The 72,089-nt window shown below is 37.5% G+C and overlaps 1 long non-coding RNA gene across 1 annotated transcript; it reads right to left on the minus strand.

Annotated features, from left to right (window-relative positions):
• Positions 1-303: 303 nt before the first annotated feature.
• On the minus strand, positions 304-42,782 carry LOC129644634 (uncharacterized). Its single transcript, XR_008710900.1, has 4 exons — positions 42,679-42,782; positions 42,019-42,078; positions 2,579-2,724; positions 304-371 (listed from the first exon to the last, which is right to left on the minus strand). It is a non-coding gene; the product is annotated as an uncharacterized LOC129644634 (long non-coding RNA).
• Positions 42,783-72,089: the final 29,307 nt, after the last annotated feature.

The raw sequence follows: 72,089 nt of genomic DNA on the forward strand, positions 1-72,089 counted from the left end.
CAGAATTACTACATGATTCAGCAATTTCATTTTTGGTATATATCTACAAGAATCGAAAATAGGATCTCAAGAGATATTTGCATATATAGATTCACTCCAGCCTTATTCACAATAGCCAAAAGGAGGAAGCAACCCAAGGGTCCACTGATAGATGAATGGATAAATAAATGTAGAATATGCAAATAATAAAGTATTATTCATCCTAGGAAAAGGAGATCCTGTCATATGCTGTATAGATGAAACTTGAGGACATTATGCTAAGTTAAATAAGCCAACCACAATAAAACAAATGCTGCGTGAGTCCACTTACATTGAGGTATCTGAAATGGTCAAAGTCTTACAAATAGAAAGTAGAATGGTATTTGCAGGAACTGTGGGGAAAAGGGGAAAATGAAAGTTGTTTTTCAAAAGATACAGAGTTTGAGTTTTTTAAGATGAAAAATTTATAGAAATCAGTTGCACAACAATGTACATATACTTAACAATATTGTACACTTAAAAAAGCTAAAATGGTAAATCTTGTTAAGAGTTTTTATCACAATAAAAAAATAAGATTTTACCAAAGACCACAAACACTATAATAAGGCCAGAAAAAGAAATTAAAAATAGAATAACTGAAAATAAAGATTAGATTTTTTCATTATTAGACATTAAAGATTTTTCATTATTAGATGCAATATTCTTTAACAAAAAATAGTCTATTTGATACCTAAAAACAATCCTAAGAAAATTAGAAAAGAGCTTCCTGCCTACAAATAATAAAGTTTTATATAATATTAGAACTCATTATAATAACTGGACAGATATTCTACATGTGAAGATAAACACTGTAATATATTAGTTCAATTCAAATTGACTTTTGGATTTAATGCAATTCCAATTTAATGCAATTTAATGCAATTCCAATAAAATTTTTAATACAATTATTTGTTATTTGTTATTATAATTTGAATATTTATTTGAGAGATGCTATGGTCAATAATTGGGCTTCCCTAGTGGCTCAGTGATAAAGAATCTGCCTGCAATGCAGGAGTCGCAGGATACACAGGTTTGATCCCTGGGTTGGGAATATCCCCTGGAGGAGGGCATGGCAATCCACTCCAGTATTCTTGCCTGGAGAATTCTATGGTCAGAGAAGCCTGTTGGGCTATGGTCCATAGAGTCACAAAGAATCAGACACAACTGAAGTGACTTAGTATGCATGCACACATGGTCAATAATTACCAACATACTCCATTAAGAACTGCTATGAAGGTTTACTGTATGGCTATGGTAGTTGAATCTGAGAAGGCAATGGCACCCCACTCCAGTACTCTTGCCTGGAAAATCCCATGGACAGAAGAGCTTGGTGGGCTGCAGTCCATGGGGTCTCAAAGAGTCGGACACGACTGAACAACTTCACTTTCACATTTCACTTTCATGCATTGGAGAAGGAAATGGCAACCCACTCCAGTGTTCTTGCCTGGAGAATCCCAGGGATGGCAGAGCCTGGTGGGCTGCCTTCTAGGGGGTCACACAGAGTCAGACACGACTGAAGCGACTTAGCAGCAGCAGCAACATGGTAGTTGAATAGAACCTGGCTGTAAATCAAGAAACTTGATGTAAATCATATTATAGATTATAAAAAAGGAAGACTATTTCAGTAATGAATGTTGAGACAACTGGTTTTCCACATGAGACAATGATGATGGTACTTGGAACCTGATCTCAAAGCACACTTTAGAATGGGAAAGTACAACACGAATATGAGAAATTTTTGGAGTGCTTTCATGATCTTAGCATAGGGAAGAATTTCATAAGCATATAAAATATAATTATATTAAGAATACTTAAAAATTCACCACTGTGAAATTTTTAAAAGAAACGTGTTCTTTTAAAGAGAAAGAAAAGTGAAAGTCAAGTAGCTCAGTCGTGTCCGACTCTGCGATACCATAGACTGTAGCCTACCGGGCTCCTCTATCTGTCCATGGGATTTTCCTGGCAAGAGTACTGGAGTGGGCTGCCATTTGTGAAAACAAAAATCACAAATGAGCCAATGATAGCAAATTAAATACCAACAAACAGTTAACAGTAAGAAAATAGGAAGCTCTCCACTGAATCAATAAACAGATGAGAAAGATGAGGCAAGAGACATCCATAGGCATTTTCACAGAAAAGGAAACACAAATGGTCAGTACACATAAAAAGATATGTTCAATTTATCACTAATTATAGAAATGCCAAGTTAAAACCAAAATGGGATAATGAGGTATAATTCTACACTGAAGAGAAAAGCAACAATGTAAAAATCAAAGTTGTATAATACCAAATTAGGGAGCACAAGGAAAACTTTTACAGCCAGGTTGTGGCCATTTAAGTGTATACAGCAAACTGTGCATGCAGTTGGGTGGATCTTAGCTACCCTGAAGTTCTGTTTCCCAGCACCTCCTTGTACAGTTGTGAGTTATTGCAATCACAAAGATCATTTGTGCAAGAGCTGGTAGGCTTGCAGCAGTAGCTGCAAGCATTTTATGCTTGAAAGATGAGTTCGGAATACCCAGCAGGGATACAGTTTATACACACAGTTGCCCTCCCTAACCTGCTGGCCCTCAGGGTGGTGTGGGACACAAGTCTGCCTGCAGCTTCTGTGGCTCCTGCAGGATCCTTGTTGGGCCAAACACTTGGTTAGTCTTGTGCTAAAGGACACCATGTTCTGGAAGACATCTCGTCAGCAAAGTTGAAGTCCTGGAGACAGAGAGAGAGAGGAAGTTTCAGTTCAACCTCATGGGCTCCACCTATTTCATTCTCTGCCCAACTTAACATCACCTTCCCTTCCTGACTGCCAGCCTTGCTGGATTTAGACTCTGACCCCAGACACAAAACAAAGCTTGATGAAGACTGCTTTAACCAGTTCCCATAAATGCATAAGGTCAAATTCTTAAAATAAATCTCCTATTATCTAAATTATGTTACTTGTAAGGTTTTGTTTCTTTTATTTAACCTTGATTGTTTCAGCTGACTGTGAAATGGAGATAATAAAACAAGGTATAGCAAGAACAAAGGTCCATATATAGTCAAAGCTGTGGTTTTTCCAGTATTTTTACAGATGTGAGAGCTGGACAATAAAAAAGGCTGAACGCCAAAGAATTGATGCCTTCAAACTGTGGTGCTGGAAAACACTCTTGAGAGTCCCTTAGACAGAAAGGAGATAAATCAGTCAAACCTAAACGAAATCAACCCTGCATATTCATTGGAAGGACTGATGCTGTAGCTGAAGCTTCAATCCTTTGGCCACCTGATGCAGAGTCGACTCATTGTAAAAGACCCTAACGCTGAGAAAGATTGAAGGCAGGAGGAGAAGGGGATGACAGAGGACAAGATGGTTGGATGGCATCACCAAGTCAACAGACATGAGTTTGAGCAAACTCTGGAAGATGGTGACAGGGAAGCCTGGTGTGCTACAGCCCATGGGGTCGCAAAGAGTCAGACATGGCTGAGCGACTGAACAACAACAACATACAGCAAGAATAGCTTAATATATCACTAAAAACAAAAAAATACCAACTTCATCTTTTTATTCCTATTACATCTAAGAATAAAAAAATGTACAAAATTCACCGTTAATGTATCATTCACACTTGATCTCTATGTGCTTTCACGCTGAACTTTACTCAGGTTGAGTTTATCACTGACAGGAAGCCTAAGTCTTAGCAATGCTAGGTGCTCCCTCCCAGAAAAGTAGATGCCACTAACAGAGGCATCTGGGGCCGATTCAGTGGTCACCTGACAGTCACAGAGCATCTGTTCAGAGACCAAAGGACTGATCTCAGGAGCACTGTCCTAGGAAGAAATCAAAGCCAGGCAGAGAATCCAATACTCAAAGGCAATCTAAGGGAGTTAAAAGGGCAAAAAGAACACAGGTGAGACAAAGGGGTTTAAAAGGAGGAGCAAGAAGGCCAAAAGGGAGTGTAAATCTGAAGGTGAGGGGGAGAGCGTGGAGGAGCCTCTGAGGAAAGAGGGCTGCAGCCAGGAAGGGCCATGAGAGCAAGTCACAGCTCCGATTTTTCATGTTTACATTTTTTTTTTTATCATAAAGCTCCTCTGTTCTTTACAGATACCACAGAAGATTTTGTGCGATCTAAAAAGTATATTGAGCTAAGGAAAGCATTACAAATATACTACTTGTAAACTTAAGTGATTGATCAAACAATCATAACCCATATAAACTTCATGTATCTGAATGTCAGTATTTTGATCCCTGTATTGATTATCCTAGTGTACGGGCATTATGCTATAGACAGTCATTAATAAATAAACAATTACTTACAGTGCTGCAATGTATGAAAATACTGTTTCACACCAGTAAAATGAGAAGAAATAAAAGGCGTGTCTAACTCCAATAAATTTTGAAATATTTTAAAGAAACACAAGTAAATACTATGATTCCAACCCTGAAAAAAACGATATAAAGAATGTAAAGTGTGAAAGTATTCATATCCGACTCTTTGTGACTCCCACGGACTGTAAACCGTCAGACTCCTATGTTCATGGAATTCTCCAGGGAAGAATACTGGAGTGGGTTGCCATTTTCTTCTCCAGGGGATCTTCCCCACCCAGGGATCAAACCTGGGTCCCCTGCATTATAGGCAGATCCTTTACTGTCTGAACGACCAGAGAAGCCCTATAAAGAAGGTAACCAATACAAAAATGCCTTGACTCTGTATTTAGAACAAAAATTTTTCTTCTTTTTAAATTTTCAACTTTTTCTTTCAAATTTTAGTTTCCACATTTATTGTACTTTCTGTTCTGATGCAAAAATCTGTTCTTATAATTGTTATAGATAATCAAAATTCAGCATTGTACTTTAAATTTACTCTAGAGCTACTTTTGTTCTATGATTTTTTTTCTTAACAGAGAGCCTTTATGTTTCTAATTTTAACGACTTTGCACAGGTCTACACTAGATTATTAGAGCTAGGATAGCAAAATGATAATTATTGGTTATCTTTAAACTAATTTTATATTTTACTTATATTTAAATATCTTTAAATATTTTATCTATTTACTTCTTTATCTATTTACAAATATTAAACAATCGTAATGGCAGGCATAATATTAAAAAGTATGTAAGCAATTTTCTATAAGAATAATTTCAAAATATTGTTTTTAATGGTAAGCTTTACATCCTTTAGTTTATAATTCCACAGTCATTACTAAACAAACTCTTGACTATTAGACAAAGCTCCCTTGTCCATTTTGGTGAACAAAAATTCAACCAAAAACTCAACTTTAGAAAGAAAAGATGTAAAAGACATAAATTTTTTTTAAATACTAAGGGGAAAGAGTTTGCTGTAACTGGAAAGTAAATACCTCCTAACCTTCTTTTTTGTGTTCAAACAAAGATAACCTAGACCTTTGCATTTCCAAAGCACTTGTGACTCAGCTTCTCATAATCCCAAAAGTTCTCTAATAATAATTTGTGTTTGGGTGCTACTATAACTTAATCAATACTAAATGAATGATCTATGGCTTATAGTAAATTATACCCAGTGTCTACCACCTTATTTTCTAAATAATCCATCAATTAGGTTTTACACTGGATTAAATTCCTGGCTTTCAGAGCAAAACTTCTTGAGTCTTGACCCCTGCAATTTAGATGACAAAAATCAATACAAGTGCTCTTGTTAATGGTCTCAAAATGAGAATACCAGAATATCTGCAACAGGAGAAACAAGAATTCTAGTTCAATACCCGATACTGATCTTTGGTTTCCAATAGGGCTTGTGAATTATAATAGATCTCAGACCACCCGCTCACAAATAGTAATGTCTACTGAATTAGAATCCTGTACATTGCAGAAATGTTTCCTTAACTCCCTAACTTTTTCACACAAGAATTGAAACACCATAAGACAATGCAACTAATTCACTTTCATAACCACAAATATTACTGTGATTCAAGTACTGATAGTGTAAGTGTTATAGAATTTCACAGACAAATAACCTATTTAAGCTCTCTGACCTTTTCATGAGAGAATTTAACATGACCCAAAATGTAAACACTGGGCCCAAAGTCATAGATCTAAATTAAAAACTTGAGCTGCGACAGAGGTATGTGACTCCAGGCTTAGATTATTGAGCAGTTGGTCCCATAAGCACAGAATTTTAGAGCAGAAAAATCACCTAATTCAGTCCTTTAATTTTTTAGATGAGCAAAGGAGACTATAGTGGTTCTCAGGTTTGCTTAACTGAGTAAGATTATTCACAGAGTTCATCAAACAGCCTCTGTCTTAAACCTTTGAAAATGCTTCCTATGCTTCCACGTGTAAGTAGAAAGCACTGCCTTAATATATATTCCTTAAGGAATCTTTTTTCTGGCAGTAGTTATTACTTTTCGATACTCTGAAACCCAAATAATAAACTCATAGCTTTGCTTCAAAACAAGGTGTATTTTTAAAAGCAATTTTCTAATATCAAAATAGCAATTCAGTCGACCAGAACTTACATAATGAACCAGGCACTTTGTACTTGGTGTTCCTCTAGGTTCAAGAATGAGACAAAGACTGAGAGCAGTTTTCATTCTGGAAAGGGAGACACATAAGCCACACTTATTTCCAGGCAAAGCAAGCGAAAAACACACAACTATGTGAAGTATTTACAAATGCTCTAAAATTCTAAACCCAAAATGAGTCAGACATCTTTCTCATCCGGATGACTTAACCAAAAAGCAATCATTGGTGAGTGGCCTAATAAACGGGGGGGCGGGGCAGCTTTCTGTAGCAAATTATTTAGATTACCAATAAATACTAGAGGGGCTATATGGTTTGAGCTTTTTTCTAAAAAAATAAATAAATAGACTGTTTATTTTCCATCAACCTTATTTCCATTTTCTTTTAAAGAGTCTACAGAAGAATAGCTGCAGACTACTCCATGGAAGCTCCCACCCAGCGGAGCTGTGGCAGCAGACCAGACGCGCAGGGGACCAGCGTGCCTTCCGGCCTGTCCACAATCTCGGGTTGGGGAACAGTCAACTTGAAAGCTGGAGCACTCCATCCACCCTGAAATCCCACCTTGGGCGCGGCCTTTCAGCCGTGGTCTGTTCCTCCTTTACGGTGTCTTCAGTATCTTTCCGGAAGCAGAGCTCAGGCTGACCTCGCGAAGGTGGCTATATGAGACCATGCCAGAGCGCTTGCGCAGAAACTCACACTGGGCGAGCTCCCCTTCTGTCGCGCGGGGTGGCGGTGCCCATAGAGCACAGAGAGTGTCTGTGTTACGCAGAGCAGTGATAGATGCCTCTGTGTGAGCCCGCTGGTCTGCGCTGAGATCAGTAATTCCTGGAAGTCTCCACTCATGGAAAGCTGCCTGGATCTGGTTACTGAAGGTTCTGGAAGTGAAGTGGCTGGCAACAGGAGCAGCGCCGTCGTCAGAAGCAGCAAACTTAAGGGCAGCTCACTGATCACTATCTCTGAAAGGTATGACCCTGACGTCGGGTCTTCAGTGGCAACCATGGCACAAGCTGCCAGCAGAAGTTTCTTGAGGTTTTCCTCAGTCATGATCAAATGCCATCACCGTTCCATTCAGAAGTCAAGGTCAGTGCCGCCGAAGCAAATCGCTGCTGCAAGGAATTGAAGAACACTTTCCTCCTCTATTTGCAGGACTCAAGGGCTCGAGATAAGATGAAAGTTTCCCTTTAAGTTATCACAGGAAGCCAAGACAATGCCTGTTTAGACCCCTGTCTGCATAGTACAGAAAGGTGAGTTCATTTTTTTAGGCGCCAAAGATCTACCAGCAGCATGAGAGCCAGTTAAATGAAAACAGGAAGAAAAAAAAAAAAAAACACACAAATTTGAAACTCGGAAACAAAATATTCTCTCTGCCTCACTCATACACACACACACACACACACACACACACACACACACACACGTCAATTAGCAAATAAGAAAACAAAAGCAAATATGGTGATGCTGGTTGTTTAGTAGCTAAGTCATGTCCAACACTTCTGTGACTGCATGGACTGCAGCCCTGCCAGACTCCTCTGTCCATGGGAATTCTCCAGGCAAGAAAACCGCAGTGGATTGCTATATCCTCCTCCAGGGGATTTTCTCCACCCAGGAATCAAACCCACATCTCCTGCATTGGCAGGTGGATTCTTTACCGCTGAGCCACCAGGGAAGCCCAAAAGCAAGTATAAGTAATTTCATCCTCCAAGAAATACTATAAGAAATCTTGAGTTTGTTGAATCAGTGACTAATGAGGCTAATTTCAAAGAAAATACTTCTGAGTATTTTAGTATTATTCCTCCAAGATATTAGGTATATAGCACTATTTTTATTTTTCCAAACTTCTAGGCACTTTTTAAAATTTTAATCTAAAACATTCTATTTTTTATTAAAATTAATTTAGGTATTTTCAGAAATACCTTATGCTATGCTATGCTATGCTAAGCCGCTTCAGTCGTGTCCGACTCTGTGCGACCCCAGAGATGGAAGACCACCAGGCTCCCCGTCCCTGGGATTCTCCAGGCAAGAACACTGGAGTGGGTTGCCATTTCCTTCTCCAATGCATGAAAGTGAAAAGTGAAAGTGAAGTCGCTCAGTCGTGTCCGACTCTTAGCGACCCCATGGATTGCAGCCTAACAGGCTCCTCCGTCCATGGGATTTTCCAAGCAAGAGTACTGGAGTGGGGTGCCACTGCCTTCTCTGGAAATACCTTATATTAATCTATAAGTTAATACTGCATTCTCACATATTTTCCAAGAATACTTCAGTTGGGTCACATGCATGTCCCTGGGGTACACCTTGGCAATGCTCAGAATCATTTGAAGACTATGGGTTGAATAGTGAAGTTTTCACTTTGTAAAGGTGTTAAGTCAGTAAAATGGGAATGTTATTGTTAATATTATATCATTTATACTCACTGCCTGGTAAATACTGATGAAATTCAAATTATGCATGTATCAGAAGACTGTCAAACTTCACCCAGATGAATTTTAACAATCATGAGGAGCTGCAGCAGCAACCCATCCCTGGGGAAAAGCAGTGCCTGTCACCCCTTGCCCCCAATTCCCCTGTGTGAATATGAATCTATGTTCCTGTTGTGCCAGCTGGCAGAGAATATGAAAATAGCCCAGGTGGCCTTTGACACATTTCAAGTTGGAAAAGAGAACATGTTGCCATGGTAAAGAAGAGATGGAAAGAAGTTAATTGTACCCCATAGAGATGCCCTATAATTTTTTTTAATAATTTTTATAATCTGTAAAAAAACTATGCCATAGAGACAGCTATAGAAATCTTCACAGCTATATATTGAATTATCAGTATTTTATAATTTTAATTTTCCAGCAGCAAAGCCAACTGCAAATCATATCAAGATTATTTTAATTGGTATCATGATGTCATTAAGAATATAAAGGGAGTGGAAAAATTACTTTTTAGTCAATTATAGACTATTTTGAAATAAATATTATTCAAAACAATGGGAAGAAGACCCAGAAAACCCCAGGATTTACTAGTGTGGATGGATAGAGGCTATGGAAGAAGAATAAACATACAAGTGTGAAAGAAAAAAAAAATCAACTCTAAGACAAAAATAAACCAGTTATTAAGAGCAGGGTATGGTGAAATCAGAAGAAAGCAATGGGTAAAACTGAGGCAAGTAGTGTGACAGTAGAAATATTTCCAATATACCCAGTAATCAAAAAGACAATGAAGTGAGGCAACAGTGACTTGGCAGAAAGACTTACCTTTAAAGGTAATAACCATCTCAGAATCATGTTGATGTGAAGGAACTAAACACACTGGTGGGGTATTGTGAGTTAAATTATATCTCCGTATTTTCTGTAAAGACATCTATTTAAAACTGGACATAGCATATTTCCCTTCAGCAATTTGAGAAAAAATAATTACAGAATAGTACACTGTACATGTGAAACAAAATATAATAGCTGCTTGTAGTTTACTGGTTTCTTGGGGAATTTAGACAAGTACTAATAAATGGTTTGATTATAAATTTGCAAATGTGCTGATCATTAGTTTACTGAATTTAATTAATGCATTGTCATTAAACCAAAAGCAAGTCTACATATGTTATTTATGAGTCTATCTCCTTGAGGACTGGGATAAAGTACATGTTTAAATCTCATGTACTATATCAGCCTCTGGCTACAAAGGTAAACCCCAAATCACCTACTATTTGTATCACAGTTTGGCTATATATTTACTTTTTGTTCCATATGCTTTAACATTTGTGAAAAAATGTGAATTAAAAAAAAAAGTCAATTCCAAGTGTTGATGACTGAAATAAGGGAAAAGTTAAGGCATCTAAGAAACGGATAATCTTTAGGCAGAAAATACTTTTTTAGTTGAAATAAAACAATGAACTTTTAAATTCTGCAGTGGCTCCAATTAATATCCTAAGTGGACTTGTCATTCTTTCTGATCTATACAAAGACAAATAAGAAAGTTTGCAAAATATCAATAAATGCTTCTGTCAATACTTTTGGGGGAATACTATATGCTAGATGCTGTCTTGAGGATATGTCTTAGGAAACTTACCACTGTATCAACCCTATTATATCAGTATTAATTGTTGAGATTAAAGAGTGTGCCTGTATATTCAACTGAGATTATTTGGATAGGACCTCCTATTTTCAGGACAAAGGTCTATATGCTGATTTGGATGGTGTGAAACTATTTCCAAGAATTCTGTGTTCTGATTAGTGCTCTCCTGCCCCAAATATGAGAACAAAATTCAGTTATAAGATTTGCTGACTAGTCTGAAAATTACATTTGGATGGCGCAAGTGTGATATTCAATTCCATTTCTTTTCTGGAGCGTTTCCACAATAAAGGTGTCCTAGTGTTTCATTAACTCTCATAGGTGTCATTTCCATCACCATATTGATTCTAAGATCTGAGTTATTGAAGTAGTGTTTACCCCCTTCTTCTGTATGGTTTCCTATCTAATAGGAATGATAACTGAAGTAGCTACGTCGACAATATATCATTGATTTTTTTCCTCAAAGGATGAACTTTGAATTTTTCAAAAATGTTGTTTTCAGAATCCAAACTCAAGGCTGCCTGGATAACAACTTAATTCACACTACATCAGAAGAATGTTTCTCTTATTATATCTGCAATTTTGCTTGCTTTACTTTAAAATAGCACAGTGTTTTATATGATTGCTATTTTCAACTTAATAAGAAATCATTAAATGTTGAATGAATTAAAATCTTCATGCACCATACACTTACATTATTTCTAATTAAGAGAAATAATGTTTAATAGTTTTATCTGCTAGTATGAAAAAAGAAAAGAGAAGTTATATTTATTTTCCATCTGTTCTGTGGCAGTAATATAGATGCTTTACATGCATTACCTTTTCCACCCTCCCAATAGAGCTGTAAGTTGGCATTATTTTCTTCATTTTGCCAAAGGTGATAAGGCCAAGTAGCTAGAATACAGAAAGTTTTAAAATCAGATCAGAATTTGAGTTAATGTTTCCCAAAGGCTTTCCCAAAGCCTGCAATTTTTCTTGTATGCTATAATAGTTTCCATATAACCATTTCACTTTTACTTATTGTAAGGAAATTTAGCCTTCAGGATGTATGAACTTACTAATCCAAACATATTGTCACATGACTTTTTTAGATCTAAAATTGTGGCTTATATGGTACTAAGAATGAAGATTTTACAGACACCTCTTTGAATTCCTACACCCAAGATATTTAAGACTTGTGAAAGAAAATGCTTAGAATAGCCTGATTCATGGCTGTTCTAAGTGAAAACACTTGCATAAACCAAGCACAGTTTGCTCCAGAACTATTCCTTTACAAGGAATGCTTGTAAGGGAGAGTAACAGTAACAATACTAATATTATTACCACTCATATTATATTATTTTAGTATAATTATTATACTGATAATATTAACAGCACTGATGTTAGTACACTAATATTAATAACAAGAAGACTGAAATAATTACAAACAGATTCTTAAATGATCTTGAACTCCAGCTAGAGGTAGTAAGGAAATTCTTACTGTTACCAAGCTGGCATTGGGGACTTCAATATGAACTGATTCACAGCTTTAATTCTGTAGTTCACAAAGGAAGATTTACCATGAAATTACCTTCGGTTTCAGGTTTCCCAGGTGGCACTAGTAGTAAATAACCTGCCTGCCAATACATGAGATGAAAGAGATGCATATTCGATCCCTAGGTTGGGAAGATCCCCTGGAGCAGGGCATGGCAATCCACTCCAGTATTCGTGCCTGGAGAACCCCATAAACAGAGGAGCCTGCTGGGCTACAGTTCACAGGGACACACAGAGTCAGACACGACTAAATCAACTTTGCACGCACGCATGATCACATCTTTGGTTTCACTTGGACAGGCCTTTTTAAGTCCCTGGAGTGGTCTTACCAATGTTTTCACATGGTAAAATGTGTTTGTACACTCTCCAAAACTCAGATAATAAAAGCAATTAAGACAAATATTTCAGTTTTCCACTCCAAATTGGAATAAATTTTAATGTACAGCAAAAAGGAGAGAGAGAGAGAGAGAGAAATGTTGCTTCCTATTTCAATCCCATCCCCACCCCAAGTGTAAGTAAGTGTTAGTTGCTCAGTCATGCCCGACTCTTTGCGACCCCATGGACTGCAGCCCACCAGGCTCCTCTGTCCATGAGATTTTCCAGGCAAGGACACCGGAGTGGGTTGTCATTTCCTTCTCTAGGGGATCTTCCCAACCCAGGGGTTGAACCCGGGTCTCCTGCACTGCAGGCAAATTCTTTACTAACTGAGCTACAAGGGCAAAGGAGCATGTAAAAAAAAAAAAAAATCAGTGAAAGGAAATGAGTCATTTAAATGGAATTAGGTCCATCTGTTGACAGCCAGGGTAGGGAACCTGACACAGTAACCTAGACTTCAGATTTCTGCTCTGCAATATAAAAAGCTTAGAAGCATCGTTCTCATTCTTACAATAAGAAAATAACCGAAAATACTGAAAAAAAATCTCTTCTTAGATCTGTCAGAGAATTGAAGTCACAAGGCAAACTGTTACTCTGAAAACTAGAGAGATAGGCAGATACAGAAAATCACAGCTTCTAGGTAAAACTGCACAACTCAGAGGAGATTCACACCTAACCAAAACTCACTGTTTTTCAGTTAAGACCACTCATCTAGTATCAGTTTACTCAAGCTCAGGTTCTTTACATCTCAATGCAGAAGTAATTCAGTGAGATAAAATGATAGGTAAGAAGTAGATTTATTTAGAGAGACACACATCACATAGACAGAATGCAGTCCATCTCAAAAGCGAGAGTGGCCGAGAAAAAAGAGGTGGTTAGTTTTTATGAATTGGGTAATTTCATAGGCTAATAAATGGGAGGATTATTCCAACTGTCTCGGAGAAGGGGTGGAGATTTCCACAAATTGGGCCTTTCTGACCTTTTATGGTCTGCCTCAGAATTGTCATGGTTCCCATAAGTGTATCTTTTAGCATATATCCCAAAGAAAGGCAATGCCAAAGAATGCTCAAACTACTGCACAATTGCACTCATCTCACACGCTAGTAAAGTAATGCTCAAAATTCTCCAAGCCAGGCTTCAGCAATACGTGAACCGTGAACTTCCAGATTCAAGCTGGTTTTAGAAAAGGCAGAGGAACCAGAGATCAAATTGCCAACATCTGCTGGATCATGGAAAAGGAAGATAGTTCCAGAAAAACATTTACTTCTGCTTTATTGACTATGCCAAAGACTTTGACTGTGTAGATCACCATCAACTGTGGAAAATTCTGAAAGAGATGGGAATACCAGACCCCCACACAAATACCTGTATTCCCACCATAACAGAGGTTGCGGGGATGCTTGGTACCTAGCCAGGGCAAGATTGTGTTGGTGATACAGTTGGTTTGGGTTTAGTGAACCAGACTAGGACCAGAATAAAGAACGCTGGCGTTTAGGACAATCATTTGTTTTCTATACTTACTGACTTTTTAAGCATGTTTGGTAAATTTAATCAAGAACACACTAGATCAAGAAGGAAACGGCAATCACACAGCATAGACTTAAGCTTTCTAATTCGTTCTTCCAAGTAAGTTTTCCATTCTCTATATTTTATGGGAAGTAAAAGCAGGAGCTTTTCTTTTTGAGGGGAATGATAATAAGTAGTTTTAATTTGTACTTTGAAGGATGAGATCAGAATGGGCAAAAAGATTAGGTCATCTGTGGCTTTTTGGAAAGCAAACAAAACTTAAAAAAAATAGAAAAATGTATTTAGCTGAGACCTCCTAAAAGTGATATAGCATTAGTAATAAAGATGTGATAGCTTATAAGAAAGATATTGATCATCTTGTGAAATAAATGAGCTTAAATTGTCACTTAGTTTATTACTGGAGCGATCGTTTCCTTGACATTGGTTTAACTTGCATCTCTGATATCTTAGAAAGTTTTATTTTTTTCTAGGATATTTTATTTATTTTTTTTTTTAATAAATATGTGCAATTTATTCTTTATCAGTCATTCTCAGAAAGGATCTTTAAAAGGTAGAGGCATAAAGGACCAAAACAGATTCTTATTTTCTCCTCAAAAGCAGTAAAATTAAAAACAATTCTCTTTGAAAATGCAATTAATATGTATTTTAACAAAAATATTGACAAATGTACTTTTTAATGAAAATCTTTAGTGATAGTACTGAGCAATTCATTTGTTAAGGAGTGATAAATTGAGAACATAACCTATATTTAGCTTAGTGCAGTAACTTACCCTCTATCAATTTATATTAGAAATAAAATCAAAAGTTAGATCTTGTTTTATTTTCTAAAACCTCTAATATTATTACAACTACACACTCAAGATTCTACCAGTTTTCTGCATTAAACCTACAGATTCCAGTAAGCATACTGAGTTTAGTATTGAAGCTAGTTATTTGACTTTAGAGTTGAATTGTGTTTAATAGTTAACTGAAGCATTTTAATACATTATTTCTCTTGGTGTTATGAATATGTTAGGAGCTAGCTCACTTCTTGTATTGGTCAGTTAATCAGTTCGGTTGCGCAGTCATGTCTGATCCTTTGCAACCCCATGGACTGCAGCACGCCAGGCTTCCCTGTCCATCACCAACTCCCAGAGCTTGCTCAAACTCATGTCCATCAAGTCAGTAATGCCATCCAACCATCTCATCCTCTGTCATCCCCTACTCCTCCTGCCTTCAATCTTTCCCAACATTAAGATTTTTTCCAGTGAGTCAGTTCTTCACAACAGGTGGCCAAAGTATTGGAGTTTCAGCTTCAGCATCAGTCCTTCCAATGAATATTCAGGACTTATTTCCTTTAGGATTGACTGGCTTGATCTCCTTGCAGTCCAAGGGACTGTCAACAGTCTTCTCCAGCACCACATTCAAAAGCATCAACTCTTTGGTGCTTAGCTTTCTTTATGGTCCAACTCTCACATCCATACATGACTACTGGAAAAACCATAGCTTTGACTAGATGGACCTTTGCTGGCAAAATAATGTCTCTGCTTTTCAATATGCTGTCTAGGTTGGTCATAGCTTTTCTTCCAAGGAGCAAGCATCTTTTAGTTATTGGGCTGCAGTCACCATCTGCAGTGATTTGAGAGCCGAAGAAAATAAAGTCTGCCACTGTTTCCACTGTTTCTCCATCTATTTGCCATGAAGTGATGAGACCAGATGCCATGATCTTTGTTTTCTGAATGTTGAGTTTTAAGCCAATTTTTTCATTCTCCTCTTTTACTTTGATCAAGAGGCTCTTTAGTTCTTCTTCACTTTCTGCCATAAGGTGGTGTCATCTGCATATCTGAGGTTATTGATATTTCTCCCGGCAATCTTGATTCCAGCTTGTGCTCCATTCAGCCCAGCATTTTGCATGATGGGCTCTGAGTATAAATTAAATAAGCAGGGTGACAATATACAGCCTTGATATACTCCTTTTCCAGTTTGGAACCAGTCTGTTGTTCCATGTCCAGTTCTAACTGTTGCTTTTTGGTCTACGTACAGATTTCTCAGGAAGCAGGTAAGGTGGTCTAGTGTTCCCATATTTTTAAGAATTTTCCACAGTTTTTTGTGCTCCACACAGTCAAAGGCTTGGGCATAGTCAATAAAGCAGAAGTAGATTTTTTTTTCCTGGAATTCTCTTGGTTTTTCCATGATGAGTTAAGCCTTAGAAGCATCACTGTGAACAAAGCTAGTGGAGGTGATGGAATTCCAGTTAAACTATTTCAAATCCTAAAAGGTGATGCTGTTAAAAGTTCCTCCTTGCACAGCTGTCAGAATATCTAAAGCCAATCTGTTTTGTAAAACCACCTTTCTAATTTGTGCTTGTTCAGCATTAAGAGTTGAAATAGCTTTTTGAGAATCTTGTAATGCCTGTTGAGTAAAATTAGTCAAAGCATCCACTCGTAGCATAACATCTGTAGCTCCTTCACTCAACATGCCAGCAAATTTGGAAAACTCAGCAGTGGCCACAGGACTGGAAAAGGGTCAGTTTTCATTCCAATCCCAATGAAAGGCAATGCCAAAGAATATTCAAACTACTGCACAATTGCATTCACATCACACTAGCAAAGTGATGCTCAAATTCTCCAAGCCAGGCATCAACAGTACATGAACCACGAACTTCCAGATGTTCAAGCTGGATTTAGAAAAGGCAGAGGAACCAGAGATCAAATTACCAACATTTGTTGGATCATCAAAAAACCAAGAAAAAACAGAGTTTTTTATAATACTATCTTAAAATGACAAAATCATGATTCTGAGTTATTTTCCAGTTAATATTACTATGTTCCATAATTCCAAATAATGCCTAAAATACTCGGAGATGTGCATACACATTAGAGAGAAAGAGCAATACAGAGTTTAGGTAAATTATAATAAATCTTATATTGAATTTTTAATTTAAATTTATTATTTTATTTTAAAAACAAAAATGATCTTACAGATAGCACTGTTATGGACATGCAGAGTTATACAATTAATATGAATATTTTATATACATATATATTTTTTCATAGCTAAGCACAATCAATGGATATCATCAAAAGAATATTGTGTCCTGCTTCACTAACTAGAAAAAGAAAGGAGGAGGAATAAAACATTAAAACTTTTCCTGCAGGTGACTTCATAACCTAAAAAGTTCCAAAGTTACATAAACAGATTACTTCCCAGATACATGAAGAACTTCTTAATTAAAATTATATTGATGTTTTTTATCTGCAGAGATAATAAAATACAACAGTAGATTTTTGCATGCAAAAACGTATTTGTCTTGCCAAAAAAGTAACTGAGAAATGGAGTCGAGTGAGTGACTCAGCACTGACACTTTTTTAATCAGAAGAGTTTCAATCAGTTAAGGAAACTCTGAGGACTGACCACAGACATGGGAGTTGGTACAACTTCTTTTTGGTTTTTAATTGAACATGCAAATGAACACCTTTTTAGATGGCATAGTAAAACAAACGAGTATTTCTCCCATACGTTCACTCTAGAAGAAAAGATATGCTAAACTGGATTATGAAATCAACTAAGAATTGATGCTTTATCCATTTGGTATTATTCATCTGTTTCATGGTGATACATACTCTGCTTTAAACAATCACTGCACCACTCAATTCCACATTTCCATTTTTAAATACAAATTACTATCATATGAATGAAATGGAGTATTTCCTGCCATATCAATAAACAAAGATGTCACAGCCATCCATGATTCAGGCCCTCCAAAGGGCACCTAGGAAGAACAACGCCTGCTCTCTGGCATTGTTCAAGCTGCTGCCACAAGCTGCCGCCACTCCCCATGGTGAACACTGAGGAGCCTGGGGTGGGGGTGGGATGTGAAAAGCACAAGCAACAGCCATCAGCAACTCCCCACGGTAAGCACTGGCCACAGATAGCTGAGATACATATGAAAGGAATGATTTCAGTAAGCCCAGACTCTTGCATCTTCTCATAGATAGAAAACTACTAAATTCCTTAACTTGAGAGATTTGGTTTTCCATAATCTTTTGATGTTCAGACTACCTGCCCCTTCTTGCAAACTTCTATATTAACTGACTTCTCCCCCTACCTCCTCAGAACAGTTCTCTCAGGGTCACTTGAGATGCTTTCTCCCAGGCTTGAAGTCCTAAAAATTCCCACCAAATAAAGCATAACTCTCAACTTCTCGGTTGTGACTATTTTTCAAGTTGATATATACAGATGCATTCCAGTAATAATTACTGCTCTGAAGGAGTTAGTGCAATCTGCTGCAAAGATCTGCTCCACGTTCATCGTATAGCTATGGTGATACCACTGTAGCTACCGGAGCTCACAATTGTGATGTTCCAATAGAAAACCCTGGAAAGGAAGTCCTGGGGAACCCTTCAACCTTCCTCAATGTGCTTAACAGATTTACAACAAGAATGTGTTTATTGCTATGCAGTATATAATATCTTTTAAATCCTTGTAATTATACAAGAATTTAGGGGAAAAGTTATTTAGTTAGAAGAGCAAAACAAGATTGACTCAGATTTTCAAAAGCTCTACCACACCAGCACGAAATGACTCAGGATGAAGGTAAACAAGGCTACGAAAAAGCAAATATGATTCCAAAGATTCTTCTGGCATCTTGGGTGTAAAAACCAAAAAACTAAGCAAAAAAAATCTCAAAAGTTAAAAAAATCTACATGGGCCCTAAGCACTTCACTTCAGATAGTAGCTGAGCTATTTGGGGACAGCCTTCAAAAGAAAGATCATCAAGAAGTAGAGAAGAAAGTATGTGAGCATTCAGTATGTGAGCAAACCTGTGCCCAAGAGTTCACAGGTTTTAACATCTGTGCCACGTCCCAATGCAAGAGGTTTTTAAAAGTTACAAAGCACTATTAGAGGAAGACAATTTTCAGAATGGCAGAGTAAGAATCTCCAAAATCCACTCTTGCATAGAAGCCATAGGAACACTGATAAAAGTAGCCAAAATTACGATAACTTTTTCAAAACTGTAAAACTTAACCTAAGGCTTCCAACAATCCAAGGAGTATTTATTCAAGAAAACTAGCTAAATCTCAGTAAACAGCAAAAGCCCTGTGTCATTTGACTTGCATTATCCCCATCTCTCTCTCTCTCCAGCTCCACAATAACCTTGAAAATTAGCAGTCTTGCAATGAAAACCAGCTAGCTGCTCAGCAGGCTCTAGAGGTGATAAACTGTTTGAAACTCTTTAGAAAGCCCATTCTCACATATTTGATCTATTTGGTAGATTCCTGCAAAAGCTCCATTAGCAGGGCTTCTTACTGTTTGACCTGATTCAGAGTGTATTCAGTGGGATAAACCTTAATCCTAGCACATTTGTTGAAAACAAATGCTTAACATCACAACTGCCTGAGGCAGTGATAACAATTGGGACAAACAAGAGGCTGGCCTAAAATATAAAGGGAAGATCTGGAGAATAAGATTTCATAGTTGGTTTTGAAAAGCTCCAACATTTTACTGGGAATCCAGAATGGTAATTTTTAGTATTAACTGCATAAATATTTGACCAACTGAATTTCTAAAATCTTCCAGAACAAAAAGCTTAGTAAGTCTGTTCACCCTTCTTAGTACAATGGGAAAAAAGGTTACATGCGATATTCAGTTCAGTTCAGTCGCTCAGTCCTGTCCGATTCTTTGTGACACCATGGACTGCAGCACACCAGGCCTCCCTGTCCATCACCAGCTCTCGGAGCTTGCTCAAATGCATGTCCATCGAGTCAGTAATGCCATCCAACCATCTCATCCTCTGTTCTCCCCTTCTCCTCCTGCCTTCAATCTTTCCCAACACCAGGGCCTTTTCCAGTGAGTCAGTTCTTCACATCAGGTGGCCAAAGGATTGGAGTTTCAGCTTCAGCATCAGTCCTTCCAATGAACATTCAGGACTGATTTTTACGGCGGACTGGTTTGATCTCTTTGCAATCCAAGGGACTCTCAACAGTCTTCTCCAACACCACAGTTCAAAAGCATCAATTCTTTGGTGCTCAGCTTTCTTTATAGTCCAACTCTCACATCCATACATGACTATTGGAAAAACCATAGCTTTGGCTAGACAGACCTTTGTCAGCAAAGTAATGTCTCTGCTTTTTAATATGCTGTCTAGGTTGGTCATAGCTTTTCTTCCAAGGAGCAAGCATCTTTTAATTATAGGGCTGCAGTCACCATCTGCAGTGATTTGGGAGCCCCCAAAAATAAAATCTCTCACTGTTTCCATTGTTTCCCCATCTATTTGCCATGAAGTGATGGAACCAGATGTCATGATCTTAGTTTTCTGAATGTTGAATTTTAAGCCAAATTTTTCATTCTCTTTTACTTTCATCAAGAGGCTTTTTAGTTCTTCACTTTCTGCCATAAGGGTGGTGTCATCTGCGTATCTGAGGTTATTGATATTTCTCCTGGCAATCTTGATTACAGCTTGTGCTTCACCCAGCCAGGCATTTCTCATGATATACTCTGCATGTAAGTTAAATAAGCAGAGTGACAATATATAGCCTTAATATACTCCTTTCCCAATTTGGAACAAGTATCTGTTGTTTCATGCCTGGTTCTAATCAAACCTTCTGTATATTAATGTATAATTATCAATTTACTAGTAAAAATATACCATAAATATTTTAATGTATATAGTTTTTATTTTATTGCAAACAGTATATACTAAATAGACTTCTGTAACCTAATTTTTAGCATTTATACAAATTTTTCATTTTCTGCTCTACACACCTTTAAAAAAGTGGAATGTGATTATTTCAAATGGATGGTCTAAGGGCCTATTCATTCATCTATTTAGCCTCACCAGGACATTAAAAATATACCAAATCAAAATACCTCACAATGAGAATAACTCCTCATTCCACTATCATTTATTACATATTGCTGTAAGTTCAAGTGCTTACAACTACTAGATGTTTTATCTTATTCCTGGTACCTAGCAATGGGTATGTTCTATTTTATTACCTGGCAAGAGCACAACAAATCACCCTGTGTCCCTTTTGGCACTGGATGCCAGCAAGCTTCAAGGTAAGTTGTGTTCTCAATTTCACTTATTTCTTTCTGCTTAATTGTCTTGAATAACTACCTACTCTCATTCCTCATCCTTGTCATTTACTCATAATGTCTTGGTTTTATTTCTGAGATAGTAAAATGCTAAACTGATGCTATAATATGATGAGCAGTAATTCCCTTTGTTGACAATCTATATCTAGGACAGAAAACAAGATCAGTACACTTAGAGTATCTGTATAAAATTAACAAAAGTGTGCATAAAATTTTAAAAGAACCAAACCATGTATAAAAATATGAAAAGTTTTATAATGTAAGACTACTGATTAATTTGTAATCTTTAGTCTGAGCTAAATAAATTTATTACAAAACTGGCATTTGATAATCATGGAAGGAAAAAATAAAAACCACTAGAAATGATTATGAAACACCTCAAGTTTTTTAAAATGCTAATAGATGTTGGAGAGAATCTTTGGTTCTAAATGTAGTCAAGGGCTTCCCTGGTGGCTCAGATGGTAAGGAATCCGCCTGCAATGCAGGAGACCTGGGTTCTACCCCTGGGTTGGGAAGATCCCTTGGAGGAGGGTATGGCAATTCACTCCAGTATTCTTGCCTAGAGAAACTCCATGGACAGAGGAGCTTGGTGGGCTACAGTCCATGGGGTCGCAAAGAGTCGGACATGAACTGAGTAACCAAGCACAAATTTAGTATTATGAACATTTAACTATTAGGAGTGATGATTCATTTGTCAAATTTCTTCTTAAAACCATTATATACTTCCATAAACTGAATGAAACTGGGATATATTTACGGCTTGGGATTCCTAACCTCTGTGAGTATGGATCTATTAATACAATATTAAGACCATTTAAAAATCAATAACAATATTAGTATACTATATAATGTTTCTCTTTATACCAACTTAATATAAGTTGTAAGCACATATGCAGAGGCAAACATACACCTTACATTCTTGGAATGTCCCAGGTTAACATTTATTGTGCTTCCAGAGTACCACATTTATTATAGTCAGTTATATATTGGCATTTGTTAGTAAACAAATAGGAGAAGGCAATGGCAACCCACTCCAGTACTCTTGCCTGGAAAATCCCATGGACAGAGGAGCCTGGTAGGCTGCAGTCCATGGGGTCGCTAAGAGTCGGATTGGAGAAGGCAAAGGCACCCCACTCCAGTACTCTTGCCTGGAAAATCCCATGGACAGAGGAGCCTGGTAGGCTGCAGTCCATGAGGTCGCTAAGAGTCGGATTGGAGGAGGAAATGGCAACCCACTCCAGTGTTCTTGCCTGGAGAGTCCCAGAGATGGCGGGGCCTGGTGGGCTGCCGTCTATGGGGTCGCACCGAGTCAGACACGACTGAAGCAACTTAGCAGCAGTAGCAGCAGCAGTAAACAAATAACTATATTAGAATTAATGACACCATTATGTACTTGGACTTCCCTTGTGGCTCAGCTGGTAAAGAATCCACCTGCAATGTGGGAGACCTGGGTTCGATCCCTGGGTTGGGAAGATCCCCTGGAGAAGAGAACGGCTACCCACTCCAGTCTTCTGGCCTAGAGAATTCCGTAGACTGTATAGTCCATGGGGTTGCAGAGAGTTGGACACAACTGAGTCACTTTCACTTTCCCTACTTAATTTCAATATTCACTAAATAAACTGATCTAAGACTGATATGGTATTTCCACATGATTCAAAGGCTGATTTTCAAAAATTTGTATCCCATTATTTTTAGCTTTTAAGTTTACTTATATCAGCAAAATCACCCATAGCTAACCAAGTATGCCAAACACAACAACCCAAGAACAGTCCTCAGTGAAGGCTGGTCTGTGGAATTAGCGTTTCTTTCAGGATGCACCCTGACTCTGTGCAAGGGAGTAGTAAGCCAAAGAACAGAGAGAACTGCAGATCAGTGTGTCCCATCATCAGGCCCACGGTAAAGCAGAGGGAAAACCCAAAGTGGAGCCTAGTAACTGGAAGACGCCGTTGCTTCCTGCACCAAACCCAAGCTATGGAGACTACAGGACTCTGAACTAAGATGTGCTATGAGAGGCATAGAAGCCTAAATGAGCACAGCCAGTCCTTGAGGAAAAGAGTACAAGGGAGGAGCAACATACTTCATGAGTCAAAAAGCTGGTCTCCTTCCTTCAGGGAAAAAAAAATAAGTTGGAGAGATGGAGCAGGCTCACTGATACTGACTTTCACTGTGGGTGATTTCACACAGGTTCAGAGTTCACCCTGGTCCAGAAATATTCCCTGTGTGTCACATAGGTCTCACTGCCTTGGGATGCAATTCAGTATTGCTATTCTTCTTACTATCCATTAAGCGGGTGAAGCTGAAGGAGATAATTGAAAGTGAAACAGGCTTTCTGTTTGAAAACTGAGAGGAGCATGTGCTTGGCCTTTGGGAGTAACTTGAGAAGGTGTTACTCAGAATATCACTCTCAGAGTAACCTGGACTTCAATTATCAATTTCAAAGGTCCCTTCCCTTCCTATAGAATCACTAAAAGAAGTGTTACTCTTGGAGAGAAAGATTCTGAGGTAATACAGGTAGCTCTTGCCAAGAGATGAATAAGAAAATATTATACTATCCTCTATAGTTTAAGAAAACAAGTTTTGTCATTAGGGATAGGAAAGCCATTATTCACACTGTCATCAAACAAAATGAAATGTCGCTTGAATTTCACTTGTATATTAATGTGTTTTTATATACTCTCATGTTTCATGTTCTCTGCTATTGCTAAGACTTACTATCATTTTTCCCCTTGGAATATAAAGGTGTCATGCAGTGATGTGCAGACTTAGGGAAGGTATTTTCATATTCTAGTCCCTTCTCTACTTCTGCCTGTAAGACTGTGATTGTCAACTAGGGCTGCAGAAGCTATTAATTATGTTGGCATTATTTGGGGATGGTTTCATTGCAGAAAGGGATATACCTCAGGCCTAAAGAAATATTAATGTAACACAGCAAATTTTAAATGAACATAACAAACTAATGTCTCCAGATTCTCTGAGTCTTGCATTACTGACCCTCTTATCAACTGTCATTGCTTTGAGTGACACTTCAACCAGTTTTATTTTTACATCCTGCACCCCAAAACCTCTCACCTGTGATACAGTAGAATTCATCTGATACAACAGAACTGTAATATGGACAAAAAATATTACATTTACTTTCTACTCCCCTCTCCTTGAACTCAATCATAAAAAGTCTTACATTTTTCTGTTCTGAATTACAGGTCCAAATTGTCACTTTTTAATTGGATTAGAAGTGCAGTTATTAGACAGTGTGATGAATAATTAGAAAGTAAAGCAGAATTACTTTCCATTCTAATCACACTCATGAGATTTTACACATTTGCCCTATTAAGCAATAAACCAAAGAACTAAGAAGTTACCAGCTTAATTGTTCTATGAAACCACCAAAATTCCAATCATAATATTTTTATTTTATGTGAGAAAAATACCAAAAAAGTACAAAGGACTGGAAGCAGTCAGAAATAAAGGAGTCAATAGACAAAATTACTTACAGGAAAACTGCGTTTTTACAGGAAACCAGGAAGCACTGAAAGAATTGTTCTATGACAAATATACAAAATGCATTTGTCTAATACAGAAAGAGTTCATCGTTTCTCAAATCATTTTTACAAATGTCTTCTACAGAGATGACTGGAAGTTGTGTTTCTGAAATGAATTTTCTACCACTGCTATGATTATACAGTGATTTTTTAAAAAGTAATCTGCAGATCTTATTATGACAATTCATTAGGAATGAAAGGATAAGAAAACCATTACCATCTTGCCTTTACCAAATAACAAAGCAGCAGGTAAGAAGAATCTCCCCACCTATCATTTCCACATCGCTCCTAATAGCATTGTCTAGCTTTTCAAGCTGTTTGACAAACAAACAATATTGCAACGTCTCAGTGAGGCAGCCAAGATAATATTCAGAACAAACGCATTTTCTAACCCTCACAGCAATACGTTCAGTAGAAAGTCATTAGATTCTAAAGTCATATGATATTTGGTGATGATTCCAAGCTTATAAAAAGTTTTTAGGAACTGGATAAACATCTTCAACCAATCATACCCTTGCAAACAACTTTTAAATAATGGTTTCACATTTACATTTTGAAGTTTTAAAGTAATTGCTATTATAAAACCAGACTATAAAAAAATACAAATTTTCTTTCTACAAAACTAAATAAATGCGGTTTATGTGAGAGTGTTTCTATAACCTCAGAATACAAAACGTCTGCCCTTGAAAAAACAGAAGCATCTTTTACTATCATCAGAGGAATCAATGAAGTACAACAGATACTGTTGCATTGACAAGTTCAAATTAACTGCTTATTCTGATTTGTAAAAAGAGGTGAGCCTTATATAAGTAGTATAAAATGACATCAATTTTATTGACAGAAACATTCCAACCACTAGTTTACTAGCTTTCTTATTTAGTGCACATCCAAAGAAGGTTCAGGATCTTTATATTGAAGTTTTCATTACACAATCCTAACACAATCTTTCTGCTTTTTATGTGTTTTCAAGAGAATACTGCTTAGCATGTAAATCATCTGAAATCATTCCTAGCTACAACTGAACTCCCAGATAATGAGCTAAGGTATCCAGTAGCTGAATATGCTGGGTAAGGCACAACCTCTTTACAGCAGGGGGAAAATCTTGAAAGAAACAACTTTCAGGAACAACTGCATAGACCCGAATTTATCAGATAATTCAGAAAAATCAGTTTAGCCACGTTTTACTAAATTTTTGCATTATAAAACATCAGTTAGTGAATCAATACTTTAAGAAAGAAAGGCATGATTCAAAATAGTTTTCAAAAGTTGTATGCTTATTGATTTCCTATCCAAGTCTTATATTGAGATAGACTAGGCTGAAAGAACACCCCACTCCCCAAGTGAAAACTTCCTCAGGAAAACATACTGCTTAACTGTGCAGGTCAAAGTCATGCATTAGAAAATGCAGTCCTGTCTTTCATTTTCATACATATTTGGCTCTGAAGTACTGAGGCGCTATATATAGATGTTTGTGTGCTAAATCACTTCAGTTGAGTCCAACTTTTTGCTACCCCATGGACTGTAGCCCACCTAGCGCCTCTGTCCATGGGATTTTCCAGGCAAGAATACTGGAGTGGGTTGCCATGTCCTGCCCCAGGGGGTCTTCCTGACCTGGGGATCAAACCTGGGTCTTTAAAGTCTCCTGCATAGGCAGGCAGGTTCTTTACAGCTAGTGCCACCTGGGAAGCCCTATATATAATGGGTGGGTCTCAAATATTCTTCCTTCATCTTCCATAGCTCTTTGATATGTAGGCTTTCAGGTTTTCTATTTCAAAGAATGGTCTTAGAGAAAAGAAAATAGAGTACAGGTTCTACAGTCTATTTCTGTAAAGTCAAGTATTTCTAATTGCACCAATCTACCAGGGCTCAAAATATTTCTCCATATACTAATTTTATTGACATTTTATAACCATCAAAAGGTGTGGTATGTTCTCAGTCCACTTCAGTCACTCAGTCGTGTCTGACTCTTTGCAACCCCAGGCCTCCCTGGAGCTTGCTCTCGGAGCTTGCTCAAACAAAGGTCCATCAAGTAGGTCATGCCATCCAACCATCTCATCCTCTGTCATCCCCTTCTCCTGCCTTCAATCATTCCCAACATCAAGGTCTTTTCCAATGAGTCAGTTCTTCGCATCAGGTGGCCAAAGTGTTGCGGTTTCAGCTTCAGCATCAGTCCTTCCAATGAATATTCAGGACTGATTTCTTAGAATGGACTGTTTGGATCTCCTTGCAGTCCAAGGGACTTTCAACAGTCTTCTCAAACAACACAGATTAAAAGCATCAATTCTTTGGCACTCAGTTTTCTTTATGGTCCAACTCTCACATCCATACATGACTACTGGAAAAACCATAGCTTTGACTAGATGGACTTTTGTTGGCAAATGTCTCTGCTTTTTAATATGCTGTCTAAATCAGTCATAGTTTTTCTTCCAAGAAGCAAGTGTCTTTTAATTATAGGGCTGCAGTCAGCATCTGCAGTGATTTTGGAACCCAAAAAAATAAAGTCTGTCACTGTTTCCATTTGCCTTGAAGTGATGAGACCGGATGCCATGATCTTCGTTTTCTGATTGTTGAGTTTTAAGCCAACTTTTTTACTCTCTTCTTTCACTTTCATCAAGAGGCTCTTTAGTTCTTCTTCACTTTCTGCCATAAGGGAGGTGTCATCTGGATATGTGAGGTTATTGATATTTCTTCCAGCAATCTTGATTCCAGCTTGTGCTTCATCCACCCCAGCATTTTGTGTGATGTATTCTGCATATAAGTTAAATAATCAGGGTGAAAATATACAGCCTTGATGTACTCCTTTCCCAATTTGGAACCAGTCTGTTGTTCCATGTCCAGTTCTAACTGTTGCTTCTTGACCTGGACACAGATTTCTGAGGAGGCAGGTCAGGTGGTCTGGTATTCCCATCTCTTTCAGAATTTTCCACAGTTTTTTGTGATCCACACAGTCAAAGGCTTTGGTGTAATCAATAAAGCAGAAGTAGATGTTTTTCTGGAACTCTCTTGCTTTTTCGATGATCCAGCAGATGTGGCAATTTGGTCTCTGGTTCCTCTGCCTTTTCTAAATCCAGCTTGAACATCTGGAAGTTCATGATTCACATACTGTTGAAGCCTGGCTTTGAAATTTTTGAGCATTACTTTGCTAGCATGTGAGATGAGTGCAATTGTGTGGTAGCTTGAACGTTCTTTGGCGTTGCCTTTCTTTGGGATTGGAATGAAAACTGACCTTGTTCTCAGAATACTGCTTAAGAAAAGTCTCTTCCATTGGGGCAAAACAAATTCTACTTGCCTAACCTGAAATAGCCCTCTGCCCAGCAATCTCTGAAGTTGAGGTGAGTCATGAGCTTGTTATTAGCAATCTCTGGTCAACTGTCCATTGCAATCTCTAATCTCCATAAACCCCAATTATAGAAATCATTCAACAGAAATCATAACTTTACCTAGAGCTGATGTTTGCACTGAGAAAAAGGATCTAACCTGTTAATAAAATGGTAAGCTGATAAAGTAATAAAATCTCTGAAACAAAATTTAAAGGTTTGTGGTCATTTTCTTTGGTAAGATTTCTATACACTTAGAGACAATCTTACTCTTTCGTAAAACCATAAAAAACTGAATTTTGTAAAAGCATGTTTATGTTACGTTAGGGGCTTCCCTGATGGGTCAGCAGGTGAAGAATCCACCCCCAATGCAGGAGACATGGGTTCAATTCCTGGAGGAAGAAATAGCAACCCACTCCAATATTCTTGTCTGGAAAAATCCCATGGACAGAGGAGCCTGGCAGGCTACAGTCCACAGGTTTGCAAAGAGTCAGACATGACTGAACATGCACACACATATATGTTATGTTAAAAACTTGTGCACTGAACTTTTGAGCTGATTTATCTAATTTATCCATGTGTCATTATATAAGTGACAAATATTAAAGTCCAGAGAGCTGAAAACATTGTCCAAAGTCACACAAAAAGTTAGAGAAGTGGCACACAATCCAGGTCTTCTAACAATTTGTTAATTCTATTTGTACTGTACTCAGTTTCCAAGCTGTGGACACTGGAGTCTTTACAGAACTCTGTCAAAAAGAAAATTTTCAAAGCAGCAGCTTATACTTAAGGCACTAGGGAAATTTCTTGAGTAAAAAAAGGAAACTGCAGGAAAAATCCTTTTATTACCTGACAGTTTTTTTTTTAAATCACATGACTAGCAGTCTAAATAATCAGCCTTCTTTTTCTAAAGTTGCTGGCTTAATTTTCTGCTAAATTTTACACTTGGATTGTCATAGGACAGTGACCAAACAGTAAAAAAGTTTTAAACTAATTTTCTACTTTTGGATGTCCCCAAAATGGCATGGGCTTAGAGCAGATTCCTTCTACTGATATTATTTTTTTCTTTTTAAGAACAAATAAAGTATTGAAAAATTAAATTGTTCTTCCCAAAACATCCCACCTAAAACAGATTTCTTTGGATATACAAACATGTGGCAAAATTAACACCTGTAGCCAGAAAGGTTTTAATTTTGAGTTTTTCTATTAAGACTAGTAAGATAAGAATCTCTTACTGTCACCTCAGTGTCTTTGAACTTGGAGATCCGGGGCTTCCAAAAGGGAGCACATGATTCGTTTCTAGAGAATTCAGTAAGAAGTCTGCATGTAGCTTTATGGGTCTGCTATGACTCATGTCCCCTTCACTGGGCAGACTCACCACCATGGTAGTTGCATTAGCTAAACATGCAAACAGTCAACCTGGAATACAGCCTGCTGTATGCCATCTTCTATCAAAGCTAAACATTAGATAAATCAATCCAAATTGTCAATCCTAGGTCTATTTCCCACAAACTTAAAATGTTTCAACGTTATCGATTTAAACACTCAATCACCTTCAAAGCAGAACTATTCAAAGATAGGTTTATGTTAAAGCTCAGGTACCATGAGAAACAAAATCTAGCACTTTTAAATTTTATTTTGTTCTGAGTATGTTAAAATCTTCATTGTTAGTGACAATACCTAGAGGTGTTTCATTTCTTTTCTGCATTAGAGCTACTTATGTCATTAAATATTTTTCTAAAATATAATTTGAAATTATCTTGCCCAGATTCTCAGATATTTGTGGGTTGTTAGTTGTTAGAGTTTTTGTGCCTTTCTTCAGGATCATATTGGTCTAAATTGTATCTGAGGGGGAAATAAAGACTGATATATTCTTTATTCTTTTTCTTGGCTTATTTAACTAAGAGGTGTTTCTTCTAATATTATAATTCTCTCAATAATTCACTGAGGATATATTGGCAGGGAAAATTATATGTCTGTGTTCAAATAACTGTATTAGTTCACAAAACAAAATTCTTAGAGCACTTGTGTATATATTAGAAAAGTAATACAATTAACATAGTAATCAGGATTTTTTGCTATAAATTCAAGGTCCATATTTATGCAAATATTGTCAAACTATAGCTTAATATACTTGATATACTAGAAAATTTTCTAGTCTTGTCATTTGTACATTAACTGTAGATTTATATTTTTAAAGAATATTAGTTTCTAGTGCTCAGACCTACTTAGTTTCACAAAGACCAACCCTTAAGTTCAATGTTGAGTGTAATAAACTTACTCAAAGGATATCAACATTCTATGGCAATGAGATTAAAATAAATTTTCACTCCAATCATATGTGGCATGTATTTTTATCATATTCTTTCTAAAGATATTTATCATGTTTTGATTTCTGAAACAGATTCATGACAAAATCATTATAGCACACTCTAGAATGAACAACAAGGAATACTAATTTTTAAGTATTTGGATCATCCTAATATGCAGTAAATAATATGAACTCTAAAAAAGATATAAATGAACTAATTTACAAAACATAAATAAACTTAAAGAAATAGAAAACAAACTCATGATTACCAAAGGGAAGAGAGGGGGGTAGGGATAAGTTGGGAGGTTATGATTAACATATATACAACACTATAGATAAAACTGGAGAAAGAAATGGCAACGCATTTCAGTATTCTTGCCTGCAGAATCCCACGGACAGAGGAGTCAAGCAGGCTACAGTCCATGTGGTTGCTAAGAGTCAGATACGACCGAAGTGACTTAGCGTATATAAAACAGATAAGCAACAAGGACTTACTGTACAGCACAAAGAACTCTACTTAATACTTTGTAATAATCTATAAGGGAAAAGAATCTGAAATATATGTGTAACTGAATCATTGTGCTGTATACTTAACACTAACATGACCTTGTAAATCGACTATAAATAAATAAAAAATAAAATAAAAAATAATGTTCCAAACATGAAATAATTTACATACTAAAAAAGTATATTATAGTCTCTGAAAGAAAATGCATAAAACATGATGATACTACCAATGGGCAGTATTTGTATCAATAACTACCGCTTACCTAGTGATGACTCTTAACCAGGCTTTGTATTAAACCCTTGACATATATGAACTCACCCTTCACATCCTATTATTAGTCCTATTTTACAGAGGTAGTTACTGAATTATTACACAAATTGATTAGATGCCTTACCCAAGGCCACATTTCTGGCTCATGGTAGAATCACTTCAAAAATTCAAACAGCTCTAAAATTCAGACTCTGGAAACAGAGTCCATTTTCTTTTAACAGATTAAGTAGAAAACTCAACAAAGAAACCAAAAATAAATATCCATTATTTCAGCCTAAAAAATGATGATGTAGAATAAAAATTTATTTGAGCTGTGACTGTATAATTCATAGAAGACAATCTAAATTCTTCCCTGTTGATTATTCTAATATTTTCACAGTCTATCAACTTTTGGCATGGTTGAATCAGATGCACTAAAAATGCCTTTTTGCAGAAATTTCACCCTTTAAAAAAAATTCGTTTAAATAGACTAGAAATACTCTCTGTTCCAGGAATCTTGGATGATATTCAACTGATGTTTCTGTATAAAACAATAAAGATACCTGAGTTCTAGTCCTGATTTGGAAAGCCTTAAGCCTTTTAACCTCCAGTCCTCATTTATTTCATCTCTAAAATCCTGAGGTTGAACAAGATGACCTTTAATGTCCTTGTCTTCCTCCTGAATTTTGACAGCTTTGTGGAATGATAAATCCCTTATGATGCGTTTGTCCCTAGGCAGGATATTGAAGGCAGCAGGGAATTACTGGCAGAATAAGGACCAAGGTGTGTCCTTACCAGCATGGCAAAGGGCCTTCGGCTTGCCCAAAGGACCAAGTTATTAACTCACCAAGTAAAGCAACCTTGTTGGTGTGACACAGCTGCCCAGTGCTATTTTGTTTCTATTTTGTGTTTTGTCATTTTTATTTGGAGCTTCTTGCTCTGACTTGTCCCTTTAATTTTAGATTCTAACTTTGCCCTCTTTGTTCCCCTGTGAAATAATTTTGTCCAAAGTAATCAGGACTCCTACATTATTGGCTGTCTTGAAGTTGACTCTTTAACCTTATATACAGGCAGAGCTTTCTCAAATTAACCTGATTTTGATGTCTTTTCTCTGATGCTCAGGGATTTGAAATATTAATGTTTATTTGGATTTCTCCTAACAGAACTTTTTTTCTTTTTTAGTCTTTCAACCATATCTGTTTAATTCAATTGCATATTAACTATAAAAGTTGGAATAAAACAAATCAAACCAAATATGACTAAGTGTAAAATCTGGGCCAAGTGTGACATCCAGATGTTCTCTATCTAAAATGTTAGGGAAATTTAATTCTTCTACAGTTCTCTTCTCTCGCTTAGGTCATTCTTAACACTCTTTCATCGCCTCAGAAATATTTTTAAACCAATTTTATTGAGATATGGCTGACATTCAATAAGCTATGTAACAACTTGATACCATAAACATACCACTCACCTCTAAGTTTCTTCCAGCACCTTTTATTTATTATTATTACTGTAGTTTGTGATAAGAATACAACTTAAGATCTATCCTTTTGGTGACATTTTTAAGTACACAATGCAGTACTGTTAACTATAAGCATTGTGCTTGCTATTCAGTACATCTCTGGGAGTTTTTCATCTTATAGAATTGATTCAACCAACCATGATTGTACTATAGAACATATTTATTGAAAAAAAATGCAATCAGGTTGTTAAAGGTCACTAATCTACTAGAACTCCAAATCATTCTTCAGTTCAGTTCAGTCGCTCAGTCGTGTCCAACTCTCTGCGACCCCATGAACCACAGCACGCCAGGCCTCCCTGTCCATCACCAGCCCCCAGAGTTCACTCAGACTCATGTCCATCGAGTCAGTGATGCCATCCAGCCATTTCGTCCTCTGTCGTCCCCTTCTCCTCTTGCTCCCAATCCCTCCCAGCAGCAGAGTCTTTTCCAGTGAGTCAACTCTTCGCATGAGGTGGCTAAAGTACTGGAGTTTCAGCTTTAGATTCATTCCCTCCAAAGAAATCCCAGGGCTGATCTCCTTCAGAATGGACTGGTTGGATCTCCTTGCAGTCCAAGGGACTCTAAAGAGTCTTCTCCAATACCACAGTTCAAAAGCATCAATTCTTCGGCGCTCAGCCTTCTTCACAGTCCAACTCTCACATCCATACATGACCACTGGAAAAACCATAGCCTTGACTAGATGGACCTTTGTTGGCAAAGTAATGTCTCTGCTTTTTAATATACTGTCTAGGTTGCTCATAACTTTCCTTCCAAGGAGTGTCTTTTAATTTCATGGCTGCAATCACCATCTACAGTGATTTTGGAGCCCAAAAAAATAAAATCAGCCACTGCTTCCACTGTTTCCCCGTCTATTTCCCATGAAGTGATGGGACCAGATGCCATGATCTTAGTTTTTTGAATGTTGAGTTTTAAGCCAACTTTTTTCACTCTCTTCTCTCACTTTCATCAAGAGGCTTTTTAGTTCCTCTTCACTTTCTGCCATAAAGGTGGTGTCATATGCATATCTGAAGTTATTGATATTTCTTCCTTATAAAGATTTAAATTCAAAAGCATTCCAAGTGTATCCTCTGAATTGCCAACTCACATCATAATCTGAGAATTGGAAGAGATCCATGAATTTACAGTTGATTCCAAATGCAAAGGTCCTATACAAGTTTTAGGAAAGTTGTCAAAAACATTAGAACTGAGTTGGTTTGGGGTTTCATTTCTTGTTTTTTTCCTTTTCCATTATAGTTTATTACAGGATATTAAACAGAGTTCCTTGTGCTATACAATAGGACCTTGTTGCTTATCCATTCTATATATAATAGTTTGCATCTGCTGGTCCCAAACTCAAGTGCTTAACACCAAAGGGGAAATTTCAAGGGAAATCATCCACTGAAAATTTAAAATAATTTGTATGAGGAAAAAACAAAATAACAGAACTTGAATATTTTTTTATTACCACCTGTAAATAAGATTCTACTGTATTGTTATGTGGTAACTTAATTTAACCTGGCAGAAACTAAATACCCTGATTATATCATTATAGATTTCCATGTGCTTTCACAATATTAATTGCTTGTTATGTTTCTCCTTGAAACCAAATATTGAGTTTAAGAATATGTAGAACAAAGAGTTTTCCATTTCCAGTGAACTTATCTTATAAGCTAAAATAAAGGACAGTGGGTTTTTCTTGCAAAATTATGTTACTATTATAGAACTTCTAATTTGTTTTGTCATCTCATCACAGAACAATGACTACATTCCTTCATTTTCCATTTAAAAGGAGTATAATAACTGTTAAAAATTCATCATCCACCATTCTGAAGGAGATCAGCCCTGGGATTTCTTTGGAAGGAATGATGCTAAAGCTGAAACTCCAGTACTTTGGCCACCTCATGCGAAGAGTTGACTCATTGGAAAAGACTCTGATGCTGGGAGGGATTGGGGGCAGGAGGAGAAGGGGACGACAGAGGACGAGATGGCTGGATGGCATCACTGACTCTATGGTTGTGAGTCTGGGTGAACTCCGGGAGTTGGTGATGGACAGGGAGGCCTGGCGTGCTGCGATTCATGGGGTGGCAAAGAGTCAGACATGACTGAGCGACTGAACTGAACTGAACTGAAAGAAAATATAGTCATTTGTCAATTAAAAAAGCCCCTTTGTTTACATGACCAGCCCTTCATAGTAAGTAACTTCCTCAATAATTATTTTCTTTATTCATCAAGGCCCTAAGTTTTCTTTTTTAAACCTTTTCATAGCTCTAAGGTATGATTAATTTGATAAATAGACAAAATCTTAAAGATGACAATTTTAAAGGTGATATTGACATAAAGTCTGATGGGTCTAACATTCTCAAAATTCACATGTGGCATCAAAATTTTACATCACTCAAATTTTTCCTTTGAGAAGCAAAGCTGACGATAAATAATATTGAACTTGGTAAGAGGTTCTGTTTGTCCTATGTCACTTAAATACATTCTAATTTATGAAAACACAAAAGAGTGGAGATTTTTCATGTCTTTCATCTGAAGTAGAGCAGCCTTCCTACTTTCTCTAATTGCACTAAAGAACTAAAGATAAATGTTCACAAAATCAACATGACTGATTTGTTTTTTTCACACAGAGGGAGCTTATTTAGGGCCTAGAAGCAATTTGTGTGTAATAGAGATGCCATTTCTTCAACTGAGTTCTTTAATGAGCCTTTATCTCACAACTTAATTGTGCTTTTTACTTTATTCCCCAAGATATTCTGGTGTCTTCTACACACACCAATAGGAACATGGCTACCTGGAGAAACTCTAAGGTAACTCACCTTAAGTAATAAAAGGAAAGGGGGGGGGGGTCTTCTTTTGGAAGATTACTCTTGAAAAGGGCCTTTTAACTATTCAAAGAATACTGAAATAATTTGTTTTCAAGAATAAGACAGAGTACAGTGTTTACTGACTCCTGCAATTTCACACAATTTTTCTAAAACCTATGGCAGCAATAGTTTATTTTTCCTAATAAAGCTGCTATAGATTATTTATGAAGTTTAACTATACCTCAACCTTATTTTACTTTCAGGTAACTAAATACTGTTAAATACGGTTAACTCAGAGACATTGAGATTCAAATACCTAAGAAAAATAACCTTAGGTCAGAGGATACATGTCCAATACTATTAAGGTTTGGGGAAGGTACAGTAAGGAGTAAATGCCATCAGCATAAAATACTTCATTGAAAAATTGCTTCTGGCAGTTTTCAATAAAATCAATTCAGAAAATAATGCTTCCTACCAACATCTGAAGTGCAAATGGAATCTGGCTTCATTTATTTCTATTAAGCAGTCATTTCTCTGTTGCACTTAATTGAGCTATTGTTCCCTTCATTAAGTATGTTTCTTGAACTTTTCATTTTTGAAAAATGCTGTTCTTCCAACCACAGTAAATGTTAGAAGGAGAAATCAAATATTTTTTAGGAAATACAAGATGTGTATATGTTGATTTTTACATTTACGAAAATAAGGAAAAATATTAAATGGTTTATATTTGCATAATTCACATGAATCACTTCCTAGTTTCCGTGTATTACAAGCCTCATCAATTTATTATAGAATCTTGACTGTTGAGAGTATAAGACTTCATTTCTTGACACACCATTCACACATTTACCCCAAACATCTCCTGCTGGGTGGAAGGACTCTTCCCATCTTAGACCAAAATTCTTTGAAATTTTTTGTTTGTATTTCAGTTACTAGAACAAGCTCTTTACATGAGGAAGCCTACGAAAACTTTTATTATATTTTTATTTGGTTACTGGCTCATTGGGTCTCCCATAACACTTTTTGTCTCTTCTTCAACACTCTAATCAACACAGAAAATCCTGCCAAATTCTATTTCCCTTCAGAAAAAAAAAGAAAAGTCAAAAGAAATATTGTGAATCTCTAAGAGAGTGAGATGATAAACTAGCCACAATCCTGGATTAAAAAGTCAGTTTGAGTCAAGCTAAGAGACTAGCAGCAGAAAGTGAAGAGGAACTAAAAAGCTTCTTGATGAAAGTGAAAGTGGAGAGTGAAAAAGTTGGCTTAAAGCTCAACATTCAGAAAATGAAGATCATGGCATCTGGTCCCATCACTTCATGGGAAATAGATGGGGAAACAGAGGAAACAGTGTCAGACTTTTATTTGGGGGGGCTCCAAAATCACTGCAGATGGTGACTGCAGCCATGATATTAAAAGACGTTTACTCCTTGGAAGGAAAGTTATGACCAACCTAGATAGCATATTGAAAAGCAGAGACATTACTTTGCCAACAAAGGTCCGTCTAGTCAAGGCTATGGTTTTTCCTGTGGTCATGTATGGATGTGAGAGTTGGACTGTGAAGAAAGCTGAGGGCCAAAGAATTGCTTTTTGTTTGTTTGTTTGTTTGTTTGTTTGTTTAATTTTATTTTATTTTTAAACTTTACATAATTGTATTAGTTTTGCCAAATATCGGGTGTTGGAGAAGACTCTTGAGAGTCCCTTGGCCTGCAAGGAGATCCAACCAGTCCATTCTGAAGGAGATCAGCCCTGGGTGTTCTTTGGAAGGAATGATGCTAAAGCTGAAACTCCAGTACTTTGGCCACCTCATGTGAAGAGCTGACTCATTGGAAAAGACTCTGATGCTGGGAGGGATTGGGGGCAGGAGGAGAAGGGCATGACAGAGGATGAGATGGCTGGATGGCATCACTGACTCGATGGATGTGAGTCTGAGTGAACTCCGGGAGTTGGTGATAGACAGGGAGGCCTGGTGTGCTGCAATTCATGGGGTCACAAAGAGTCGGACACAACTGAGTGACTGAAGTGAACTGAACTGAAGGGACTATCTGCTGACTGTAATGGGCTTTTTCTCAGAATACAATCCTGGGTCTCTATAACATACAAGTGAATGAACATTCAATATCCCCAAGTTTCTTCAGCTTACCTTAGCTAAAGTGACTACAGGTTTAAAATATGAGATTCATATGAGGTAAACACCTGCCATGGCCAAAGTGAAAACTCAGTAAGGCAACTACACAGTATGACCTTTGAAAAGTACTACTTTCTGATGTTCCCTCCAAGCTCTTTGTAAAATACACACCAAAGCACACTGCTAAAAGATGGATACTATTAATTTGTTTTTTGCCATTTAATTTACTTGGACTTAATGAGAGTTCTTAGATCTACTGCATGATGTCCTCTAATAATTTGACTCATATCAGCAATCATTTCTTCAAATAGTACATGTGTCTGATTTTTCTCTCCTTTCCTTCTGCAATTCCAAAGCAAAGTTTAGGCTTTTCTCACTACATCATTATGTGATCTCTTCCATATTTTCCTCTTTTTCCTTCTGATTTACATTCCTAATTCTGAATTCCTTCTTCAGTTGCATTGCATCTTTTCTTAGAAACCATCGTTTAATATCTTAATTAACAACACTATAGTTTTCAATTATAAATTTTTGAGCTTTAGAAGTAGTTAATAGTTCTCTCCAAAATTTTCAATCATTTCTTTTTTACTCTTGAAAAGAAGATGAATTATTTTAAAGCCCTTCACCTTTATGATCTAGGGTACTTGGTAAATCTGTTTCTAGTCTGCTTTTGCTGTGTCATTCATGATGTCTTGTCTCCTTTTTTACGTCAGGCATTATATTTGTAAAATTGCTGTGGAAATTACTCAAAGCCTAGAATCTCACCATTCTCCAGAGAGGAATCATGCTGTTTTTGTTAGATACCAGAATGGAATGGCAATCTGAGCTCACCTCAATTCAATTCTGAAGATCAAAACGATTCCAAGTTGAGCGGCAGTCCCTGCAAAGGTTCATCTACTTCTTTTTAAAAAACTTTTTTTAATTAATTTATTTTATTTTTGGCTGTGCTGGGTCTTCATTGCTGTGCGTGCTTTTCTCAGGTGGGGGTGGGGGGCACCGGGAGGTGGGGGGTGGGGAGGGGTGGGGAGGGGTGGGGAGGGGTGGGGAGGGGTGGGGGAGTGGGGAGGGCGGGGACTGCTCTCTAGTTGTGCTGTGTAGCTTCTTATTGCAGTGGCTTCTCTGTCGCAGAGCACAGGCTCCAGGCACGCAGGCTACAGTAGTTGCAGCAGAAGGGCTCAGTAGCTGCAGCTCCCGGGCTCTAGAGCACAGCCCCATACTTCGGGCACATGAACTTAGTTGCTCCAGGGCATGTAATATCTCCTGCATTGGCAGTCGGACTCTTCACCGCTGAGTCACCAGATAAGCCCCCAGTCCAACCACTTCTGATTCACATTTTCTTCAAACGTATAGTTTTTCAGGTTCCAATTAAAAGTAATGGAAATTCACAGGGCCATTGATTTGGCAGACTTGGACTCCAAACCCTATTACACTAGCTCTCTGGGACTTTCAAAAGCAAAACTCAGCCTTTCATCACTACCACAGAATTATCAACACCTCAAGAGGATGTGGACCCAGGATATTCCAGACTTGGTTTCCTTTTTCCCTGGAATTCTGAGCTGGTGTTTCTTCATTGGTTCTCTGAAGGCTGTTTAAGTAGAATTTTTTTATTGTTTAATCCAGCTTTCAATTACCCTCCATAGAGGACTGTCTAAATCACCTAGTCTTTTGTTATTTACAAATACTATTATTTAACATAGTACAGGTAACATTTATTACTGACAATTACTATTAATATCATTATTATTACTACTGGAAAAGGTTAGTTTTCATTTAAATCCCAAAGAAGGACAGTGCCAAAGAATGTTCAAACTGCTGCACAATTGCACTCATTTCACCTGCTACTAAGGTAATGCTCAAAATCCTGCAAGCTAGTCTTCAACAGTTTGTGAACTGAAAAATTCCAGATATACAAGCTGGATTTAGAAAAGGCAGAGCAACCAGAGGTCAAACTGTCAAAATCCACTGGATCATAGAAAAAGCAATAGAATTCCAGAAGAACATCTACTTCTGCTTCATTGACTATGAAGTCAATGAAGCTTTTGACAGGGTAGATCACAACACACTGTGAAAATTCTTAAAAGAAATAGGAATAACAGACCACCTTCCCTGCCTCCTGAGAAACCTGTCTGCAGGTCAATAAGCAACAGTTAGAACTGAATTTGGAAAAATGGACTGGTTCAAAATTGAGAAAGGAGTATGTCAAGGCTATATTTAACTTATATGCAGAGTACATTGTATATCCTGCTTATTTAACTTATATGCAGAGTACATTGCACAAAATGCCAGGCTGGATGAAGCACAAGCTGGAATCAAGATTGCCAGGAGAAATATCAACAACCTCAGATAAGCAGATGATACTATCCTTATGGCAGAAGGCAAAGAGGAACTAAAGAGCCTCTTGATGAAAGAGAAAGAGGAGAGTGAATAAGATGGCTTAAAACTCAACATTCAAAAAACTAAGATCATGGCAACCGGTCCCATCACTTCATGGCATAAAGATGGGGAAACAATGGAAACAGTGACAGATTTTATTTTCTTGGGCTCCAAAATCATTGTTGATGGTAACTGCAGCCATGAAATTAAAAGATGCTTGCTTCTTGGAAGAAAAGCTATGACAAACCTAGACAGTGTATTAAAAAACAGAGATATCACTTTGCCAACAAAGGTCTGTATAGTCAAAGCTATAATTTTTCCAGTAGTCATGTACAAATGTGAAAGTTCAACTATAAAGAAGGCTGAGTGCTGAAGAATTGATGCTTTCAAATTGGAGAAGACACTTGAGAGTTCTTTGGACAGCAAGGAGATCAAACCAGTCAATCCTAAAGGACATCAACCCTGACTATTCACTGGAAAGACTGATGCTGAAGCTGAAGCTCCAATACTTTGTCCACCTGATGTGAAGAGCCAACTCATTAGAAAAGACCCTGATGCTGAGAAAGACTGAAGGCAGGAGGAGAAAGGAACAACAGAGGATGAGATGGTTGAATGGCATCACTGAGTCAGTGAACATGAGTTTGAGCAAACTTCAGGAAAGTGAAGGGCAGGGAAGCCTGGTGTGCTGCAGTCCACGGGGTCACAAAGAGTTGGACACTACCAGGAACTGAACAACAACAATTATTACTACTCCTCTAATGCATGCATCGTCATCTTTCCCAATTTATTTTCTTACTGGCTTTTAAGATTTGTTTCCTCTGTTATTGCCTTACATCAAATCTGTCTCTAAACTGCTACTGGGGCAATATCTCAACACGGAAATTCAATAATGCCATTTCCATGTTTAAATTCTTTAGTAACTCTCCTGCTGATAGATAACATTGTATAGAATAATACAAGGAGGAACTTGGGAGTAAAATAAACCTCATCTCAAATCCTTACTCTAGCAATAGTTACACAAATTGGCAAAGTTACTTAAATTCTCATCTCTATTTGTCTAAAGTTAGCATGATATTAACATTGAGCATAAAAAGTTATCTGAAGATTAAATAAGAAGATTAGTATAGAGAGTATTAACAAGATACATAGCACTTAGTATCACGTTGCAAGAGTTCAGCAGATCTGAGGAGTTCTCTTATATCTGAAGTATCTCTGAATATACAAATTTCCCAAAACCTCTCTACTATTTTTTAACACATTATTCCACCTAATAATGGAATAATTTTCTTCTGGCTTTTCTCTAACATGGAAAAAAGTCAGAAAAAATAGAAATAAATGATTTTTTTCTCATTTTTTAAATTAGTTGGAGAGTCAAAACTCTCTTTTCTGGCTCAAACTGTTCATAGCTTCCTACCCACCTATCATGGAAGAAGCACATGCATTTTAACAAAAGAGGAAAAATAAAGCATAGGATGAAAAGTGCATCAAAACTAAGACTCAAATTAATTGTTTAAGTGAACTGTAACTGTTTTATGAAAAAATAAAATTGCCCTGCAAGATCAGATAATTTTCTATTAACTTAGAGAAAAATAAAATGTCATTTCCAAACTAGCAGAAAGGGCAATTCTATTGAAAACAGAACGATGGAGACTACTGGCTGACAGCAAATTGTATGTTATTTAATTAAATTGTATTACAAATGTATAAATTTTCTATAAAATGTGAACATATTTACACCCAAAGGAGGAGATATTAAAAACTATATCTGAAATAATGTCATCTCTTAGAAAATTTTCATCAAATCTGTACCTTCCTAAAGCATCTACATAATTAATGCCATCCTAAACCCTTTCTTTGGCTTTCAGACTCTCAGTGCCTCTGTTTCATCTGATCCTTCAAATCAGTCACCCTTCCTCACCATTTAACTTGTTCCCTTCCACATCTGTCTTTTGCCCTTGATTCTAATCAAGACATATTTGGGAATCTCAATAAGCCTAAAATAAGAGAGTAATAAATAAAGGGTACACAAAGATATACAGGTGATCTTTAAATAAATCTCATTTCACCATATTGTAGTAGATGAAGCAGTTAATGATTTTTACATCTGGCAACACAATCTAAACATCCTGAACATAATTTTCCAGAAAACGACTAGTTAGAATCTGTTGGAGAGCCTAGACAGAGGCTTTAGTCAGCTGATGCTCGGTACCACACATTGAGTGAGACGGATGTGCACTTACCTGGCTAATGAGTCCACCTTCAAACTCAGAAAACTCAAACTGAAATAAATGATCAGGTAACTATCTCAGCAGCCGCAGAAAAAAGGTAAAAAATTAGTAAGTTTCTCTGCAAAGAAATATCACACACTACAAAAAAAACCTATTTCACCACTTCTAAGACCTTGTCAATTATAAGATGCACTCTTATTTGATATTCCAGCAACAGTTTTTTTTTAAACTGTCAATTCAAGTATGACATGCTTTGATTCCAAGATGCATTCTGATAGAAGAGATGTTAAATGTGAAAAGAAATTGTATCTCCTAAAATTAAAATGTGATCATCTTTATTTTGACTTTAGCCTTTGCCTCTTCAAAGGGAAGTCTCAGTCTCAATCCTAGAATTTCTATTTTCAAAATTCGCTTAAGCAGAAAATGACTTTATAAATGTAGACATCAAAGCCCAAAGAGTGACTTGATCTGATATCAGAGTTGTAGACACTGGAGACAAGGAGTTAATATAACAGAAAAGAAAAATAGTCTTTGCTTTTTGAGGGCTAACATTTGGGCGTGTGTGTTTACTGTATTGGCTCTCCATACCCTATTTAATTCTATCAGTGAACTAACCTCTTCTTTGCATTCCTATGACAAACTTAGCTCTTGTAAACTGTACTGATTACTTACCTCTATTGGTTCCATTTTTTCTGTCATCTTTCCTTCTGTCTTCTTCACAATTTACCAATCATATTTTCTTATCAAAAATCCAAAAGGACTGAACTATCAATTATCTGAGAAAAAGAAAATTTATGAAAAAGATTAGAAAGCTCCCAGTCACATATTCTCTTGTAGAAACCAGAACAAAGGAATAATATTGTCCATTTCATTAAGTTCTAGGGAAAACTCATGCCAAGAATTAGAAGTCATTACTCCATTGATTGAAATCATCAAACCTGCACTATTCTATTAAACAGCCATGATTTGCAGATTCATCCACAACATCTTTGGCACTATTAAGCAAGACAAAATATCCTATTAAAAGCTACAAGGACACTGCTCTCTACTTGACTACAGCAATTGCTTATTGCAAATCATTTCTGAAGGATGGATTATGTACTCCTTTCTTAAAATAACCTCAGACAGTCATTTTCTGTAGAATTAATAAGAAAATCTTGCAATGATTGGTTGGTGTGGTGGGCAGAGTGTGATGACTTTTCTGAAACTCCATTTCCAGAGTGCTTCAGTTCAGTTCAGCCGCTCAGTCATGTCCGACTCTCTGCGACCCCATGAAGCGCAGCACGCCAGGCCTCCCTATCCATCACCAACTCCCGGAGTTCACTCAGACTCACGTCCATTGAGTCAGTGATGCCATCCAGCCATCTCATCCTCTGTCGTCCCCTTCTCCTCCTGCCCTCAATCCCTCCCAGCATCAGGGTCTTTGCCAATGAGTCAATTCTTCGCATGAGGTGGCCAAAGTACTGGAGTTTCAGCTTTAGCATCAGTCCTTCCAATGAACACACAGGACTGATCTCCTTTAGAATGGACTGGTTGGATCTCCTTGCAGTCCAAGGGACTCTCAAGAGTCTTCTCCAACACCACAGTTCAAAAGCATCAATTCTTCGGTGCTCAGCTTTCTTCACAGTCCAACTCTCACATCCATACATGACCACTGGAAAAACCATAGACTTGACTAGACGGACCTTTGTTGGCAAAGTAATGTCTCTGCTTTTTAATATGCTGTCTAGGTTGGTCATAACTTTCCTTCCAAGGAGTAAGCGTCTTTTAATTTCATGGCTGCAATCACCATCTACAGTGATTTTGGAGCCCCAAAAAATAAAGTCAGCCACTGTTTCCACTGTTTCCCCATCTATTTCCCATGAAGTGATGGGACCAGATGCCATGATCTTAGTTTTTTGAATGTTGAGTTTTAAGCCAACTTTTTTCACTCTCTTCTCTCACTTTCATCAAGAGGCTTTTTAGTTCCTCTTCACTTTCTGCCATAAGGGTGGTGTCATCTGCATATCTGAGGTTATTGATATTTCTCCCAGCAATCTTGATTCCAGCTTGTGCTTCTTCCAGCCCAGCGTTTCTCATGATGTACTCTGCATAGAAGTTAAATAAGCAGGGTGACAATATACAGCCTTGACGTACTCCTTGTCCTATTTGGAACCAGTCTGTTGTTCCATGTCCAGTTCTAACTATTGCTTCCTGACCTGCATATAGGTTTCTCAAGAAGCAGGTCAGGTGGTCTGGTATTCCCATCTCTTTCAGAATTTTCCACAGTTCATTGTGATCCACACAGTCAAAGGCTTTGGCATAGTCAATAAAGCAGAAATAGATGCTTTTCTGGGACTTTCTTGCTTTTTTGATGATCAGACTAAAAACCTGTTAGTTTTATATCAAACAAGTGGAAGTCAGTAGTGAGTGGTGTAGCTGATGGAGATAATAGGGAAGTTCAGTCCAGTTCACTCACTCAGTCTGTCCAACTCTGCAACCCCATGGACTGCAGCACGCCAGGCTTCCCTGTCCATCACCAACTCCCAGAGTTTACTCAAATTCCTCTCCATTGAGTTGGTAATGCCATCCAACCATCTCATCCTCTGTCATCCCCTTCTCCTCCTGCCTTCAATCTTTCCCAGCATCAGGGTCTTTTCAAATGAGTCAGGTCTTCACATCAGGTAGCCATGTACTGGAGTTTCAGCTTCAGCATCAGTCCTTCCAATGAATATTCAGGATTGATTTCTTTTAGGATGGTCTGGTTGGATCTTCTTGCAGTCCAAAGGACTCTCAAGAGTCTTCTCCAACATCACAATTCAAAAGCATCAATTCTTCAGTGCTCAGCTTTCTTTATAGTCCAACTTTCACATCCATACATGACTACAGGAAAAACCATAGCTTTGACTAGACAGACCTTTGTTGGCAAAGTAATGTCTCTGCTTTTTAATATGCTGTCTAGGCTGGACATAGTTTTTTTTCCAAGGAGCAAGCGTCTTTTAATTTCATGGCTGAAGTCACCATCTGCAGTGATTTTGGAGCCCCCCCCAAAAACTAAAGTCTCTCACTGTTTCCATTTTTTCCTCTTCTATTTGCCATGAAGTGATGGGGCCACATGCCATGATCTTAGTTTTCTGAATGTCGAGTTTTAAGCCAACTTTTTCACTCTCTTCTTTCACTTTCATCAAGAGGCTCTTTAGTTCATTTTCTGCCATAAGGGTAGTGTCATCTGCATATCTGAGGTTATTGATATTTCTCCCAGCAATCTTGACTCCAGCTTGTGCTTCATCCAGCCCAGCATTTCTCAGGATGCACTCTGCATATAAGTTAAATATGCAGGGTGACAATACACAGCCTTGACATACTCCTTTTCCTAGTTGGAATCAGTCTGTTGTTCCATGTCCAGTTCCAACTGTTGCTCCTTGACCTGCATACAGATTTCTGAGGAGGCAGGTCAGGTGGTCTGGTATTCCCATCTCTTTCGGAATTTTCCACAGTTTGTTGTGATCCACACAGTCAAAGGCTTGGCATAGTCAATAAAGCAGAAGTAGATGTTTTTCTGGAACTCTCTTGCTTTTTCGGTGATCCAATTGATGTTGGTAATCGGATCTCTGGTTCCTCTGCCTTTTTTAAAACCAGCTTGAACATCTGGAAGTTCATGGTTCATGTACTGTTGAAGCCTGGCTTGGAGAATTTTGAGCATTACTTTGCTAGCATGTGAGATGAGTGCAATTGTGTGGTAGTTTGAGCATTCTTTGGCATTGCCTTTCTTAGGGATTGGAATGAAAACTGACCTTTTCCAGTCCTGTGGCCACTGCTGAGTTTTCCAAATTTGCTGGCATACTGACTGCAGCACTTTCACAGCATCACCTTTTTGGATTTTAAATAGCTTGACTGCAATTCCATCTCCTCCAGTAGCTTTGTTCTTAGTGATGCTTCCTAAGGCCCACTTGACCTCACATTCCAGAATGTCTGGCTCTAGGTGAGTGATCACACTACTGTGGTTATCTGGGTCATGAAGATCTTTTTTGTTTAGAGAACCACCCAAAGAGCATCTTGGTGCACACTGATCTCTAGACTGAAAATCATTCAAAAACACATCCTCAAACCATCATCACAGACATATCAAAATGTGTTTCATTTACATGGAACCCATAGTGTACAATGTGCTCCTGTGAAGAAATATATATCCAATGAATTCAGATAAAAGGTAGTAAAGTAATTCCCATGGGGGTGAGGCTTTAAAAAAAAATAATGTTCTCTAATAAATTAAAATCAAAATTATTAAATACAAGTATTTGTTTCTAAAACTTCAGTTACTCTTATTTCTATTTTAAAGTGCCTTTGACGTACCCAAAGGTCTATATTTTCTTTCTTTACTTTCAATTTAATATTAATCAGTCATATAGGTCTGTATGGCAACATAAAAGGAATTTAAGCATGAATAACAGTACAGATGGGCTTTCCTGGTAGCTCAGTGGTAAAGAATCCACCTGCCAATGCAGGAGACATGGGTTCAATCTCTGGGTAGGGAAGATACCCTGGACAAGTAAATGCAACCCACCTCAGTATTCTTGCCTGGTAACTCCTTGGTGCCTGGTGTGCTGCAATCCATGGGATCGCAAAGAGTCAGACATGACTTAGTGACAGAACAACAGCACACATAAGTAGACAGATATAGATATTACTACTAGTTGATATTAATGATGATCAGTTTTACATCACACTGGTTTTTCATTTCTATATATAGCTGAAACAGCATCACAGATCATGACTCTACTGTTGCTTCCATGTATAGGCCCTGCAGAGGTAAAAACTAGACACACTGCATATGGGAGATGGTTAGGAAGAAATTCTGCATGTATTAAATGTAGTACAAAGCTCTTGACATTGCCCAGCTGTATCTGGCTGGAGGTAAAATGATGGTGCTTACTTCAAGTACCTCCCTATCTATTAGATCAATTAAAAATAAGTAAATAAAAGTTTTTATTTTAGTTTCATTGAATTTTCTCATTGATCTTTATGTAGATCTGAGCTTCTGATCTATATTATTTTCTTCTCTCTGATATTTAATATTTAGTGCAAGGCAGGTCTACTGACAACAAATGTCTTAGTGTTTATTAAATACTCTGAACCTTTTGAACAATTAAAATCCTCTCTCTGTCTGCTATGAGGATTCTTCCTGTATCCTCTCAGTTTTATGGGATTAATTATATGGACAAAGTACTCCTGCCTGGTTATAATTTGTCACTTCCATACCCATCAGTTTTGAGAGCTGTGCCCCCATAATGAATCCAGAATGTGATGTGTGGGGTTTGGAGCCCAATTAGTAATGTGCTTTTGCTAAAGAAAAAATGGCTACTTTGCTTTTTTATTTGCTATAGACTTTGAATTTTGGGATAAAGTGCAGACAGAAAAGGAGAGACAAAGTATATTTCTACCTACTTGAGGCTGGCATAGCGTTGCTGACCTACCTGTCTCATTTCAGTTTCATTCTACTGGCATTGGAGTTAATGGAAATTTCCCTAGATACCATTTGAAACAGGAAGCTTGTCTTCAGTTCTCAGCAAACAACCCCTTTGGCAGTGGCTTCTTGACCTTAAGTCTGCTTATCTTATTACAAGACAAATTTGTGCTGCCCTTTTGAAATCATCTTATAATAATGAAACTAAGCACTACAACCAGCTCTCGATGGTAAAACACAAATCAGGTTCATTTAGAGCAGTGTTGTTGAAATTGGTATACTCCCAGTGTGAAAGGAATCTTTTGTCTCCTTCAAGATTCTTTTTTTCATTTTGATTAATACCTTACCTAAATATCCAGAGGGCTTCCCTGGTGGCTCTGTGGTAAAGAATCCACCTGCCAATGCAGGAGACAAGTGTTCAATCTCTGGTCTGGGAAGATCCCCTGGAGAAGAAAATGGCAACCCACTCCAGTATTCTTGCCTGGAAAATCCTGTGGACAGAGGAGCCTGGAGTGATACAGTCTATGCAGCTGCAAAGAGCCAGACACAACTTAGCATCTAAACAACAACAAAAATATCCAGAATAAGGGCAGAAGCGAGGACATCAAAGAAGAGTTGTTTAAATGCCAGAAGATGTGCAACTTCTATTAATTATGTTTAGATTGCAATTCTTCCATTTTCAGGACTCAAAACCTGCAGAATTGACTGTAATGGTCTTCTAAGTTGAGTACAAATACCTTAAATGATGAAGGGTATTGTAGGGATACGGGTAAGGTAATGCTTATCTATGGATGGCTTCTGTGAACAGGATTCCTGATCAGGGAATTTAAAAACTAGCCAGATATCAAGCAAAAGGGAACTAACAATTGACAGTTGCAGAATTCAGAGAGGCAGGTTGTTAACAACAGGGATGAGGGCTTTCCTGGAGGAGGAAATGGCAACCCATTCCAGTATTCTTGCCTGGAAAATCCTATGGACAGAGAAACCTGTCAGGCTACAGGCCATGGGGTTGCAAAAGGGTCAGACACAACTGAGCCTCTGAGCACATGAGGCACCGGGAACTGGGTAATCAGAGTGGAGACTGGGAAACAAGACCATAGCATCAGAACAAGAAGCTTCAACCACAATCTTGACTCCAAGCTTCCCAGAGAGTAATTAACCTGGGATCAGGATCATTCTAGACTGAAGATTTGGCCTCTGTTTTCAGGTAGAGGCTAATTCAGCATTTAGAGGAATGTGGATTGTCAGAAAATCAATCAACACCCTTATCTTTTAACCATCTTTACTAAGTGGGCTTCCCTGGTGGCTCAGAGGTTAAAGTGTCTGCCTGCAATGTGGGAGACCTGGGTTCGATCCCTGTGTTAGGAAGATCCCCTGGAGAAGGAAATGGCAACCCACTCCAGTATTCTGGTCTGGAGAATTCCATGGACAGAGGAGCCTGGTTAGAGACGACTGGGCGACTTCACTTTCACTTTACTAAGTGACTACAAAATACACCTTGAGCTTCTTGTACTGAAGTCCTTGAGCTTCTTGTACTGAAGTTCTGTCTAGTACTTAATTTCTAATACATTAGTTTTTTTGAGATAGTAAATTTTATTTTGCTTTCTAAATTCCCCTCATTATAAAGCAACTATACTCCAATATATTTTTTAAAAAGAATCAAGTAAAAATAAATAAATTCCCCTCATACTTGCAGACTCTCATTTAAGTTTTGTAGCCAGACTTTTTAATTTCTTTAGTCAAAGATTTTGGCAGCTATAAAAGCAAGAACAGCTCAAAGAAACCTGTCTTAAATAAAAGTCTAAGCAAAATAAAGGAGGATTATGATAGGAGACCTGGGACAGTAGGGGACAGAGCAGAGGGCCTTCAGACCAGAGATGCAAGTTCCTAACAAATAGGAAGCAGAGAGGGCTTTTGATCTCTGTACCTGTGTTTAGAGCACCAGGCCAAGGCCATGCCTGGGGGTGTCCAGCCTTGAGAGAGATATTGCTCTCCACTGGAAACAGGACAGCTTTTCTCTAACTAGTAGAACTCATGAATTTTATTGTTTAGCACCAACAGATTTGTCTTAACCTCTGTTCAGCATTCATATTCCCAGAGGAAGTCTGGCTGATCCAGTAGAGACCATATTCTTACCAATGGCTGAGACTGGGAGGAAGGTGTGATGGTAGGCATTTCCACTCTATCCCACTACATCTCCATGCCTGTCTCATCACCTGACATGTACAGCCTGGCTCATCACTGCTGAAAAAAATGACTGCTGAATTTAAATATTCTAAGGAACCATTCTCTTTTGATTGAAGGTGCATGTTGGTAAACAGTTAAACTGTTCTTAAGATCCTGTTTGTCTGTTCTTTCAATTTGTTTTCAAATTCTTCTATCCTTCTGCTTTTGTTAGAAGTCTATGAACAGTTATTATCTCTATTTCTTCAATAGTCTCTAAGGTTAGCAAGCTACTTTTCCTCTGAAATGTCTTCTTTTCTCTTGGCCGTGATTGAGCACACCCAGTCAGTCTCGCATACTCCTTGTGAATTCTCACCAGACACAGTGCCAGAAAGTAACTGCATCAGAGATGGACCACAGATCAATTCCTTTCATCTTATTCTTGCTAACTTAAATATCAATCTGTGTCAAAATCATATCCAAGATTCATTCATTAATATTTAATTGTTACTGTATATGACTTCAAGCACAGAGATATCCTCATGGTTCACTAACTCATCGCTTTGTCAGTCATGTAGCTAAATGTCAAGTAAACTATCTCTCTGACAATGGATTGGCTCTTTTTTATACACTTTGAAGACCAATCTGGTTCAACTAAACCATTAGCCTACTGCATGTCTTCTAGATCATTATTCAACTAAAAAGTATCCTTGGTAGCAGTACATATTCTAAAGTTATAGTAACTGAAAGCACTATGCAGGATGTTGAAAAGTTCTACATGAGCAGTTTGTTGTTATTAATTTTAAAAAGCTAGGATATGAGCAGAGTATAAATATAGCAAACCTATATATAAGATTGAGGTGAGGAGCTACTGACATGCTAATGAATTAGTTTCTAAATAAGGAAAGAGAGATCCTTGGAGAAATGGCTTATTTGGAGACTAGATGAGAAAATATACAAAAGTACGAAATGAGCCTGGTTAACTTGTACTACTTAAACAGAAAGAAATACTACTTCCTTAATTAATAATATAAAAAAAGGATTGGTCATGTCAAAGTGACACAGCTGCAAATCACCCAATGGCCAAAGCTGGAACAATTTGAGCAGTGAAAGAAATAACAATGATATCAGATTATAACATAAAGAATAAGTACTCGTGAGCCACTAATAAGAAGATAAAAGTATAAATAAATAACTAAATAATAAGTGGAAAGAGACAACTTCTTCTTATGGAATAATTCCAGTTAATAAACACAGAAGGAATGTAGGAAATAGAACACCGACTGTTAGAAAAATCACAGAATGATTTCTGCAGGAAGAACTCCCTTTATCTGCCTAAAGATGGATCCTCCATAAAGAACTCAATCCTCATTGACAACTTGCTGGGAATTTCATCAACCATAAAAGTTTGACTCTTACCACAGATGTGTATGTGTTCAGTTGTGTCCTACTCTTTTGCAACACCATGGACCATAGCCCACCAGGCTCCTCTGTCTATGGGATTAACCCAGCAAGAATACTGGAGTGGGTTGCCACTTCCTTCTCCTGGTCATCTTCCCAACCCAGGGATCAAACCCACACCTCCTGTGTCTCCTGCATTGGCAGGTAAATTCTTACCACTGAGCCACCTGGAAAGCTCTCTTATCATAGCAGAGGAGGCTAAAAGTTGACACCACATCCAGACAAATTTGTCATAAACTATCATACCTCCCATCTAGTCTTCTAAGGGCCCATTCATCTTTCCTAAAAATCATGTACTCTCTTAAGTGGACTACACTCCTCCACTACTTCCCTATTAAGATGGTATGGGCAGTGGTGGCATGGTCACTACGTCGTTTCTGACTCTTGCAACCTCATGGACTGTAGCCTGCCAGGTTCCCCTGTCCATGGCATTTCCCAGGCAAGAATACTGGAATGGGTTGCCATTTTCTTCTCCAGATTAAGATGTTATATAAGCTCTCAAATTCTATTTATTTGTGTATTCACTTTGTTCTTGTGTGTCCCTCTTCATGTAATATTTCAAAATAATAAATTTTATATCTTTTCTTTGTTACTCTGCATATTATCAATTTATTTTATAGACCCAGCTATCACACTTAATAAGGGCAAAGGAAAGGGAAGGTCTTTCCTCTCCTACATTGCACATCCCAGTTAAAAGACAAAGATTTTCAGAATAGCTCTTAATAAGACCCAATCTGAGCTGTTTACAAGAGATACACCAAAAATGAAAAAACATAGATGGCTTCAAAGAAAATATGGAAAACAAGAACCATGAAGACATTAATCAAACACTGATGTGGCTACAGTAATATCAGACAAAATAGATGTATTTTGTCAAAAATAATAAAAGTATTAAAGAATAATAAAATAATAAATAAATAAATAATAAATAAATAAATAAAATAATAATAAAAGATAATAAAAGTATTAAATAAACTGAAAGTTCATAATGGTTAAAGAGTCAACTCAATAGAAAGAAATAAAAACCCTGAATTTGTAATTACCTAATAACATGGCTTCAGTATACTTGGTGGGCTTCCTGAGTGGCTCAGCAATAAAGAATTAGACTACGAGGTAGAAGATGCAGAAAATACCAGAGGCTTGATCCCTCGGTCAGGAAGATCCCCTGGAGGTGGACATGACAATGCACTCCAGTATTCTTGCCTTGGAGAATCCCATGGACAGAGGAGCCTGACAGGCTACAGTCCATAGGGTCACACAGAGTGGGACATGACTGAAGCAACTGAGCACGCCAAAATACTTGGTATCAAAAATTGAGAGACACAAGAGGAAAAATTGACAGATTCTTAATTAGAGTTGGAGGTTTCACTGCTGTCAGTAAGTAATAGAACAACCAACTAAAAATTTATTAACCAATAAAACTATTACCAACACTATCTAATACAGGTTCAGAACACTACACCCAACATTCTTTTAAACAAACAAGTGTACACAAAACATTTACAAAAGAAGAGGAAGAGGAAAAAAAAAGAAAGGAAGAGCAAGAAGAGAGAAGGAAGGAATGAAGAGAGAAAGGGAGGGAGAAAGAAAGAATAAAAAGAAAAAATAAAGGGCATGGAAGTCATATTATTTTAAAAAATATTAAATATATGTTTGACAAAACTAAAGTGTAGAACAATATACAGCTTTGAAGGACTCCTTTTCCTATTTGGAACCAGTCTGTTGTTCCATGTCCAGTTTTAACTGTTGCTTCCTGACCTGCATATAGCTTTCTCAAGAAGCAGGTCAGGTGGTCTAGTATTCCCATCTCATTCAGAATTTTCCACAGTTTATTATGATCCACATAGTCAAAGGCTTTGGCATAGTCAATAGAGCAGAAATAGATGTTTTTCTGGAACTCTCTTGCTTTTTCGATGATGCAATGGATGTTCACAATTTGATCTCTGGTTCCTCTGCCTTTTCTAAAACCAGCTTGAACATCTGGAAGTTCATGGTTCACATACTGCTGAAACCTGGCTTGGAGAATTTTGAGTATTACTTTACTAGCGTGTGAGATGAGTGCAATTGTGCAGTAGTTTGAGCATTCTTTGGCATCGCCTTTCTTTGGGATTGGAATGAAAACTGACCTTTTCCAGGCCTGTGGCCACTGCTCAGTTTTCCAAATGTGTTGGCATATTGAGTGCAGCACTTTCACAGCATCATCTTTCAGGATTTGAAATAGCTCAACTGGAATGCCATCACCTCCATTAGCTTTGTTCTTAGTGATGCTTTCTAAGGCCCACTTGACTTCACATTCCAGGATATCTGGGTCTAGGTCAGTGGTCACACTATCGTGATTATCTGGGTCATGAAGATCTTTTTTGTACAGTTCTTCTGTGTATTCTTGCTACCTCTTCTTAATATCTTCTGCTTCTGTTAGGTCCATACCATTTCTGTCCTTTATTGAGCCCATCTTTGCATGAAATGTTCCCTTGGTATCTCTAATTTTCTTGAAGAGATCTCTAGTCTTTCCCATTCTATTGTCTTCCTCTATTTCTATGCATTGATCACTGAGGAAGGCTTTCTTATCTCTCCTTGCTATTCTTTGGAACTCTGCATTCAGATCCTTATATCTTTCCTTTTCTCCTTTGCTTTTCACTTCTCTTCTTTTCACAGCTATTTGTAAGGCCTCCTCAGACAGCCATTTTGCTTTTTTGCATTTCTTTTCCATGGGGATGGTCTTGATCCATGTCTCCTGTACAATGTCACGAACCTCGGTCCATAGTTCATCAGGCACTCTGACTATCAGATCCAGTCCCTTAAATCTATTTCTCACTTCCACTGTATAATCATAAGGGATTTGATTTAGGTAATACCCTGCTTATTTAACTTATATGCAGAGTACATCATGAGAAATGCTGGGCTGGAAGAAGCACAAGTTGGAATCAAGATTACCGGGAGAAATATCAATAACCTCAGATATGCAGATGACACCACCCTTATGGCAGAAAGTGAAGAGGAACTAAAAAGCTTCTTGATGAAAGTGAAAGAGGAGAGTGAAAAAGTTGGCTTAAAGCTCAACATTCAGAAAATGAAGATCATGGCATCTGGTCCCATCACTTCATGGGAAATAGATGGGGAAACAGTGGAAACAATGTCAGACTTTTTACAGGGGCTCCAAAATCACTACAGATGGTGACTGCAGCCATGAAATTAAAAGACGCTTACTCCTTGGAAGGAAAGTTATGACCAACCTAGATAGCATATTGAAAAGCAGAAACATTACTTTGCCAACAAAGGTCCGTCTAGTCAAGGCTATGGTTTTTCCAGTAGTCATGTATGGATGTGAGAGTTGGACTGTGAAGAAAGCGGAGTGCCAAAGAATTGATGCTTTGAACTGTGGTGTTGGAGAAGACTCTTGAGAGTCCCTTGGACTGCAAGGAGATCCAACCAGTCCATCCTAAAGGAGATCAGTCCTGGGTGTTCATTGGAGGGACAGATGCTGAAGCTGAAACCCAATACTTTGGCCACCTCATGCGAAGAGTTGACTCATTGGAAAAGACCCTGATGCTGGGAGGGATTGGGGGCAGGAGGAGAAGGGGACGACAGAGGATGAGATGGCTGGATGGCATCACTGACTCCATGGACATGAGTTTGGGTGAACTCCGGGAGTTGGTGATGGACAGGGAGGCCTGGCATGCTGCGATTCATGGGGTCGCAAAGAGCCGGACACGACTGAGTGACTGAACTGAACTGAACTGAAAGTGTAGAACATAGTTTGACCTATGGTCAAAATCAAGCTTCTAAATGATGTGTCCTCACAGAGCACATGGGCAATGATGTGCTGTCTCCTCTAAGACAAAGGGCTACCTCAACAAGCTTATAGTAAGAAGTAGTGAAGAATACTGGATACTGTGGTCAGGCTGCTCCAATATGAAAAAAGAAGAGTCTGTGCCATATATGTACAGACCAAACCCCTTTCCTAATTTCTAATTGTTTGGTGAAATGTGGACCCTACTTCCCAAAGTTTACAAACAGTAGAAGTTCCTATTTTAGAGTAACAGAAGCTCATGGAATATAAGAAGATGTTTGCCAATAACTACAAGAAAGAGCCTTGACAATATCTCATTTCAAGCATTAGCATTTTTCAGCTCCTCCACAATTCAAAGAAGTACTCATTAGGGCTAATAAAGGTTCTATGAAAGCCTTATAATGCGGTAGGATGTTTGCTGGGTTAAGAAGCACAAAACCAAAGCTCCCTTAAGCCATAAGTCTAAAAGAGGATTCCACCAATTCAGGAGAAGAGCAAATAGGTCAAGGGTGATCTACAATGCTTTTCTTGACATCTCAGTAAAAAACTCTGAGCCCAATAAAAATCTTTCCCCTTTAAAAGAGAAGTTAAGTATTTATATTCAAAATAAACTGTGAAAAGGAGGCATAGAGCAGATCTATGAAGCTACTCTCATATAAAATTAAAAAAAAAATGAAAGAATTGTCAACTTGCTCTCCTTCAGCAAGATACAAAAGACAGGTTTTCCATGAGACAGGAACAGAAAAACATGTATAGAAATGGAGCATTTATTTAAAACAGTGCAAATAGCAGGTAAACATATTTTAGGAAATAAGGTACTTTTATAGTGGATTTATAAACTCAATTCTCTCAACAGCTGCATGAAATTGACACTCCTCCTCCTAGCTTTGCATATGTAGAAAGTGAAGAACAATTTAGGTAACTTGTCTAAGATTGTACAAAAGTGAGTTGACAGAACTAGGATTTGAACCCAGGGATTCTGGCTCTAAAAGCCAAACACTTAACATTAGATCACTTTTTCCATCAGAGAAATGTAAATACAGATTGATATGATTTTGGAGTTGAGGCACATGAAAACAGATTCCCAAAAAAGTAAGATATCCAGAGCAAAATTAAACCCTCATAAGATTAGAACTGAATCTCCATCAAAGTAAGAATTAATACTCTCTGACTGCTGTTCAGTGTTTCAGTTCAGTTCGGTTCAGTCACTCAGGCGTGTCCAACTCTTTGTGACCCCATGAATCACAGCACGCCAGGCCTCCCTGTCCATCACCAACTCCCGGAGTTCACCCAAACTCATGTCCATGGAGTCAGTGATGCCATCCAGCCATCTCATCCTCTGTTGTCCCCTTCTCCTCCTGCCCCCAATCCCTCCCAGCATCAAGGTCTTTTCCAATGAGTCAACTCTTCGCATGAGGTGGCCAAAGTACTGGAGTTTCAGCTTTAGCATCTGTCCCTCCAATGAACACCCAGGACTGATCTCCTTTAGGATGGACTGGTTGGATCTCCTTGCAGTCCAAGGGACTCTCAAGAGTCTTCTCCAACACCACAGTTCAAAAGCATCAATTCTTCGGCGCTCAGCTTTCTTCACAGTCCAACTCTCACATCCATACATGACTACTGGAAAAACCATAGCCTTGACTAGATGGACCTTTATTGGCAAAGTAATATCTGCTTTTCAATATGCTATCTAGGTTGGTCATAACTTTCCTTCCAAGGAATAAGTGTCTTTTAATTTCATGGCTGCAGTCACCATCTGTAGTGATTTTGGAGCCCCTGCAAAAAAAGTCTGACACTGTTTCCACTGTTTCCCCATCTATTTCCCATGAAGTGATGGGATCAATTGCCATGATCTTTGTTTTCTGAATGTTGAGCTTTAAGCCAACTTTTTCACTCTCCTCTTTCACTTTCATCAAGAGGCTTTTTAGTTCCTTTTCACTTTCTGCCATAAGGGTGGTATCATCTGCATATCTGAGGTTATTGATATTTCTCCCGGCAATCTTGATTCCAACTTGTGCTTCTTCCAGCCCAGCATTTCTCATGATGTACTCTGCATATAAGTTAAATAAGCAGGGTGACAATATATAGCCTTGGCATACTCCTTTTCCTATTTGGAACCAGTCTGTTGTTCCATGTCCAGTTTTAACTGCTGCTTCCTGACCTGCATATAGGTTTCTCAAGAGGCAGGTCAGGTGGTCTGGTATTCCCATCTCTTTCAGAATTTTCCACAGTGTATTGTGATCCACACAGTCAAAGGCTTTGGCATAGTGTTTACTAAATGCCGAACATTGTTCTATATGCTTTCATTTATTAATGCATGTAATCCTCACAACAGTACTACAAAATGTGTATTACTGCTATCCTTATTTCACCATTAAGGAATCAAAGCAACACAGAAGAGAAGTAAATTGCCAAAGACTACAACAGCTGGTAAATGGGACGATTTGAATCAAAGATGGTCTATAGCCCAGGCCTAAGTATATACTCACCATGTATTATAATATAATTAAAATGTAAATACTGAATTTCTGGAATTTGGAAGGCAAGAATTCCTCTAATTTCATTATTATAAATTGTATTTACTTAATTTTCTTGTAGTATTGTTTTAAATTTCAATTATAATCTTACTTTTTTAGTTTATTTTTACATCCTTTTGATCTATTACTAGATATCACAGTCTTAAGAAAAACACATGTTTATAGAACAGAAAAATATATTTATAAATTAAATATTCTTTAAAAAGAAACACTTCTACATGTTTTTCTAAGTGGAGGGGAAGTTCATGGTTATAACTCTAATCTCCCCTCTTACTGAATTCAATCTAAACAAGAGAGATAGTCACTCATTGTTTTTGATATTAGAAACATTGTTCTCTGACATTTCTCAGAATTCTTACCTACTTTTTAGCAAAATAAATTATTGATTAAGTAATCAATGACCAAACTTCTTGTGATTTAGGATCTATTTGTCAATAGAAGTTTTAGTGAGTATATTGCTAAAGGTTTTTTCTATACAAATCACTCTCAGATCCACAAGGATATGCTCAGCTTATTTGGGGGTTGCGGGGTGATATTTCATTATTTTCTTTTTTATTTTGAGACTGTGATTATTGAGAAATCCCAACAAATTTCCAATGTGTAGAAAAGTAGGTAATGGCACCCCACTCCATTACTGTTGCCCAGAAAATCCCATGGATGGAGGAGCCTGGTAGGCTGCAGTCCATGGGGTCGCTAAGGGTCGGACACGACTGAGCGACTTCATTTTCACTTTTCACTTTCACGCATTGGAGAAGGAAATGACAACCCACTCCAGTCTTCTTGCCTGGAGAATCCCAGGGACGGGGGAGCCTGGTGGGCTGCCGTCTATGGGGTCGCACAGAGTCGGACACGACTGCAGCGACTTAGCAGCCACAGCAGCAGAAAAGCAGGTAACTTTAGATGGCGATTCCCTTAGATAAAGATTGTTCTGATATGAAAAACTGCTGACAGTTATCATGGGATAATCACCCCTAGACAGATGGATTCAAGAATAGATTCTAGGTTTGCTAGCAGCAACTCCTACAGCTCAACTCCAGAAAAATAAATGACCCAATCAAAAAATGGGCCAAAGAACTAAATAGACATTTCTCCAAAGAAGACATACAGATGGCTAACAAACACATGAAAAGATGCTCAACATCACTCATTATCAGAGAAATGCAAATCAAAACCACTATGAGGTACCATTTCACGCCAGTCAGAATGGCTGCGATCCAAAAGTCTACAAGTAATAAATGCTGGAGAGGGTGTGGAGAAAAGGGAACCCTCTTACACTGTTGGTGGGAATGCAAACTAGTACAGCCACTATGGAGAACAGTGTGGAGATTCCTTAAAAAACTGGAAATAGAACTGCCTTATGATCCAGCAATCCCACTGCTGGGCATACACACTGAGGAAACCAGAAGGGAAAGAGACACGTGTACCCCAATGTTCATCGCAGCACTGTTTATAATAACCAGGACATGAAACCAACCTAGATGTCCATCAGCAGATGAATGGATAAGAAAGCAGTGGTACATATACACAATGGAGTATTACTCAGCCATTAAAAAGAATACATTTGAATCAGTTCTAATGAGGTGGATGAAACTGGAGCCTATTATACAGAGTGAAGTAAGCCAGAAAGAAAAACACCAATACAGTATACTAACGCATATATATGGAATTTAGAAAGATGGTAACAATAACCCTGTGTACGAGACAGCAAAAGAGACACTGATGTATAGAACAGTCTTATGGTCTCTGTGAGAGAGGGAGAGGGTGGGAAGATTTGGGAGAATGGCATTGAAACATGTATAATATCATGTATGAAACAAGTTGCCAGTCCAGGTTCGATGCACGATACTGGATGCTTGGGGCTGGTGCACTGGAACGACCCAGAGGGATGGAATGGGGAGGGAGGAGGAAGGAGGGAGGAGGGTTCAGGATGGGGAACACATGTATACCTGTGGTGGATTCATTTTGATATTTGGCAAAACTAATACAATTATGTAAAGTTTAAAAATAAAATAAAATTAAAAAAAAAAAAGAATAGATTCTAGTGTTTCCAGGCAAAGCCATTTTTGAAAACAAGAAGCCCAACTGTTCTTATCCAAAGATAGTTTCCTAAAGAATTTGTTTTTAATCTCACATGGTTTATTGTTCCAGAAAATGATTTACATTTTTATCAAAGTAGAGCTAAGAAATGAGCATTCATTAAATATCTGCTTATGAATAAAAAGTACCATTCAAAAACAAAACAAAGATCTGTGGAAAGCAGAACTAAATAAAAACAATGTAGTTTGATTCAGAATGTCCTGACTGGTTCCTGTTTAGCTCTATTTCTGGCAGAGAGAATATCTGAATGAATCTCAAATATTGTATAGGTGGTCTCTGGGAAACAAAGGATGCTTTTGACCATAGAAATCATCTGCTGTTTTATTCTTAATTAATTTAATACTTTGTTAAGAACTGTATCCCCCTTTTTAGGAAAAGGACAAGATTTTACTTTCAATTAACTGTTATAATATTCTGAAATAACCCTGTAGCTTCTGAGTAACTGATTATTCACATGCTGAATTCCTCCGACCCACATCCTATTGTGTGCTACTGAGGAGTATTGTGGTCACGTGGAAACATGAAATTACATCCTTAGATGGCTATAAGAACAACAGCAGAGCCTACAACTGAAGGGAGTATTCCCTTTCCTGGGTCAAATCCTCCCTCAAACATTATGTAAATTTCCAATTATTAATAAACGTTATACATTCTTTACATTCTTTTTGACATTCAATTTGTGCTTTAGCCCTTTGAAAATCTTGAAGAGAAATTTTTTTTCGTTGTTTGCCTCATGCACTGGGTTTCATTTCCACTGAAGTTCCATTAACAGGAGGCAAGCTGCTGAATGGCTTTGGAAGTAGCTTTGTGAAAGCTAACTTTTCAGCTGAGAGAAATCTCCCTGGGGATATCACAGAGACACAGAAGCTTTAATAGCATTTTGTTTTTCTCAGCACATCTCCAGATTTTAACGTGTCTGAATTTAATGCACTAGAAACAAGCATATGTTTTCTTAACTAAAATCTCCTCTTGTATCTAAAAAATCTACCACAAAAACACTAGGTACTTGATATGTTTATATATAAGGAGAAAAAAACTAAAATAATAAACAAACACACTATCATAGCACAATCTGCAAAAGCAGAAGGCTATAGCTCTTTTATGGCAAATAACATCTCATGGATATTTCTGAGCATTTATTGGTTTTTGTCTTTGTTTGCCTCTGCAGATCAAATTCACAGAGGTCTGTTCAAACAAAATATAATATTTCTGAATTCATCTTTGCCAGTTAATTCTTTATCCAAATGCTACAAGATTAATGTTTTAATCCATTTATAAAAATAGATCACCCAGGAAAGTTTCTTTGAATCAACTCATAATCTAAAATTTCAATAACAATGATTATGAATGGTTAGTAATAATAACCCTCCCTAGAAATGATGCTAAGACTTTTTCTCTACCCATCAATTCGCTATATCAATTTTGTATAAATTTTTCACTGTTTGAAAGTTCCTATAATACAGGTTTAAAAGGTGTCAAATTTTAAAAGTTTTCTTTTCATTACAGAGCTGGACTTTAAGTGAATTCCCAAAATTAAGACACAGATATAAATCAGCACACATAAATATTTAATTGGCTATGCCATTTAATATTAGAGAAATCAAAGTTAGCTTTTAAGGAACAAATTTGCTATTATTTTTAATTCATCTGTTGCTTTGCTCAGAAATTTACTTAAAGTTTCTGCTTTGGGACATATATTAATTGAATTCTAGCAACATGGTGTGTACTATGTCAGACACTTTTAAATGATAGAAAATATATATTCCTTTCTCAAGAAACTCACAATCTTTTGAGGGTGACAATATAACCACATATAGCATAAGACAGATTTGATGTACTATATTATAAAAACTATATAAACTTTGGATGTAAGATAGCAGACTGGGCAAATACAAGCTCCTATTCTCCATTTTCACTTTAAATAAAAATAGTGGTATATTCATACTATGCAATGCTACACGAAGTAAAAAAGAAAACTATTGATATATACCACAACAAAGGTGAGTCTTACAAGCATTGTTTGGAGTGAAAAGAAGCCAGTTACAAAAAATTATGCAATCTATGATTCCATTTATACAAAGTTCAAGAAGACATGAAACTAGTCTCTAACAGTAGAAGTCAGAAAGGTGGTTAGAACACTTGAAATGTGAAAAGTTATTTTAATTAATTTACATTTCAATAGCTGCATGTGACTAGTAGCTACTGTATTGAACAGTACAGGAACAGGAGATAAATCTGAGGATACTTAGAATATACAGATAAAATATAAAAATATAAAATATTTAAGAAAAACTAGACTCATGAAGGATGTAGTCGGTACTTTCAGTGTTTATCCAACAGGAGTTAGATAAAGTAAAAGGGAAGAAATGATTAAAAGAAAACAAAGCATACAATAATCAGAATAGACAAAAAGACACTGGTCATCAGACAAAAAGGGTCCAACCGTTTAATAAAATGGTTAATAAAAACGGTTCATATCCTTTTTTAATTTTCAGAGCACTAACACTATAAAAAAAGTGCCTGAAACTACCAAGAAGAGAAATCAGAGTAACTGCAATGGAATGAAAACAAGACCTGTATGATATTTCTCTGCTCTAACACTTGCTTTCAGACTATAAAGCATCAATGAATAAAAAACAACTGAGGAAAAATAAAGAACTAAGTAAAAAACTGACTTTGAGTTCCAAATTCTATATACCCAGACACATTATAAATCAATGATGAGGCACAATAAAGAAATTTCCAGACAAAAAATAATTCAAAGTTTACCTCCCATGAACTCCATTTGAAATAGTTCAAGATATATTACAACAGACTTGGGGAAGCAACTAGTCTGCAATCCACTTGATTATCAAATCTGGAGGACACTCTTGAGAGTGAATGAAGGCAGATGATCTGGTCCAATTGCAGTGTAGACATGTGACTAGGACTCTTCCTGGTAAACAAGCTAACAGTTCTCATCAGGAGAATTCCTATCTCAGGAATGCTTTGAGTAAGAGGTTCCTATTTAAAATTGTTTATGAACATAAAATCCATGGATTCATAAGGCATGCTAAGTCGCTTCAGTCGTGTCCGACTCTGTGCGACCCCACAGACGGCAGCCCATCAGGCTCTACCGTCCCTAGGATTCTCCAGCCAAGAACACTGGAGTGGGTTGCCATTTCCTTCTCCAATGCATGAAAGTGAAGTCGCTCAGTCGTGTCCAACTCTTAGCAACCCCATGGACTGCAGCCCACCAGTCTCCTCCATCCATGGGATTTTCCAGGCAAGAGTACTAGAGTGGGGTGCCATTGCCTTCTATGTCATAAGGCATGGCTACCTCAAAAATACCACATACCTTTTGTAACTATCCAGACCTAAAATGCACTAATTAAAATTTTCTTTAGGGGTGCATCATCCTCTTTAATTCTGTATCTAAGTCTTCTGACATGTCCTTACAAGAAACCATAAGGTGTGCTCCTTATTGTTCAGTTTTTAGGGCCCATGCCTGACCATACAGCAAAGCCTTTGATCAAATCACAACAGTCTTTGAGAATCCCAGCACTCCCCTAAAGGCACAAGCTTAACCCTTTCTCTGCTTTAAAAAAAAAAAAAAAATGCACAGCTACCCTTGTGCAAATTTGCACTTACTTTCTTCATTGAGGTTTTACAAAACAGCAATATGCCCTTCAGTCTGAATCCTAAGTCTAGAAAATCCTTTCAATGACCAGAGAAATACCTTTTCCCTGGCTGGAAGAGAACATCGTAAGATTCAGACCACAGAGTTTGCTTGTAGGGCTCTATATTTGGTCCTACATTCAGTGAAGCAACTGCTAACATAAGCTTATAATCTTTCTGAACCCCTGCCCCTCAGCATTCTTCCAATCTACCATTTCTACCTTCTAAGTGAGCTTTGCTGTGCTGTACTCTCCCTGTTCGCATGTCTTTTTGCTATCACTCAAGGAATTATTTGGTCTCTTTGGAATTATTTGCATGTCTCTTTGCTATCACTCAAGGAATTATGGAGAAGGCAATGGCAACCCACTCCAGTATTCTTGCCTGGAAAATCCCATGGACAGAGGAGCCTGGTGGGCTGCAGTCCATGGGGTTGCTAAGAATCGGACATGACTGAGCGACTTCACTTTCACTTTTCACTTTCATGCCTTGGAGAAGGAAATGGCAACCCACTCCAGTGTTCTTGCCTGGAGAATCCCAGGGATGGGGGACCCTGGTGGGCTGCCATCTATGGGGTTGCACAGAGTTGGACATGACTGAAGTGACTTAGCAGCAGCAGCAGCAGCAAGGAATTATCTGTATTTGTGTTCTCGGAATTTTCTGATGCTTCTCAGTAGGAGGAATGGTTTCAAACCAATACTGGACAGCAATCTCACTTTCCTCTCTTAAATGGCAAATAACAACTCAGGCAATTTTTGAGCCAAACCATAAGAGAACTTCACTGAACACCACTGTTCAATTTCTGAAAATCCTTGCAATCTGCATATGCACTGGTTATGGCCACTCCAAGTACTGTCTGAGAAGATGGATTGTAAGCATTTAGCAAAAATGTCTGTTCCAACACCCTTGATGGATCTTCAACACTTGTTTCTGCTAAAGCCACAGTCAAATTCAAATTTTTGTTTCTGGTGAATTTGTGGATTGGGTCAATAGGATTGATGGATAAATATGATTCCACTAAAACCTAAATAGCCCTGTTGGTTTCCAAGTTTCTTGTCTATTATCAGTGAATGGGAATGATAATAAGTTATTACTCACAGTAGTAGGATTACCTCTGGTTGCTCCAGTTCATGTAATTCTTAGGAATTTCACAGGTTGGGCTGGACCTTACATTTTAGCTGGTTTATCAGCCAACCTCTGTTTTCATCTGGATGACTCTGATCCTTAAATCGTTCTGATTCTCTTTCTCTAAAGAGGTGATTATTATGAGATCATCACTGTGGCACAAGGACTGATTTTTAACTCTAAGCCCCTCAGAAGAATATGGCAATATGCTGGCAAATTTTTAAAATGCCTGTCTCAAAGCAATGCATGAATACTGATTCACATTCCACAAGAGTACATATTGTGACTGCTACATTCCCAAATTGGAATGGCCATATGGCATAGCATCACCGTTGATCTGCACTTCCCATACAGGCTTTAGAATATCAGTTACAACTGAAGCTATCAAACATACAACCTCATTTGATCCTTGATACTGTAAACCTCCAGGAACCATTGTTTTGGGAACTGGCCAGATAAGACTTTTTAAAAGGGAGTTAGGGGGACTCAAAACTCCCATTTTGACCATTTCCTTAATCAGAACAATCTCTTATTGCCTTCGTGGGATCCTGTATATATTGTAAACTACCAAAGAGGTCTCCAACCACATTTTCTAAGTTGGAATTTACCCCTAAGTTATGCCTTTTAGAGACGCATCCCTATCCTCAAACGGGGATTACTAGACATTCATCTCCCATATCTATCAACCCTAAAAAGTTTGCACACCACCACTAGGCCACTTCATCCAAACCACTGCAAAATGCCCAAGACTGATGTCACACACTGTATGGGATGTTTCAGTTTTAAGATTTTTTTTTTTTCATTTAATTCTTAGAAAATTTACCTTGACTTTTTTTTTCTCTCTCTCTCAAAAAGTCCTATTATCTGGATGTCTGGACTTAATCTATTTTCTATACTTTCCAGCTGTTCTATCAAATATGTTTCCCTCTAGAAAAATATTTCTCTACTATCTTACAACTGAATCCATTCTTCAGCTGTATTTATTTTTATTCAAACCATGTATCATTCTCTTATTTCAACTATTAACTTTTTCATGCCTAGTATTTCTACTTGATTACTTTGTTCATCACATCTTGTTATTTTTCCATAATGAAATATCTTCCCCCTGTTCCTCTTTGCAGATTTATTATGTATATGTCAAATTATGATTCATGAATTTTAATACTTCTGCTAGCATGTTGACCAATTTATAGTTTTTAACTTTATAATGATATATTACTATATTTTTAATATGAAGAGATATCTTATTATTCTGAATTTATTTTTCTTTTTATTAATTTTGGTTTATCTCTGAATGTTACCTGTTCATATGAATCGAGGAAGGGCAGAGCCTTGATCAGTACTCTGAGTTATAGCATAGATGAAGAGATTCTCACAAGCCAGAATTAGTCACTCTTATTTGGTTTCATCACCTTGAGTAACTTTTAAGGTCAATGCTCTTCTTTCAAACATCAAGGAAAGGTAGTCTTCCTAGATTATCGTCCATCCGGCCTGGAAGTTTGGAGAGAAATGGCTGAAAGAGAGAAATTCAAAGCTGGTCAGTTCTTGAAGTTTTCCCCAATGCTTCACCCTGTGAGGTTTTTCCCTGCCTTGATTTTATCCCTGAGGACACTTCCAGAAGGGGTGTGGGCCCTTTGAGGTTGTGGCTTTCAGAGGTTTCAAAAACTACTGCCAAATTCTGCAACAAGAAGGCAGGCAAGTGGGAAGAGGCACAAGGACACTCGAATTCACACAGTGCTGAGCTGCCTGAGTTAGAAAGGTCAAAGGAATTCCCCAGTAAGGCCCACTATTCTCAATTACAGCCATTCAATTCCTACCTTAAATCCCCAAATATTTAAGGCACAGAGCCAGTGGCGTAACTGTGCATATGTAACATCCAGACTGGATCATTCTTAACAGACTGCTCTTCTGTAAAACACAGTGATAGCAGGAATAGCAGGAAATGAAGCTATACAGGAAATACTAATAACATGACACAGTTCAAAAGAGAGAAAGACACTGCTTCAATCATCTCTTTTTATTTTTTCAAATACTTCTTTGTTGAACTCCTTTGGGTCACTGTTATCTAGTGTTGGTATAGGAATTCAACTTCAAATTCCTTTATGAGATTCAAAATAATTATGAATCAGTTGCTGGTTCATGTAAATAGTACAAAAATCAGTTAGCTGTTTTTCAAGTAATTTTTCCCTTTCTATTCTATTTATTCATTCATACTTGTATTAGTGCTGGTAAAGGAGCCTAGTATATTTATGACTGAGTATATGCCTTTATTAGAAACCACGAAAATAGGATAATATATTCAATATCTGTTCACTCAGAGCAAGCCTAAAGTAGAGGAGATAAAGAATGCCATTAGCCAAATAGAAAGTGCCTTAAAGATATAACATCCAGGGGAATGATGTGGCAGCATACTATGAAACTGTAATTTGTTAGTGACCTGATTTGGTGATAGGGCTTGAGTTCATAGTGGTATGTGTTACAATAGAATAATTCAAATTATAGTAGAAAAAACAGAGAGTGACATTCAGAAAATTGCTGAATTTGTTTAAACCTTTTTTTTCCCAATCCAGAGACATAATTTATCATGAAGTGAATGGAATAATATTTGACAATAAGAAGAACTGCTGGGAATAGATTATGTTAAATTGCTGTGTTATAGTATTTCACTTTCTTGTGTTAGCTACAGGTTTATTTGCAAATTCAAGCCATGTGCCATTTCCTTTACTGTTTAGCCTGCAAAATTTAGGTTTTGACTAAACATGCAGTAATGAAAAGAATTAAAAAAACATGTATTACTTCATGTGGTAAAATTATTTCTAGAAATTAATAATATATTATACATTCAAATTTGCTGTATTTATTCTGCTGCTAACTTGCTTCAGTCGTGTCCGACTCTGTGCAACCCCATAGACAGCAGCCCACCAGGCTCCCCCGTCCCTGGGATTCTCCAGGCAAGAACAATGGAGTGGGTTGCCAGTTCCTTCTCCAATGCATGAAAGTGAAAATTGAAAGTGAAGTCATTCAGTCGTGTCCAACTCTTAGCAACCCCATGGACTGCAGCCCACCAGGCTCCTCCATCCATGGGATTTTCCAGGCAAGAGTACTGGAGTGGGGTGCCATTGCCTTCTCCGGTATTTATTCTAATTGACCCTAATATCCTATTACAGTGCTATTTGCAGAGAATGTAAAGATGCATTGTGAATGTAAACATAAAGAAATCTTATGAATAACTGTCTGGCTCTAGTGATTCATTATTAAACAAGAACATCTCTGCTGCTACTAGCCTTGAACAATCAATCACAATAGAGCTGCTCTACAACCAGTGAACTGCCTTTAATTATGAATCATTTTATCTATACTATATAGCCTGACCACCTTCCAGGTTGCCTCTTCAGCCAGTTGACTTGACTTGGCCAGTGAATGACAGCAGAAGTGACAGGAGTCACTTCCATGCAAAATGTGAAGAGGCTACTCATGTTTCTTCTTCCTCTCTGGCTTCTCTGCCACAAGAGCAGCACCAACCCATAAGAAGCTGCTCATCAGCCTGGATTCTGGACTCAGAATACTAAAGATATTGAGTTCTGGCCGATCTTTAATAGACACTTAATATGAGCAAGAAAACTTCATTGACGTATTTCCAGGTTTCAGTTGCTGCAGCATAACTAAGCCTTAGGTGAATAATCAAATTTACACTTAAAGTGAAAGTCACTCAGTCGTGTCCAACTCTGCGACCATCCATGGAATTCTCCCACCCAGAATACTGGAGTGGGTAACTGTTCCCTTTTCCAGGGAATCTTCCCAACCCAGAGTTTGAACCCAGGTCTCCCACATTCCAGGCGGATTCTTTACCAGCTGAGTCACCACTTAAAAGTCTAGGGAAAAAAAGAAAATCAAAATCTTGGCAGTAACTATGTCTGATATTTTGAAGAGGTAAGGTTACAAGGAATCTTTTCACTTTTTGTTTTTTTGCACTTAACCAAAAATATCTATTTAAATTTTGATTGAAATCAAAATGGTACTTTAGAAAAACTATGAAGTCAAATAACTTGAATATATTCATGCCTCTTGATGTTCTAAATTCAGCCCATTGTGGGCAACTAGAACTCTATTGTGAGAAATAACACATTTACTCTTCCTATATGGACAGATTTTCAACCCTCAAACTCTGGAAGTATAGACCTGTCTTTTGGCATTACAGTGCCACAAACTCCGAAGCCCTTATTTCCAACTCTGTGCGCCACACATATTTTCATAGTTTGAATCAAGATGGTTGGTAGCTCGTAATAGATGTTATGCTAGTAATTGCTTCCGTGAAATAAATTATTTTCTGGCACTTAAACTTTATTAGCTTATTCTAAGGGTATGTCTTACCCCAGAGCACCATCTCCACTAACAGGACGAGCCCCATAGCAGCTGCAGCCAGGGACCAAGCTCCACTCACTCTCCTCTCGTCCTCCACTGCACTTCACTCCGTAAACTGCTTCCTGCTTCAGCTCCTATAACTACTAGCCTGCTTCTCACAGGTCCGGTCCAGTTTTCCAAGATCATAACACAAAACAGCCTAACTGGCTTTGTTTCTTTATACTCTTAAGTTTTACATATATTTTTTTTTTATTGTATTAATTTGTTTTTACTAGTAAAGCTTAGAAACTCAAAAAACAAAAAAAAAAAGACAAAAGCATTTAATGAATTTTGTAAGGACTAATGAATACTATTTCTCAAATGAGTGATATATATCTAAGTTTTTAAATAGTTAAAATTTTCCATTTTGCTGATTTATCTATTTAGATGAGGTCATCAATTATGACACTATTCTTTAAGACATCTATCAATACTCAGATATTCTTCTCAAGAAAAATTGACTTAAGCAAAGAAATTTAATATGGTTGTTTATTAAAATATTATTTGCTAAAGTTAATAATTAAGACTAAAATGAAAAAAAAACTAAAATGTCATTTCCAAAGTAAAAATGTTGCAATAACTAAAAATTATGTTCTTAAAAGAAGTTTTAAGAAAATAATGCTCATGATATAATGTTAAATAGAAAATAAATAATTTTAACAGCACAGATATAGATATAGATATATAACAAATAAAATTATTTTAAAAAGAAAAAGGGGGAAGAAACTAATCAGCATCCCAGTTTGGTAGAATTAGGAGTTCTAGTACATAGTTCATAGTTCTAGTCCATAGTTCTATGCACATTGTTCTAGTTTTTTTTTTTTTTTTTTTTGGCCTGTACATAGTTGGGGTTTTTTTTAGTATTTTCAAAATTTTCAACAAAGACTCACTTGCATAATTATAGAAAATATATACAAAAAGAATATCTACAATGTATACAAATTCCAGTTTTCCAAAGGCAAATTCAATTCAGTCAATTTCAACTATTTTGAGAAATGAGCTTGGCTACTATTCTCTGTTAGGTGGTTGAAATAAAAACCCTAAAGCTCTTTCCTGGCAACACTGCCAAATCCTAGCATTAAAGAAGGCAAAGGAGCATATATTCTTATTCACGGTGCTCAGGCTGTGTGTCATAGAGATGAAGTCACTTGCCTAGAGCAAAACGGGAAATAACTCACAGATGGGAAACAGTGTTGACCTCCTGACTTCTAATTTAACCTTTTTCCTTGTAAAAGAAATCACATTTTTAGTGTGCACATCACTACGCTTCCTGTCCAACACTTAGTTATAAGGAATGGTTAAATTTGATACCAGAATTTACCTTTAAATAGCCAGGTACAAGTATTCATGTGAGAGATAAAAATGAAAGTGAAATGTGAGAGATAAGGAGTCATTAAAAGCATATTTATTAGGCTCTTAACTTTAGTTCACAGGTGCTATACCAAGTTTTATAGAACACCATGCAAGTCTTGCATGAAATAAATAGGAATCAGCATTTAGAGCTGTTGACATTATAAATTACATCTAACTAAGGTAGATTTAAAACTTAATATTTTAAGAATATAAAGTATCAAGGGATCCCAGGTGGTCGGTGGTTAGGATTCTACACTTCTACTGCAGGGGGCACAGATTCAACCCCTGGTCAGGGAATTAAGATCCCACATGCCTCATGGCACCATCAGGAAAAAAAAGAAAAAAGAATAAAGAGAATTTAGAGTACCATTAATTAATGATTGTTTTCTTTGCCATTGCTATTGCTCCTTGGATGACACAGTATTAAATTCTGTACATACAAATTTTTTTCCTTTAATTTTACTACAATACATTTAATTATTTTTATTGCCATTCTTTTGTTGTTGCTTTTCATTTGTTTGTATTCAGACTTTTTATATACCCAACTGCAAAGACTGGCAGCCTTAGACTTAGGCAAGCACGAAGCTTCATATAGGATTCAAGCCATCATCATTTATAAGTGAAATGATAAATAATAAGTAAGTGACTGAGAAAATAACTTTTATCCTGAATGAATGATATTTTATCTTTCCTTTGCCCCAAAATAAACGTATCCTATTCCACTCAATGGTTCTTTTCCTAAATAAATGCCACCACGTACCCAACTGCCCAAGCTAGAAACAGAGTCACCACAATTTCCTCACTCAAAAAATCTCATTAGTTACTAGTCTTTTTCTCTGCAACTTCAATGCCACCTCCACTTTACCGAATGTCACCATCAGTTTACACCAAAATGATACTATGGTCTCCAAATAGTCTCTCCACATTTTTTATATTTTTTTTCAAAATATTTTTGACAATTCCTCCCTAGAGTCTATTACCCACATTTCAGCTAGAGTACATTTTTAAAATATTAATACAAATATGATCCCAAAAAGAAAGGCCTGACCCCATCTTACTTTTTATTCACTGTCCTATTTTTACAGACCCTCTTCACTATTTTCATTCATAGAAAAATGTGCTGGTCATATTCCTTCATTCCAAGTGTTCACCTTCCATTCATTGCAAGATTATGTATACGCCTGTAGTCTGTGAAATTGTGTTAAGGCAACCTGAGCAGACTAACACAGAATTACCTAAATATTTGGCTGAAATTTTATTTTGGGTACTTTTTATTTGTCTAAAAATCCACCTATTCTGACTGGAGTTGCAACAGTTTCCAGAAATGCATGTATCACACTAGCATTTCACTATTATCTCCTTGTTCGTAACACTATTCAATTATTATTGTCTCTAATTCTATCTCTGGTCAGTCAGTCAGTTCAGTCGTTGCAACCCCATGAATTGCAGCACGCCAGGCCTCCCTGTCCAACACCAACTCCCAGAGTTCACTCAAACTCATGTCCATCGAGGCGGTGATCCCATCCAGCCATCTCATCCTCTGTCGTCCCCTTCTCCTCTTGCCCACAAATCTCCCAGCATCAGGGTCTTTTCCAATGAGTCAACTCTTCGCATGAGGTGGCCAAAGTATTGGAGTTTCAGCTTCAGCATCAGTCCCTCCAATGAACACCCAGGACTGATCTCCTTTAGGATGGACTCATTGGATCTCCTTGCAGTCCAAGGGACCCTCAAGAGTCTTCTCCAACACCACAGTTCAGAAGTATCAATTCTTTGCTGCTCAGCTTTCTTCACAGCCAACTCTCACATCCATCCATGACCACTGGAAAAACCATAGCCTTGACTAGACAGACCTTTGTTGGCAAAGTAATGTCTCTGCTTTTGAATATGCTATCTAGGTTGGTCATAACTTTCCTTCCAAGGAGTAAGTGTCTTTTAATTTCATGGCTGCAGTCATCATCTGCAGTGATTTTGGAGCCCAGAAAAATAAAGTCTGACACTGTTTCCACTGTTTCCCCATCTATTTCCCATGAAGTGATGGGACCAGATGCCATGATCTTAG

The sequence above is a fragment of the Bubalus kerabau genome, chromosome 2 (genome assembly GCF_029407905.1).
Source record: "Bubalus kerabau isolate K-KA32 ecotype Philippines breed swamp buffalo chromosome 2, PCC_UOA_SB_1v2, whole genome shotgun sequence".
Classification (NCBI taxonomy): Eukaryota; Metazoa; Chordata; class Mammalia; order Artiodactyla; family Bovidae; genus Bubalus; species Bubalus kerabau.